We start from the raw sequence: 71,101 nt of genomic DNA on the forward strand, positions 1-71,101 counted from the left end.
GTATGTGGATATACCCATAATACATACACACACATACATACATACATATGTGGGTATATACATTATATGCATCTGTGTTTATCTCTTGCCCTTTTTATGTGTATGGTACAGGGATTGAACTCAGGGCACTCTAGCTTCGAGCTACAATCCCAGCCCTTTTTATTTTTTGTTTTGAAATGGTCTCACTAGATTACTGTGTCTTGCTACATCACTGATGCTGGTCCTGAACCTGCTGTGATCCTTCAGTCTCAGCCTCCCAAGTCCTGGGGTTCCAGGCGTGTGGCACTATGCCCTGCTGGCAGTGTGCTATTCTTTATTTCTTCTTTTATCTGTTTTGTGGTCTGGGGATTGAACCCAGGAGCATTCTACTTCTGAGCTCCATCTCCAGGTCTTTTGATTTGATTATTTGGAAACATGGTCTCATTAATTTTTCAGCCTCACTAAGTAGCTGGGGCTGGCCAAGAACCTGCGCTCCTCCTGTCTCGGCCTCCCGAGTCCTGGGATCACAGGCGTGCCCACCACGCCTGGTGGTAGGGCAGTGTGCTGTTCCTGAGGGAGAGGAATGCCATGCTTAAGGAAGGTCTTAGCTGTCAGTTAGGAAGCCAGAAAACTGAACTTCCTCCGATGTCCTTCAGAACACTGATGAAGGCTTAGCATAAATAATGCATCGTAAAGCTTCATTAGCTTTATGTTGTCAACGACTTTAAAACAAAGGTAACGTCAAGTCCACCGTGTACCTGCCTTCCTAGGTTCAGTATTGACGTTAGTCAGGGCTATGACATGATGAATGATACTACAGCGTCCTTACCTTTGGAAGCAAATGCCTTCAGACTAAACTTTGTGTTTGGTGTTCTTTCCTTGCAGCTCTCGGTAAATTCCCATTTTATGAAAGACCTGGGCTTAGACAGTTTGGACCAAGTGGAGATTATCATGGCCATGGAAGATGAATTTGGTAACACAGGCTTAGTCTTGTATCTGCATATTGTGATTCTTGATTTAGGTGGATTAAACACAAAGAAATGCTGGGTATTGGAATTGGAATCAAATATCAATAGAAACACTATCATCCCGTGCCCCCTTCCCCGTGTACTTCATCAGGTTAAGTAAGTGTTAGGGACGGCGCAGGCCCTGCAGAGAGCCCCGGATGGGACAGAGGACTGGATGGCCAGAAAAGGCCAACGGGAGCAGGAGGCAGATTGCTCAGGCGGGGTTCCGAGGTGAAAGGCAGCAGCCTGACTATAGGAGGCTGGCGGCTTCTGGGTCCCTTCAGGAGCTGTGGCCTCATCGCTTGGTAGACGAGTAGGGTATGCAATGGCGTCGAGCCAGGGTATGCAGTGGTGTCGTGCTCTGCACTCTTGCTCTGATCTCCTATAATTCCTTATGTGCACACTCTAAGTGAACTTTGTTCTGGACTGTTTGTTGTGCAAATGAAGCCTTTATAAAGCCCCTTGGCGCATTCCCTGGTGAGCTGCTTCAATAGGAAGCAGTGGAATTTCTGTGCCATCTTACAGAGCAGGACATCATTAACATTCCTCATATGATGCTGATTAGAGGGATGGTATTGTTTGCCCTGGTTAAGAGTACCAGGTCTCAGGCCAGGCACCATGGCACAGGCCTGCAAGTCCAGTACTTGGGAGGCTGAGACAGGAGGATTACAGGCTCAAGGCCAGCCTCAAGCAATTTAGTGAGACTCTGTTTAAATTTTTTTTTTTGGGGGGGGGGGCTGGTCTGGGGATGGAACCCTGGGGCATTCAACCTCCGAGCTATACTCTCTCCCCTATTTTTTATTCTTCATTTTGAAACGCAGTCTCACTGAGTTGTGAAGGCCCTCACTAAGTAGCTGAGGCTGTCTGCAAACTACAATCCTCCGGTCTCAGCCTCCCAAATGCTGGGATTACAAGCGTGCGCCACCAAGCCTGGCTTGATTAAAATTTTTTTAAAAAGGGTTGGGGGGTGTAGGTTGTATGTAGAATGCCCTGGGGTTCAACCTCCAGTCCTAAAAATAAAAAAAAGAATAGCTGGTCTGGGTAGGGCTGAGCCACCTCGGCCTGGATAAGTGATCTCTCTGGGCCTGTTTCTTCAGCTGTAAGACAAGGGTGACTGTGGGAGGAACCTTGAGATTGGGGTTGCTGTGAGAATTAGAGAGAGATGGTGTAAAATAGGTTTGGGCCAAAATGAGCATTTGGTAAATGGTTAACTACCAGAACCCCAATCGTTCAGGAAAAGAGAATGAAGTACATATGACGGCGTGGATGAGTCAGGAGGCCACGCTAAGTGAAAGAAGGCAGACATGAAGACCGAGTGGCGCCTGACTCCTCGTTTGGAAAGCGAAGCAGCAGCTCCAGAGACGGCAGCGATGCTGCCAGGGTCGGGGAAGGGGCAGAGACTCATGGGCACTCGCTTTTTTTTAAGGCTTGTGAATGCATTTTGGGGAAGTTAGATTAATTCTGGGTGAATTAGATAATAGTGATAGTTGTACAATCTTGTGAATATACTATTATACACTTTAAAAGGAGGACTTTTCTATTATGCCAATTCTATCTAGAAAAAAAGAAAAAGGCCTTTATATCCATGATATCCATGTTGTATAAAACCTGACTAGCTCACAACCGAGTGGGATTCAGGTTGTGGGGATTTTTGATGCAGCTGCCTTACAAAAGTGTCGGTTTTAGAACTGACTTTAATTGTAAAGAATTTTCTTTTTCTGTACTCACACATTGTTTTATCTTTTCTTTAATTTTAGGATTTGAAATCCCTGACATAGATGCAGAAAAGTTAATGTGTCCACAAGAAATTGTTGATTACATTGCAGATAAGAAGGATATATATGAATAAAAAATCAGGTAAATAATCTGCCTTATGAAATAACGTCCTCTCATAGAATCGGCCTACTTTGGGTCTTTAGTAAGTCAATACTCAAGAAATGAAAGCTGGGTGTGGTGGCGCACACCTGGAATCCCAGTACTTGGGAGGCTGAGACACGAGGATTGTAGGTTCAAGACCAGCCTCAGCAGCTTAATGAGACCCTGTTTCAAAAGAAAGACTAAAATAGGGCTAGAATATAACTCAGAGGTAGATTAACACCCGAGTTCAATCTCCAGCACCACAAATGTACAAAAACAGAAGAAATGAAAGATGGAAATGCTTGACAGGGATTTGGGCTTAGAATGCAAGCTGCTTCTGGTTACCTGCCTCTCAGAGCAGTGCCCACTGCTGATTTCTGTCCTCGAGGTTGGGAGCAGTCATTCGATGGACAGGACCTGCCTTCCTCATAAAAGTCCCTTTTATGAAAAGTCCAGGAAGCTGAGGTAGCCTCAGTGGGTAAGAGGACAGATCTCACAGTTAGACCCACGATTCTCAGCCGTGCCATGTGCAGCCTAGCCTGGCGACCTCGGGCAGGCTGCTTAGCTCTGCAGGTCCCCTCGTGGGAAACGGGCCCTACCCGGGGCTCTTGTAAAGGCAGAATTGAATTGTGTCCACACAACACTGTACGCTGCTCAAGGTGAAGAAGCCTCCCAATAAGTACTGGCTGCTGTTCCTAAGGCTCAAAGTACTATGTTACATCTCTACTCTTTAGTTACACTAGACTTAGCCATAGGCTGTCACGTAAGAGCCAGTGACCATACTCCAAAAAGAAGCACTGAACTCCTTCTTGTCTTTGCCAGACCCTTCTTCCTCACCGGGGAGGACTCACAGGACGCTGGCGGGTGTCTTGGAGCGAAACGCGTTTTGCCATCACCGCTGACTTTGACAGAGCACCTCTGTTGGACTTGTATTTAAATTGTCTTAAGTGTTTTGCCCTTTGAAATAAATATATAAAATGAATACATTTCTCAGTGTTCAGTTTTTCAGTGATGCTGTAAGTGCCTTTATTTATTTTTGCAGTACAGGGGATGGAACCCAGGGGCATTGTTCCTCCAAGCTACAACCCCAGCCCTGGTTTTTATTTTAGATTATTATTATTATTATTATTATTATTATTATTAATTTTTGGTGGTACTGGGATTCCTGGAAACCCTTCTACCTCTGAGCTACACTCCCAGACCTATTTTATATTTTTTATTTGGAAACAGGGTCTCTTAAACCAGTGCGGCTGGCTCCAAACCTTCACGATCCTCCCGTCTCCGTCTCCCAAGCATGGGGATTACAAGCGTACGCCACCACGCCTGGCTTTTACTCTTTTATCTTTTTTGCGGGTCTGGGGGTGGAACCCAAAGGCATTTGACCTCCGAGCTATGCCCCTGCCCTATTTTTTATTTATTTTGAAACAGGGTCTCACTAAGTTGCGGAGGGCGTAAGTACCTGAGGCTGGCTGTGTACCGAAATCCTCCAGTCTCGGCCTCCGAATGCTGGGATTACAAGTGTGAGCCACCATGCCTTGCCTTAAAGAAAGAGAGTCTCACTGACTTGCAATGGGCTTCACCAAGTGGCTGAGGCTGTCCGTGTCCGAGATCCTCTGGTCTCTGCTTATCAAATGCTGGGATTACAAGCACACACCACCACGCCCAGTCAAAGTGCCTTTATATATCGATACTTAATGTTTTTGAAGATGTGTCTGAATTGTCATTGATATTCGTGCATATCAAAAATATTTAGCCAGGCTGGGAAAGCACTTCCCCAGGATTGCCTGAGGCCTTGGGTTTCAATCCCTGGTGTTACCAAAAAAAAAAAAAAAAAAAAAAGTGATAGAGAAAAATCTATGGCTTTTCCAGTAGTGTACTTGAAGTAAGTTTCCCTCACCCTACTGTCCTCAGTATCAGGAATGAATGCATTCATGATGCAAAGACTTTGATTCAAAAAATGGTTTCCATTAGTTCATAGATTATCAGATGTTACCAGCTAATATCAGCATGTGAGACTAATTTTTCACCTCTTACTAAGGAACTCTTTCCAAATTAATAGAACTTGACTTTGGGACGATGGGAAGCTCTTTCCTTCTGGAAGGTAACAGGCGTGTGTGCCTTTCATGCATCATTTAAACTCCGCCCCTTTTTTATCTTAGCACTGTGCTCCTTGGGATTTAATTTGAAGGTCATATCATAAAAATAGTTTATTATTTTTTTGGCAGTCCTGGGGATGGAACCCAAGGGCATTCTACCTTCGAGCTACACTCCAAGCCCTAAATTTTTATTCTTTATTTTGTTTGAAACAGGGTCTCACTGAGTTGCAGAGGGCCTAAGTAGCTGAGGCTATCCATGAACCTGTGATCCTCCTATCTCAGCCTCCCGAATGCTGGGATTACAAGCGTGCGCCACCATGCCCGACTAATAATTGTTCTTTACTGAAAGGTCTAGCTTGTAGGAGGAAAGGGAGCCAAGGGCCCTTGTGACGGGCCCCGCCCATCAGCCAGTAAGTCCGAGAGCTAAGATGGCGCTGAGCGGAAATCTTCCCCAGAGCACTTAGGTGGTAAACAGCTTTCAGGAAGTGACGACAAGAGCATGAGATACACGGGAACACCGCATGCCATAGGGCAACAGCCAATGGACTGGCTGTTGCCATGAGTTGTGCACGTGAACAGTCTGCTGATTGGCTGTTGGGCTCTATATAAGGGGAAGATTTCTGGGGAAAGAGAGAGAGAAGAGAAGATTTACGGGAAGAAGATTTGCGGGAACTGTACAAGAACCTGGGGTAATAAAACTGCTTGAGGAAGATCGTGTAAGAGTCGTCACTGCGCGCGACAAGTGGTGGCCCGTACGGGGACCTTCGCTTTGATCAGAACCTCGGCAGTCCAGGGCAGCCGGCTGGTAAGTACTCCTTGACTCCGAAAAGGGAGGAGGAGGCTCCGTTTACGGAGGGTTATTTTCCCCGATCAAAGGGGGCTCCATTAAGGAGGATATTTAGTAAATAAGGCTCGCGGATAAGCGAGGCTCGCGGAAAAGCGAGGAACAGCGCTGTATTTTCCCCGATCAAAGGGGGCTCCATTAAGGAGGATATTTTTTAGTGTAAGTAAGTTAGAGAATCGGGCTGGTCCTGATTCGACAAGATGGGAAATAGTCCATCTCACCCATTGCATAAAGCATTGAAAGCTTTGTTGAAAAGTAGAGGCCTAAAGCTTAGGGACAAGACAATACAAGATTTTCTCGAACAAATAGATAGGGTAGCGCCATGGTTTACAGTATCAGGGAATCTTTCTTTAGCAAGCTGGGATAAATTGGGAAGAGACGTAGAACGCGCCGAAGAACAAGGTATTGTCACAGGAGGGACTCGGCCGCTTTGTCGGCTGATTCGTGCCTGTTTGGAAGAAAGGCGCTTTAGAAAATTTGTGCAGGAGGGCCAGGCAGCTTTAGACGGTGTAAAAGAGGAACGTTCAACTTCCTCTAAAGTGGCCAGTGAGGAGGATTCAGAGTCAGAGGGGGAGGATGAATCTGAGGAGGAATTAGAGGCCATTTGTAAACAAGTGAAAGCTTTTGAACTGATTAAAGAGGAAATTTCGCCTCCTCCGTATAACCCTTCTGCGCCCAGAGCAGGAGAAGGTGTCTCTTTTAGTAGTCAGATGTGGAGAGATGCGGGAATTTTTTTAGCAAATCAAGCTTTCCCAGTTTTCCAGCTGCAGGAGGGGGGAAATCGTTATCATGAGCCTTTGGACTTTAAAATAGTTAAGCATCTCGCAGAGTCAGTTCGCACATATGGGTCGTCAGCTGCTTTCACTATAGCAATAATAGAGAGTTTACATCGCTATGCCATGACCCCAGGAGACTGGCAAAATTTGGTTAGGGCCACCTTAAATCCTGGCCAATATTTGGATTGGAAAGCTTATTATATAGAATATGCCACTGAACAAGCTGCACGTAATCGAGCAGCAGGAAATTCAGCCTGGGATATAGACATGCTGATGGGCCAAGGACGATTTGCTAATCAACAGCTTGGGTATCCACAACAGGTGTATGAACAAATCAACAGACTCGCTACCCAGGCCTGGAAGGCCCTCCCTAACAAAGGAGAGGTATCTGGTAACCTTACAAAGATTACTCAAGGATTGACTGAACCCTTTTCAGACTTCGTTGCCCGTCTAGTAGAGGCTGCGGGAAGAATTTTTGGGGATTCTGACGCGGCCATGCCGCTCATTAAACAATTGGTCTATGAGCAATGCACTAAAGAATGCAGACAGGCCATCACTCCTTACAAACATAAAGGCCTAGAGGTGTGGATGAAGGTGTGCAGGGAACTCGGAGGACCCTTAACCAATTCAGGACTTGCTGCAGCCATTATACAGGCCTCCGGACAACAAAGTAAGAATAGTACCAAAAATGGCAATTGTTTTTCCTGTGGAGCGACAGGACACTTAAAACGAGATTGTCCTAAGTGTAGGGCGTCCCAATCTTATCCTTCTCCTCCTGAGTATTGTCGTCGATGTAGAAAAGGAAGGCATCCTACTTTTGAGTGCCGTTCGGTTAAAGATATCGATGGCAACCCCTTGCCCTATACTGGAAAGCAATCATCAAATACTCAGACAAAAAACGGGAGGGCGGGCCCTCGTTCCCAGGGCCCACAAAAATATGGGAACCCTCAGGTGTATGGGGTCATGGAGACACAGCCACCTCAGTGGCCCAATTTACAGCCTCCGGAACAGTCCGGCGAGCCACTCCAGGTTCGGCAGGATTGGACCTCTGTGCCACCTCCAGGCTGGTATTAACGCCACAAATGGGGGTTCAAATTATTGAAACAGATTTTCAAGGTCCTCTGCCACCTAATTCTGTTGGCTTACTTTTTGGAAGGTCTTCCTCTACCATGAAAGGACTTGTAGTCCATCCGGGGGTTATAGATGAGGATTATACCGGTATTATCAAAGTGATGGTTTCAGCGCCCCGGGGTATCGTTGCCATTTCCCCTGGGGATAGAGTGGCACAGTTACTTTTGCTTCCCAGTCTACATGGTATGTTTCCTTCAGCAGAGGGACGACGCGGTATTGGTGGGTTCGGTTCTTCAGGAAATGAGTTAATATCTCTTGCCTTTGATATGGGAACTCGTCCCTTGATAACCTTGGACGTGGAAGGCAAGCAAATCCTAGGACTTTTAGATACTGGGGCAGATAAAAGTGTCATCGCCTGTAAAGATTGGTCATCTTCATGGCCCACTCAAAAGGCTACCGGAGAACTTAGAGGTTTGGGTTATGCTAAAACCCCTGACCTCAGTGCTAGGGCTTTACATTGGAAAGATCAGGAGGGACATAAGGGGCAGTTTGAACCCTATGTGCTGGAGCTGCCAGTTTCCCTCTGGGGAAGAGATTTATTAGTGGACATGGGATATTCCTTACAAAATACATCTTATTTCCCCCAAGCCCATAATATTCTCCTTCGCCAGGGCTACCACCCTTCCTACGGGCTGGGAAAACACCTCCAGGGACGTAAAAGCCCAATTCCTACTAAAGAAAAGAGTGGTCGCGAGGAACTGGGTTTTGTGCAGTAGCCACTGAGGAGGCAATTCCCATTACCTGGAAGACGGGAGATCCAGTATGGGTTCCTCAGTGGCCTCTCTCCCGTGAAAAGCTTGAAGTAACAAGGAAATTAGTACAAGAGCAATTACAGTTAGGCCATATCCGGCCATCCACCTCTCCTTGGAATACCCCGATTTTTGTGATAAAGAAAAAATCTGGAAAATGGAGGTTATTACACGACCTCCGAGCCATAAATAGCCAAATGCAGATTATGGGGCCAGTCCAACGAGGGCTTCCACTCCTCTCTGCTATTCCGAAGGAGTGGCCACTTATCAGCATAGATATAAAAGATTGTTTTTTCTCCATCCCTTTAAATCCTGCGGATACTCCTCGTTTTGCTTTTACTGTTCCCTCTATTAATCAAGAGGAAATTGACAGTAGATATGAATGGGTGGTCCTCCCACAAGGAATGGCCAATAGCCCTACCCTCTGTCAATTATATGTAAATAGTGCTCTTGAGCCCGTAAAAACCAAATTTCCAGAAATTCGGTGTATTCATTACATGGATGACATTTTGTTAACCACAAAAAATCCCTCCATACTTGAGGAGGCTTATTGTCACCTTGTAAAGATTTTGGAAACTCATCAATTATTCATCGCCTCAGAAAAGGTACAAAGAGGAGAAAATATACACTTTCTTGGCAACATTGTTCTCCCCCATGCAGTCCTGCCTCAAAAATTAATCATCCGCACTGATCAATTAAAAACCCTCAATGATTTCCAAAAACTGTTGGGAGACATTAATTGGGTTCGACCCTTTTTACAAATTCCTAACCATGCCTTGAAACCTTTATATAATCTGCTCGTAGGCAATCCTCAATTAGATTCTCCTCGCGTCCTTACCGATGAGGCCCGCCATGCGTTACAATTAGTAGAACAAGCACTTACGAAAGCGTCTCTCCGTCGAGTGACCCCTGGACAGCCATTATGGGCTTGTATCCTGGCCACTGAAAAACAGCCTACTAGTGTTCTTTGGCAACAAGGACCCCTTCTTTGGATTCACCCCAAAGTCTCCCCTCAAAAGGTAGTTGAATATTATCCCACCAGTGTAGCAAGCCTTGCCCTTAAAGCCATTCAGCAGTGCATCCAACATTTTGGCAGAACGCCCGATAAGTTGGTGGTACCGTACACTGCTCTGCAAGTACAAACGCTGGTAGCCACTATTGATGATTGGGCTATACTTATGTGCTCTTTCAGTGGTGAAATAGACAATCATCTTCCCAAAGATCCATTGTTACATTTTGTTCTGGAACATCCTCTCATTTTCCCATTGGTCACTAAAAACAAACCTGTAGCTAATGCAATTAACATTTTTACTGATGGATCCAAAACTGGTGTGGGGGCCTACCTAATAGAGGGAAGCGATCCTGTTATCATCCAATATTCACATACCTCTCCACAACTGGTTGAATTAAATATTGTTTTAGAAATTTTTAAGAGAGTTTCTTCTCCTTTCAATTTATTATCAGATTCACAATATGTGGTTAATCTGGTTAGATCGCTTGAATGCGCGGGTCAACTCTCTTTACATACTCCTATTCATTCTATGGCTAGCCAAATCCAGATTTATATACATTTAAGAAAGACACCATTCTTTATCCAGCACGTTAGGGCACATACTGGATTACCTGGCCCTATTACATATGGAAATGATCTAGTAGATAAACTCACCAAGATACATATGATTTTTTCTCTTACTCAAATGCAACAGGCACAGGCATTTCACCGTCAATATCATGTAAATTCTAAAACATTACAACAGCGATTTAAAATCCCTCGACATCAGGCTCGGGAAATTGTAAAAACCTGTAATGCCTGTGCCCCTTTTTTACACCCCTCACATGTGGGCATTTGCCCACGAGGCTTGCTCCCTCTACATCTCTGGCAAATGGATGTAACTCACATATCTGAATTTGGAAAATTGAAATATATCCATGTTTCCATAGATACTGTCTCTGGAATTATTCATGCATCTGCTCATGCCGGGGAAAAGGCACATGACGTCGTCAATCATTGCCTTGAGGCCTGGGCAGCATGGAATATGCCTAAAGAAATAAAAACTGATAATGGCCCGGCTTATACTTCCCAAAAATTCACATCTTTTTGTTCACAGATGGGAATAACTCTAAAGCATGGCCTTCCGTACAACCCTCAGGGACAGGGTATTGTGGAACGCGCCCATCGTACTCTTAAAGAATGCTTGATAAAACAAAAAGAGGGAATTGGAACCAATATGAAACCGAAGCAGCGCCTATCCTTAGCCCTTTTTACTTTGAATTTTTTGCAATTAGATGTCAATGGCAAGACTGCTGCCGATCGTCATTTTGCCCCCTCGGGTACGAGCCAGGGTTTCGTGCGTTGGAAGGATGCCCTCACAGGGCAATGGAGGGGACCTGACCCAGTGCTCACATGGGCCAGAGGCTCTGTTTGTGTGTTTCCACAGAACGGCGCCGATCCTGTCTGGGTTCCAGAGCGGCTGACTCGTCTGGTGAAACAAAAGGATGATGAGCCATCGACTGATTCTTTTGGGGACCATGATACTGTGGAATTCCAAGGATAGGAAGTGATCCACAATGGGGGCTTTTGACTGCTTTTTCTTTTCTATTGCCTTTGAGTCATTCTGCTCAAGTTCTTCCCCGCTTAATCCTTTTACCTTTTCCCCTTAAAATTGGCACAGGAGCAAATTCTACTTTTGCAGGTTATAATTTTACTTATTAGAGCCTGACCATGGCCTTTCATTCTAACCTATTTGATCTGTGGCTTCTTTGTGGGATAAATGGCAGTTGCACGGATTTAGCTCCCCTTGTCATGATTAATGATAATGCGTTTATTGCCGCTAATCTTTCTTGCGAGCTTTCTGCATATCCTACAGATAACCGGTCATCGAAATTTGACAATTTGACAAGACGGTTGCGGTTGGAGATCATCAAAACCAATACTACTCAAGTTGACCCGGTGATGGCCCGCACCTTGATGTCCTGGATCCAACAAGCAGCTCGTCATTTAAAAGAGTGGGCTGGACTGGGTGCTCTTGGTCTTTGTCTGGTCTTACTGTGTATCTTATGTCTCTACTGTCTTAGAAAACTAATCCGTCAGCGCGCTACAGATCAAGTGCTCATAGCTCAGGCATTTGCAGCCATGGAGTTGGGACAATCCCCTCAAATATGGCTTGCGGCGATGGGAAAGTCTTAATGACAGGATGCCAGCTAGGACTGCACTCGGGACCCCGGGAGGGTGCATCCCGAGGAGGGCATGCTCAACTGCATACGGGTTGCCACTGATTCTTGTCCCGTCCCTGGCAAAAGGTGGTGGGCCTAGAAGCCCCTTCCAAACATACAGGGGTTGAGTCCTCTGTCCTCTCCTGTCTGAAAAAACAAAAAAGGGGGAACTGTGACGGGCCCCGCCCATCAGCCAGTAAGTCCGAGAGCTAAGATGGCGCTGAGCGGAAATCTTCCCCAGAGCACTTAGGTGGTAAACAGCTTTCAGGAAGTGACGACAAGAGCATGAGATACACGGGAACACCGCATGCCATAGGGCAACAGCCAATGGACTGGCTGTTGCCATGAGTTGTGCACGTGAACAGTCTGCTGATTGGCTGTTGGGCTCTATATAAGGGGAAGATTTCTGGGGAAAGAGAGAGAGAAGAGAAGATTTACGGGAAGAAGATTTGCGGGAACTGTACAAGAACCTGGGGTAATAAAACTGCTTGAGGAAGATCGTGTAAGAGTCGTCACTGCGCGCGACAGGCCCTTAGCAAAAATGTCACTAGGGCAGAGGGCTGAACTGAGACCTTCAGCCGGCAGGGGGTCTGGTTGAGGCGTGAGGTAGCAGGCTGCAGCCAGCGCTGGGACTGGATCCACCGCAGTCACCTGCTCCCTTGAGCACACTGCTCCCTTCTGTGTTGTTCCAGTTACTTCATCCCGGGGAACTCAGACCTTGTCTCAAAGTAAAAAACCGCAGGTGCTGGGGTATAACTAGGAGGTAGAATGCCCCCGAGTTCAGTCCCCAGTGCCAAAAAAATAAGTTTGGGCTGGGTGTGTGGCACATGCTTGTTATCCCACTCCTTGGGGGACTGAGACAGGAGGGTCACAGGTTTGTGGCCAGCCTCAGCTACTTAAGTAGTGAGGCCCTCTGCAACTTAGTGAGACCCTGTTGTAAAATAAAAATAGAGCTACGGGTGTAGCTCAGAGGTAGAATGCCCCTGGGTTCAATCCTCAGTACCATAAAAGTAAAAAATAAAAATAGGGCTAGGGGTGTATCTTGGAAGTAGAATGCCTTTGGGTTCAATCCCCAGTACCACCACCCCCCAAAAAAATTTTTTTTTTAAATATTGGAGATTGAACCCAGAGGCATTTACCTTCAAGCTTTACCCTAGTCCTATTTTACTTATTATTTTGAAAGAGTCTTGCTAAATTTTAAATTAGTGAGGGCCTCACTAATTTGCTGAGGCTTGACCTCAAGTCTGCAATCCTCCTGTTTTAACCTCAAGTATTGGGATTACAGGTGTGTACCACCATGCCCAGCCCAAAAGATAAATATTTAAAAGGCAAAAATAAGTTTGTTTTTGTGGATCTGGGGATGGAACTCTGGGGCATTCTACCTCTGAGCTACACCCCCTGCCCTGTTTTTTATTCTTTATTTTGAAACAGGATTTCCCTAAGGTGCAGAGGGCCTCACTATGTAGCTGAGGCTCTCTGAACTGCGATCCTCTGGTCTCAGCCTTCCAAATGCTGGGATTACAAGCATGTGCCGCCACACCCAGCTAAAAAGTTTTTAGACGGAGCAGAAGATGTGACTTGTCACCGGGTTCAATCCTCAATACAACAAGTAAAAGGTGAACTGGAGAGTCTGGAGGTAAAATGGCAGAACATAACCAGATGGAGGCAAGGTGTGAATCTTCCAAGTCTGTGCTTGGGCCTTGGGTACTGGTGTGTTGCTGTCTAAAATGAACAAGGAAGCCGGGCGTGGTGGCACCTGACTGTAATCCCAGCATTTGGGAGGCTGAGACAGGAGACCAGCCTGGGCAACTTAGAGAAACTCTATCTCAAAAAGTAAAAGGGGAGATGGCCTCAGTGGCACATGCCTATAATCTCAGTACCTGGGAGCTTGAGACAGGAGAATCACAGGTTCGAGGACTGCCTCAGCAAGCAGGGAGACTGTCATCAACCTAGTGAAACCCTGTTTTCAAATAAAGAAAAAAAAAGTAGGACTGTGGTGTAGCTCGGAGGCAGAATGCCCCTGGGTTCCACTCCCAGTAAAACACACACACACACACACACACACTCTTTACAAAATGAATGTAGCTCTGTGGTAGAGAACCCTTGGGTTCAAGCCCTAGGACGACACACATACAGACACAAGATTAGGCAAGGATTTTTAAACAAAAGGATCATTAATTGGAACACACACACACACACACACACACACTTTGTCCTATAAAATATATTACCCTGACTAGGCAAGGATTTTTAAACAAAAGGATAATTGGAACACACACACACACACACTTTAGCCTATAAAATATATTACCCTGAATTGATATGAATTTTCTCAAGTGAGACATAGAAAAATAGAAAGCAAATGTGGTTACATCTCAACATATGTGAAAGCTGCAAGGATGTGAAATACATAGCAGCAACTTCTTGTAGATTTGAAGATTTTCTAAACCAAAAAAAGGGGAGAAGGTAAATAGCACAGGATTTAGATAAGAGGAGGGGCAAAAACAAGAAACTTGAAAATCAGGACTCAGAAAATGGGTGAGCAATAATGAAAAGCAGGAGAAAAAGCAAGGCTAACAAGGCTTTAGAACAAAAGCAGCCTTGGCAAACAGAGCCAAGCCCAGTGCAGTTGGTAAGCCAGGCTAGCCGGAGGCACAGGCTCCTCAGGCGAGGGCAGGGGAGGCCGTGGCCTTGTGCTCTCAGACCCTCTGTCTGGTTGATGGTCCCTGGCCCAGAAAGGGCCCATCAACCAGATGGTTAGTTACCCAAAGCTGAGAAAGTGCCAGATATCTCCCACTAGTAAGGTAAGATACTCATACTGGAGTTTATCGCATTCTCTGAGGAGTCATGCTCTTAGATGTTTCTTCTTTTTTTGTAGGGCTGGGGATTGAGCCCAGGAATGCGCTACCACTGAGCTACCTCTCCTGCTCCCTTTGCTTTTTTCTTTTGAGACAGGATCTCAGTTGCCCAGGCTGGTCTTGATACTGCAATCTGTTAGAGGCTTAAAGTCATTCAGAATTAGTTTTTTTTTTTTTTTTTTTTTTTTTTTGCAGTTCTGGGCATGGCCAGGGGCATTCGACCTCTGAGCTACACCCCCTGCCCTATTTTATTCTTTATTTTGAAACCGGTTCTCACTGAGTTGCAGAGGGCCTCACTAAGTAGTTTAGGCTGTCCACAAACTGCAATCCTCCGGTCTCAGCCTCCCGAAGGCTGGGATTATGAGCATGCACTACCACGCCCGGCTTGGTATAAAATTTTGATGTGCCGTCTGTGCAAATAGAAAAGATTCTCTAGGTAGGCATCAGCCAATACAGAGCATGCGGCCCAACCCACCCTGCCGCCTCACCCACACGGCAGGCTGAGCCTCGAGAATCCTGCGGTGTTGATTCAGGATTATGAGGTACTGGGAAAGTGGGAAAGAGTTGACCTCTCCCCTTGCTAGGAAGGGGAAATGAGACCAGAACTTTCAGGAACACTTTTAGAAGAAGAGGGGAGGAGAGAGTTCTAATGGGAGTGGTGTTGGGTCAAACCTTGTCTGACAAACCATAGCTCCTCATACCAGGATTCCAACCGCATCCCATTTTGTCTGGTAATTTTTCCTTCCCTCTTGGGTTTTTGTAGCATGTGGCTGGAGCTGGAGCTCTGTTCCCAGTGTTTTATTAAATATGCCCTGGAAGGCTAGATGGTCAGGAGGCAGCTTCCCTCTGTCATGTGGAGGCTGGAACAGAGGAGGCCACCTTGACGGGCTGTGGTGGACTGGCAGCTGGTCATTTCCATCGTCAGAGAAAATAAAACCAAACCTGTCAACATTTTCGGCAGAACATATATTTGGATATACTTAAAGCCAAATAAAGCACAGTTCGCTTTGGCCCAGTTTCAAATGTCAGGTCAGTCCCTAGTATTGATTAGGCGCATGAAAAATTGCAAGGAAAAGGAGACGCAATTAATTATCAAACTTTAATTGATAGACTAATCTTACAGAATAAACAATACGACAACTAGTCAAGGTTACACTTTAAAAAAAAATCCAGCAGCGCAAATCTAATAGACTAAGTACGTTCATCTCCTCCCGAACAGGCATTTCATTTAAAAACAAATCAGAACAGAGTGTACGCCACAAGAAAACATGGTACTTACATATATTGTCAAATAACTCTGCAGAACTCTTTGAGAAGGAAAAGGAAAGGTTCTCAGAAGTTTAGAAAGCAGGAGAACCACCCCGCCTGGCAGGTACATTTCCCAGATGTTCTGCATATCAGAGGCCCCGACTACCTGCAACTCCAGAAGGCTGCCAGACCCTACGAAGAAGGAAACAGGTGCCGATCCAAACTGGAGATGACTTAATCACAAACCCTCAAGACGAGGGACCAGCCTTTTCCAAGACAAGAGGCATGAACAGAGGCGAGGAGGGGAGGAAGCGGTCCCTCTGCAGATGGGTGTAAAGCGAGCCTGCCTGCACGGCCCTGCACACTGAGTCTAGCCCCTTTCCCCTCTTGGCTCCTGGCAAGGAAAGGGTGGGCCAATTGTAAGAGCCCAGAATGGCTCCTCCAGGCACGTAGTTAATTAGAAGAGGAAAACGAGTCCCTTCTGGGTGAAATATGGCAACTTCTCTTGAGATGTGGCAACGTGGCAAAGTTAATCTCTTTGGCCCTCATAAGGTAAAGCAGCAACTAAGGAGCCTACTGAGGGCCTCACTGGGGCCCATGTCCACAAGATTATAAGAAAGTGCACCCTTAGCTAGTTAAACTTCATTTCAAAAGAGCAAACGCTACTTGCCAAAGGCCCATCACAGACTAAAATACTTCATACCAAAGAGTTCCAGCAACTCGTGAGTCTAAGTTCTCTGATCTGACAGCTGAGGGAACCCGGCTCAGCAGGGACTCAGCAGGGGCTCTGCCAAGTCACCTCAGGGAGGGGAGAAAGGCATGGTGTCTGAGGGATAGCCTGCAGGAGGATCGCCAGGACCAACGCTGGCAGGACTGCAGCCCTCTCCGGGAGCCAGCCCCTCATTTATCCACCTGCGCGGCCCCCACTACAAGGAGGGAAAATTCCAGTCCCCTCAGACCTGACAGTGAAAGAATTGTACAGAAAAAATCCTGAGGGGAAAAAAATACATACTGTGTTGCTACGTAAAGGGAAGAGTGTTTCAATTCACTTACACAGATTTAGTCAGTATATGCCACACTGTTAGAAATATATAGAGACTGCTCACGGGACTGCGCGACGAGTGAATACTGCTGCGACCAGACGCGGACCTTGAACCCTTCCCCAAGGGCTTCGAGTGCCGTTGACCCGCCTCTGCTCTCCCTGCGCCCCGCAAGGCCGCCCATGAGGCAGGCCCGGAGCCAGAGCTCAAGACCAGAGAGCTCGGAGAAGCGAAGCTCAGACAGCTCATACGAATAGGTGTCACTTACATTATTATTTATATATAGTATCTCCAAGTTAGGAAAAAAAGCACCATTTACTGAAAATAACAAGGCTCACGCAGGCTTTGGTCCTCCTGAAATGACACCAGCCTGAGTGAGCCGCAGTCTGGCCCTTGGGTGCAGGGAGACATGGCACGCACACGCTCTCTGGAGGGAGGGAAGGAAGGGCCTCGGAGCAACCCAGACGCAGGCGCCTGTGGAGAGACCGAGGATGTGGACGGCACTGTCACACAAAGCTCGGGGATGGGGATGTTGGCAACGCAAAGGCAGTGCTGAGATGGAGGATGCTCTGCTTGCTACCTGCGCGCTTCCCCTCACACCTATCAATCACAGGAGGTGGCAAGTAGCAAAGACGTGCTCTTTCCCCAGGAACTGCGGGCCACTCAAGTCAGGAGAGCTGCACTGGGCTCCTTTCTCAAGGGACGCACAGGCAGGCAGTTTCTTGGATGCCACACTTCATATACATACTTATGCCCCCCCAAAAGCAAAGAGTAGATTTTTCTGCCCAGACGCATTACTTGGCATTGTCTACACCACGAAAAGCAAGAGTCTGTCTATGTGGGCTGGATTCCTGAACTACAGCTTAGAAGGGAAGGGTGGAGAGTATCACCATGAACTGGCTCACAAGGAATAATCATCTTACGTGAACACATGCTAATACGTTTCACAGAATGGGGTGGGGGACAGCTTAGAATCCAAAGTGTGAAGCTGGGAAGATTTCTCACCAAACCTTACTATGAGAGCCTGCAACCAATGAGAGGAGAATTGCAAAGACAGCAGCAGAGAAACAGCAAACAGCACAAAGGGTATCATCCACCACGAGACTATCCCTCATTTCAGAGTCAATCAAGCCATAAGGAGACGACGGAAGTTCACGTGTACGAAGAACATAAGGGCCCAAACCAGAAGAGGGTGAGCTGATCACGAATGCAATTGACCCCATTTCTGTGGTTCAACACCACTGGCCAACCATGAGGTCAGATGTCTTCCTACTGAGAAAGGCAGCATCTCTGAAGCTGGGACAAAGGACACTTGAACTTAATGCATGAGCAGAAGGACCAAATGGAAAAGCATAATTGAAATAATCACTGGACTGCTTAAGAACTTCTTGAAAATTTCCAAAGAAAGGTCTCTGGATCTGTGGCTACCAGGATGTATAAACTTACTGGCTCCTCCTTGAGCTGGGGCGTTGGAGCAGCCCGGCCCAGGCACAACTATGCCAGGCTGGGCCTCAAAGCCAAGCGCAGGGAGGGCTGTCCATAACCATCAAACAGGCCATGGGACACCCTAGAAGCTGGAGCCCAAAGGGCAAGACGTTTAGATAGGAGTCACTTTTGAGATACTCTGCTGCTCAACACCACCACAGCAAGGGTAGAGCTCCCTGACCAAGACCAAACAGCTCTCCCTCTCCCGCGTGCATTCCCAAGCAGCAGCGGCACGCTGGGAGGGAGCCCGGGACAGGAAGCATGGATGAGGTACCAAAGGAGGAAATGACATCTTTGGGTTTTTAAAACAAAAACTCAAATCTAGGGAAGTGAGAAAATTAAAAAAGCAAGAATTAAATCTGAATCAATGGACAGAAAAATATGGCATACTAAACCCCCCATTTTGCATACAATTTTATACCAAGAAGAAAAAAAGAAAAAGAAAAAAAAATACCCAACTCATCAGAATGCAGTCCAAATGTTTGCAACCAAAGATTTATGAAAATATTTCAGTTGAAATCACTTTAAAAACAAAACAAACAAACAAAAAAAAAATAACAACAAAAAAAAAAAACCAGAAAGCTTTTGATCATTCCCTTCTCGACATAATTGGCAGATCTACTCTCAAACAGACTTAAGAGTATTCCACACAGCATGTTCGGAATTCATATTTATTGATTTCCACCGTACTGACTTTAAAAATGGTATGAAGCTGACTGCAAGAAAGGGAACCGGTGATTTTAAGTTAAAATTAGGCTAATGGTGAAAGTCCGTCACCTCTGGCTTCAGTCACCACATCACCTCAGACTGAACAGAGATGTGTGTGTGTGTGAACAAAGTTCCAGAACTCTGAAATCCAGGGATGCTGCAGGCCTCTCCCGGCAATGTCCTTCACTTTGGGTCAGTCTCCTGGGCCAGAGGTGAAAGTGCTTTCAAAAATACTGCCACTTGCCCAGCACAGTGTCTTTGATTGCATCCACATATTGAGTTGGAACCCAGTACACCCAGTAGTAAGAGGCTTCCGTGGGGCCCAACTGAAACGCCTGGAAGGAAAAAGGAAAACCAAGCGAACTTGAGAGGCGAGGTGACCAAGCAGGCACAACGACACACATGGGAGGGCTGGGAAACAGGAGGGAGCTGTGTACACGGGAAGCATTCTCCTAATACGTAAAAAGAAGAAAAGAAAAGAAAGAAAAGGAAAGGAAAGAAAAGAGGGGAGTTCAGCACAGCCAACCCAAGGCAAGGGCTCAAATTGTGTGCACGTCAGAAACCTCTGGAAGGCTCTGAGGACACAGACCACAGGCTCCAGCCCTCAAAGGTGCTCATTGGGGGCCTGGGCCGGAGCCTGAGAAATTTCTAACAAGTTCCCAGGTAATGCAACATTGCTGATCCAAAGGTCACAGCTTGAGAACCGAGGCCCTGGCAAATGTGTCACACATGCACAAGGAAAGTGGTGTGACTATCCCAACAGCACTGCCAGAAACAAGGAAATCCTGGCAGGACCCTGCAAACTCTTCAGGAAGGGGATGCATGACTGGACGTGGCGTGGCCTGCCCAAACAAACACCGGAGTGCTTTCACAGAGCTGTGACCTGGGTCCCCATAGGTCTACGGCTGATGTGACAGACCACGTGCTGAACCCAAAAAAGCACGCTGCAGGAGGCTACATGCCACGATGCCATTATGGAAACTGAAAAAACACAAAACAGAACTCAATGTTGTTCATGGATAATATAGAAGTAAAGCCTGAGAGACGGGAAGGAAGCACATGAGGAGGCACATGGGACTGTGACCAGGGCAGTGGGGAGGGGAAGACAATGGGGACATCGTTGCTGTTGGCAAATTTTATTTTTTATTTAAAAAAGATTTAAAGCAAGTTACAAAAAATATTTACAATTGTCATTTCTCGCTGATGGGTATATGGGCTATGGTATTCTCTATCCTTTATTTTTAAAAAATCTCTAAAAATGAAAGAGCACAGTCACATTTTTCTAACTGTGAACTGTGACATTAATTTAGCTAGAGAAATGGCATCTACACAAAAAAAGGAAGGAAATTCTTCCATTAGCACAAACGTAAAAGTGCTACTGAACAGTGTTTAGAAAAAAGAGACTTTTGGAACCGTCATCTGCCGGAAATGACTCCAGAGGTAAGGGAGGGTTTAAGGTAAATACTAAGTCCTCACTCCACAGTAATCCCTAAAAGCTGTCCAGCGTGGTCTACTCGATGACTCTATGATCCTTATCACCAGGCAGCAAACCCTAGAGGGCCAAACTGCTCACACAAATATTCAAAAATAAGTGGAGGACCCTAGCTAAAAACATGAAAACCCACTGTTAAAATAAAAAACAGCTAAGCAGGCAAAACAGATCTGCCTGCAATCTTGCTTTAATAACTGCAGACAGAGTAGGGTAGAAGAGCTGCCCCAGGGTCTGAAAGAAGCCCGTGATGTTTTTACCACTGCCAAGAAGTCTAGGAGCCTGTGGCCCTGAGACTTCGATCCATCCTCGCCTGGGCTCAGCACCACTGGCAGGGCAGGGCAGGGGACAGGCTGGCTCTTAGCCCAGCACTCTGAGCCCCGTGCACAGGGTTCCCTGTAGACACAGACACATCCCTCTGCTGTGGACTTGGCAACCCCTACCCGCAGGTCAAACTGCTGAGTTGCTGCCTCTCCCTAGGATGGGCCCACAGAGCTGCATCACTACTGGCGCGGGGGGAGAAGGGCAGAAAGCCCTGCCCTCACCCTACTGCTATCTCAGGCCAAGTCCCTGTCACAGCAACTCAGGAGTCCAGGAACATAAACTTCATCTGCAAAGTTGCCCATCCCCCTCAGCACCCACAAGGCGTGGGGTCTGGACCCCAGCAAGGGGGTGGGGGAGTTCCCTCCAAAAGTGCTGGGAGGGAGCCTCGCCTAGGGTGTTTCTTCATCTCTGAATTCCTGGACTTTTCTGCGCAGAGTTGCGGAGTGCCTCCACACGTACAACAGAGAACTCCATGCAGAACAGCTGGACCTCAGACCCCAGCTCCCGTGGTGCCCACAGCCTGCAGCCTGGGAGACCACAGAGGGGGACTGCGGGGCGCGTCCTCACAACAGCAAGGCTGGGGGATGTTCTCTTTTTATAAGCAAGACAAAATTCAAAATGAAAACCCACATGCCAGTCATCCTCTCTATATTTTCCTGGTCTAAAACCAAAAATATTATAATAAATAAGAGAGAAGCACAAGAAATCCTTTTTTTCTCTCTTGCAGTACTGGGGATGGAACCCAGGGGCGTTGTACCTCTGAGCTACACCCCTAGTACTTTTTTTTTTTTTTTTTAGTATTTTTATTTTTTGAAACAGGGTCTCACTGAGTTGCAAAGGGCCTTGCTAAGTAGCTGAGGCTGCCCGCAAACCATGATCCTCTGGTTTCTGCCTCCCGAATGCTGGGATTATAAGCGTGCGCCACCACGCACAACCAAGAAATATTTCTAAAAAGCACAAGAGAAAACCTCCCTTTTTAAACCACTGGATAGTGTGTGGTGGGGGGGGAAGGTTACAAAATAAACATAACTAGAAGAGGGTCATGGATCACGTTCTAAGCAGATGAAGAAAACTTGAGGGTCTTAAGACAGTCTCCCAAGACTGTTTTCTCCTGGATAAAGTCCACAGCCTGCTGGGTAAAGTGGAGCAGCCGGCAGCCAGGGCTGGCCGGTACTCACCATCATGTGGTAGTCCTCGTGTCCTTCGATGGGCTCGCTGACCACGTTCTTGATGGAGCCCATGGGCAGTTTCTCAGTCCGCTCTAGGTTGAGAGGGATGACAGTGGTTATTCAGAGATGCCGCCGTTCAAGTCCTCTGCGTAGCAGCCCGCCCTCAGGGATCTGTAATGACTGGCACCACACCCTCTAGGGACAGTCAAAAGCACCTTCTTTTTCTTTGTCGTACTAGGGATTGATCCCAGAGACTTTCTACCTCCGAACTACACCTCCAGCCCTCCCTTTTTTAAATTTTGTTTTGTAACAGGGTCTCGCTAGGTTGCTGAGAGTCTTGCTAAGCTGCTGAGCCTGGTCTTGAACCTGCGATCCTTTTGTCTCAGCCTCTCAAGGACTGGGAATATAGGCATGAGCTTCCATGCCCAGCAGACAACATCTTCTAAATGGTGTCTATCCCTAGAGCCCTGCTTGGGAGCTGGGAGCTCCTTAGTAAATAGCAAACCGTATTTGGGAATGGTATACTAAATATATCTTTGAAGATCTGTGTTTTTCCTGGTATTAATTTTTAAGGTCTGGTGATTAATAAATACCCAAGAAAACTGGGCATGGTGGCACAAGCCTGTATTCCCAGTCCCTGTAATCCCAGGACTCAGAAGGCTAAGACAAGAGAATCACAAGACTGAGGACAGCCTCAGACACTTGGCAAGCCCCTAAAAAGTGCTGGGGAGTGTAGTTTGGAAGTAGAATGCCCCTGGCCCCTGTACTAAATAAGTAAATACTTAAGAAACCCCTTTATGCCTTCACTGCCTGAGCCAAGCACTGACTAATGTATTGGGCACCTGGAACATGGAGAGTCAGTAGGCTCAAAAACAGAGAAGCAAGAATTCCCTTGGGGCTCTCGCAAGGAAGAAGGAATACTTAGGCTTTAAGGCTACTTCCTTTCGCATGTGTGCGTGTGTGTTACTGGGGATTGAACTCAGGGGTGCTCTCCCTCTGAACTGGCCCATTTTTTAAAAATTTGAGCTGGGCATGGTAGCACACGCTTGTAATCCCAGTACTTGGGAGGCTGAGACAGGAGGATTGCAAGTGTGGGGACAGCCTTCAGCAAATACCAAGACTCTTTAACACAGTGAGACCATTTCAAAATAAAAATAAAGTAGGGCTGGGGGTGTTACTTGGGGGTAGAAAGCCCCTGGGTTCAATCCCTAGGGCTGCCAAAAATAAAAAAAAATTTTTTTTGAAACAGGATTTTGCTAAGTTTCTGAGGGTGTTGCTAAGTTGTTGAGGCTGGCTTCAAACCTGTGATCCTCCTGTCTCAGTCTCCAAGTACAGGGGTCACAGGCGTGCTTAAGGCTACTTTCTATACCTTGATCTTGCCCGTTCCCCTCCCCCGACATCCCCACATCTCACGATGTTCTCCTGAATACAACCTTGTATATTTAACAACTGAGAATCCACTAAGCATGTGGGATCAGAAGACATTTTGCAGCAAGTTTAAGGATAGCAGCAGAGAACAAGGCAGCAGCAAGAGGAAGGAGGGCGGGAGGGAGACGACCCCAGAGTCAGGAGCTCCCTGAGCTGCAGGCGGGCCTTCTCAGTGACAGGTAAGTCAAAATTAAAGGGAAAATCTGGAAAAATAGGACATGAAACCAGGGGAGCTGCCAGACCAGAAGTCCAGAGACCCAGGCTCTAGTCTGGCTGGTGACTTAAGACGCAGGACTTTCCTTTGGGGGCCGTGGTCTCTATAAACTGGGAATCAGGGAGAAGGGACTTAAAGATGACTGTTTAGGTTTAGATCTTCCACGGCTCTAAACCAGCGGCTACAGATGGGATAAAACTGGCAGGTGTCTCTAAGATTAAATCTTTTTTGGTATTTTTTGCAGTACTGGGGATGAAACCCAGGGACATTCTACCTCCAAGCTATACCCCAGCCCCATTTTTATTCTTCATTTTGAAACTGGGTCTTACTGATTTGCAAAGGGCCTAAGTAGCTGAGGCTGTCCACGAACCACAATCCTCTGATCTCAGCCTCCCAAATGCTGGGATTACAAGCATGTGCCACCACACCTGGCTCCAGCTCCTATTCTTCTTCTTCTTCTTTTTTTTTTTTTTTTTTTGGTGGTGCTGGGGTTGAAACCCAGGAGATTTCTACCTCCAGGCTATATTCTCAGACCTATTTTATATTTTATATTTAACTTGGAAACAGGGTCTCACTAAGTTGCTGAAAACCTCACTAAGTAGCTGAAGCCAGCTTCAAACCTGTGCGATCCTCCTGTCTCAGCCTCCCAAGTGCAGGGATTACAAGTGTGCGCCACCACGCCCAGCTCCTATTCTTCATTTTTGAAACAGGGTCTGAGTTGCAGAGGGCCTAAGTAGCTGAGGCTGTCCACAAACTATGATCCTCCTGTCTCAGCTTCCAAAAGCTGGTATTACAAGCATGCACCACCATGCCCGGCTCTCGAAGATTAAATCTTCCTAGAACACCTTTCACCTTGAAGCATTTGGAGATTTCACATAAAAATATGGATTTTTTTTTTTTTTTTTTTTTTTTTTTGGTGCTAGGGATAGAACCCAGAGGCTTTCTACCTTTAGGCTACACTCCAAAACCTATTTTCTATTTTATTTGGAAACAGGGTCTCACTAAGTTGCCGAGACCCTCACTAAGTAGCTGAGGCTGGCTTCGAACTTGCACAATCCTCCTGTCTCAGCCTCCCAAGTGCTGGGATTACAAACGTGCGCCACCACACCCAGCACAAATATGTACTTTTTAAACTTGAAAACTCCAAAGATTGGACATCTTGGGCCACACTTCCGATTAACAGCAATCAGCTAGGCCTCTAGAGCCCTTATAAATAAACAAGGCTCATGATGGTTTCCTGTTCTCACTCTCGTGTGCCTGAGACTGTTGGCGCTGCTCCCCTAACCCAGGGCAGCACAAGGAGGGCTGCAGCCCTGGAGGGCCATTTACTCAGCACAGACCAACCAGCTGCTGGGACCATGGCTTCTTGTGGGGAGAAGGATGAAGGCAACTCCCACAAGCCACCCCACTCCGACCATTTTTGCCACTCAGGTGGCAGTACTCCTGGGCAAGCGAGAAGGACACCCGCCCCTGGGGCTGCTAACTGCGCCGATCCAGGGGTCCAGGTAGACCCCAGAATGAGGCCTCAGCCTCAATCGGGCTCCTTGACAAGGCTGGTGAGGAAGAGGACTGCCAGCGCAGGACCGAGGCATCGTGCCACCTCCAGAGCTCTGCGCGACGCCAAGGCAGGAGGGTGGCTGCTCCAAGGAGCTGAAAGAAAGCCTCCAAGGCAGGGCAGGCAGTCCTCGTTAGGTCAGTCTGGGTGCTTATGACACGTTTCCCACATAAACTCATAGCTCAAAAATACCCCCAGGACCCAGCAAGCAGGCAGACTTGGGCCTCACTCGCCCCCTTGCTGCACCTGCCCTCCTGGGCACCACTTTCCCTGGTCACCCCGACAACCACCGTCCACAGCAAAAGGGGACGTCTAGCAAGAGGCATGAAGTCTCTGCGCCTCTGGAAGTGAGCGCGAGGACTGAGAACTAAGCAAGGTCGCCTGCCAAGCCAACAGCGCAGGGCAGCGAGCGAGGTAAAGAGGGGTGGTGGGACAGGCTCTGCAGGAAGGAGTGGCCGAGTGCAGGGCTGGGGGCCTTGGAGAGCCAGGGGAGAAATCTGCAAAACCTACTCCACGTAGTTAAGAGTCGAAGAGAAATGAAGAACACAGCACGTTACCTTGAGATTGTTAGAAAACTCAAGTGCGTTGGCTTTTCAGGCTGGTCGTTTCAAGAACCAACACAGGGTTGAAAATAAGAAACTAATTTCCATGTTCTAGAATTTGCAGGTTTAGATAAAAATCTCATTCCCCACCACCCCAGACCCGAGTTTTCTTTTCTGTAAAGCTCTGGTCCCATTTTAAGTGGAGTTATACTACATAACCTGTCCCTGGAACCAAGTGGCCTCAGCTATCGGACCCCTAACCTTCTCTTTAGCATTTACCTCAGACACTGAATACCTACAGTGCTGGCCAGAGACAGGTGAATTAGGCATGTTCGGTTCCCTCCAGGAATCTAACAGGGGACAGACAAGTCAGAGAGTAATGAGTGCTCTGGGAACACTGAGGGACAGAGCGGCAGCGGTCGTCTAAGGGTAGAGGAGATATCAGGGAAGGCTTTGTTAGGAGAGGACACTGAAGTAGGACTGGGAAGATCTGATTAATAACAAGGAGCAGGAGGAAGGCATTACAGGGAAGGGCACAGCCTGAGCAAAGACACGGGGCTGTGCACAGTGCAGGGGTGCAGGTCGGGGTGAGGCAGCTGAGAGGCAGAGAGGACAGGAGCCAACAGAGCAGGCAAACATTTAAACCTGGCCGGCCCGCTGCTGAGAGCACCCTGCTGAGAGCACCGAGCACTAGGTGCACGGTGTAGGCATGTGAACTCCGCCTTAATGAGCCAAAGGTTTAGTGAGTCTAGGAAGCAGTGCTGAAGAGCAGTTTGGAAAATGGAGAGAACGGAGGGCAGACTGGGCAGAGAAATGGGCCGACCTGCCTTCACCACAACTTTAAAGGTGCTAGTAGCTTTACTTGGCAAAAGAGAGTGGGGAAGGAAGACAGACAATGGAGTGTAACCAAGACTGCAACCACCTGGGGAGAGGGAGTATGGCTGGAGAAAATGGAAGGCTGACCAGCTACTGTGCAGGGTGGGGGGAAGGCAGCTGGGGGAGGGCCGGCTCTCAAGCAGCAGCCAGGAAACTTCACCTTGTACGGGGTCAAACTGGCCTACGAGGCCAGACAGGTGACACAAATGAGCGAAACAGATCAGCTGGCGCCGAGGGGACAACAGCAGGGCCTTCTGGAAACCAGCTCTCAGATCCAGCTCCTGGAGGCCACGTGAAAGCCATCTGGTTTGGTTTTTACAAGAGAAGCCACCCCTAAATTCAGATTACTTGAAATCTCCCATTTTTTGCAAATCATGTGGAAATCCATACAACACTGTCTGAGGAGTCAAGTCGGTCCTTGGGCCATGTTTGAGACCTGAGGTTTCCTTCTTTTCTTTTTCTCTTTCTCTCTTTCTCTTTCACATATATATATATATATATATAATTTTTTTTTTTTTTTTTTTTTTGGTGGTACTGGGGTTCCTGGAAACCCTTCTACCTCCGGGCTATACTCCCAGACCCATTTTATATTTTATTTGGAAACAGGTCTCTTAAGCCAGCACGATCCTCCTGTCTCTGCCTCCCAAGCGCAGGGATTACAAGCGTGCACCACCACACCCGGCTCTTTCTCTTTTTTTGATACTGGGGATTGAACTCAGGCATTCTACTTTCAAGCTACATCCCCAGTCTTTTTATTATTATACTTTTCTTTTTTTGAGAGAAGGTCTCACTAAGTTGCTGAGGCTGGCCTTGAACCTGTGATCCTACTGTCTCAGCCTCCCAAGTACTAAGGTTAGAGTGTGTGCCACCACACCTTGCTAGGACCTCTGGTTTGTGGGCAACTGAAGAGCCAATATTTGATGGCATGGCCTGAGATCAGACTAAAAGGGAGGGAAAAGGGTCCAAACAAGAGGCCAGCGTCTAAAACAAATCTGGAAGCCAGAAGCACACAGAGCAGTGGGAGTTTCCGAATGAGCAGCGAATCGCAGCTGCAGTGAGCGCTGCCACGGGCGGACAGCAGGCGGTGAGCCAGGGAGAGCGCGACGTACCTTTAGTGCCAATCCACAGCTGGTCTTGTTCTAGCTTGAAGGTGAGCCTCACTTTTCCTCCAGACTTATTGTACATGCCGGACAAGGGTACTGTTGGCAGGCGCTCCTGGAGGCACAACCACATGGTGAGAGAGCGAGGGACCAATGGACAGAAGAGAGAGAAGGGACAGGACCCGAGGACACAAGCGCAGGACTCTCAGGTGGGGCTGCCTGCTTTGCAGATGCTCAGAGAAGCGGGCTTACCTGGGCGCCCTTGACAGACGGCATCACATCTTCAGGTTTTCCTTTATCCAACACTTTCCTGTGTTGCTATAACACAAGTCAGAAGAGATGGTTACGTGAAACCGTTATCTACAGTTTAGATGTGTTACTAGCTCTCTGAAAGACAGGAGGAAGAATGCCTCAATGTTTTGGTTCCAAAGCTTTTAATAGCTAGAAACTAGGAGTCCTTTGACAGCACACAGCAGTGCTCTACCCAGCAGGCGTTTCTGCAATAAAGAGACGGTCTACGCCTGTGCTAGCCACTGGCCACTAGTGACTATAAGCACTTAAAATGTGGCTGATGATTCTATGGAACTGAAATATTAATTTTTCTTAAAAAGCCCAATATGGCTATTATATGTAATATCAAAGTTCTAGAGCAAGTAGGGTTTCTAGATTGCTAATTCAGTTGTTTTACTCGCTCTCCTCAAAAAGTCACCGCTGAAAAAATTAAACATCAAGGTAGAGAGAGCCACAAAAAGTGTTACTTTACTGCCAGGGAGAAAATGGCAGCAACTTCTGTCAACTTCGATTCTCAGAGGGAACTACAAGATGCTGCTAATCAGCCTAACTGCCTAGAATGGGTGTGTCTTCAACAAATGAAAGCCCAGCCCGGCCCAGCCCAGAAGTCCTGCCCAGTCCTCAACCCCAGCTACACAGGAAACCCAACGAGCTGTGTTTCCAAGCACAAATGCTGACTATGCCAGGCGTGGTGGCACACTCAGTACTTCAGAGGCTGAGACAGGAGGATCACAGGTTGTGGCCAGCCTCAACAACTTAGTGAGACACTGTTTCAAAATAAAGAATAAAAAATAGGGCAGGGGATGTAGCTCGGTAGTCAAATGCCCCTGGGTTCTATCCCCAGACCCCCCCCCCAAAAAAAAAGAACTTTATGAGTCAGCTAAAACCCTCCTGTGGCATGGCCGAACCCCCTGCAGGGAATGTACTCAACACTGCCAGACTGCGACAGAGTCTCCCTGCACCTCAGCCCCAGATGCTGAACAAGTGGACAAAGTGCTGGAGGCCCCGGGTCCCTCTCATTAGCCCACGTCATGTCTCACAAAAACTGGCATCGCTGGGCCAGGCATGGTGGCGCACGATTGTAATTCCAGCATTCGGGAAGTTGAGACCAGAGGATCACGGTTCAGGGACAGCCTCAGCTACTTAGTGAGGTCCTTTGGAATTCAGTGAGACCCTGTTTCAAAGTAAAGAATAAAAGCCGGAGCCGGGCGTGGTGGCGCACGCTTGTAATCCCAGCATTCGGGAGGCTGAGACCTGGAGGATCACGGTTCGCGGACAGCCTCAGCTACTTAGTGAGGCCCTCTGCAACTCAGTGAGACCCGGTTTCAAAATAAAGAATAAAAAATAGGGCAGGGGGTGTAGCTCGGAGGTCAAATGCCCCTGGGTTACATCCCCAGACCCGCAAAAAAAAAAAAAAAAAAAAAAAAAAAAAAAAAAAAAAAAAAGAATAAAAGCCGGGCATGGTGGTGCACACTTGTAATCCCCTCGCATGGTAAGCGGAGACAGGAGGATCGCGCAGGTTTGAAGCCAGCCACGCTAACTTAAGAGACCCTGTTTCGCCGGGCGTGGTGGCGCACGCTTGTAATCCCCGCGCTTGGGAGGCAGAGACAGGAGGATCGCGCAGGTTCGAAGCCAGCCACGCGTGCTGGCTTAGGAGACCCTGTTTCCAAATAAAAATGTAAAAATAGTTCTGGGAGTGTAGCCCGGAGGTAGAAGGGCTTCCAGGAACCCCAGTACCACCAAAAAAAAAAAAAAAGAGACCCTGTTTCCAAATAAAAAATATAAAATAGATCTGGGAGTATAGCCCAGAGATAGAAGGGTTCCATCCCCAGTACCAGAAAGAAAGAAAGAGAGAAAGAAAGAAAGAATGAATGGATGGATGGATGGATGGATGGATGAGGTGGGGGTATAGCTTGGAGGTAGAATGCCCCTGGGTTTCATCCCCAGTACCGGGGGGAAAAAAATACTTGCATTGCTGGAAAAGGTTTGAGTCTAATTTGAGTCCTGCCTTCCGATTACTGTTGTTGTTTTTGTTTTGTTTTGTTTTGGTTTTTGGTTTTTTTTGCGGTACTGGGGATAAAACCCAGGGGAATTCTACCTCCAAGCCACACCCCCAGCCCTAATTATTTATTTATTGTGGGTCTGGGGATGGAACCCAGGGGCATTCTGCCTCCAAGCTACACCCCCTGCCCTATTTTTTTATTCTTTATTCTGAAACCAGGTCTCACTGAGTTGCAGAGGGCCTCACAAAGTAGCTGAGGCTGTCCACGAACCACAATCCTCCTGTCTCAGCCTCCCAAATGCTGGGATTTCAAGGGTGCGCCACCACGCCTGGCTTCCAATTACCTTCTGAAGTGTTCCCTCCACTGTGGAGAACAGCTCCAAGCCCGTTAGGAACTCACGCCCTATAGTTAGGAGGCATGCTGCTCTCCAAGGGTGTGACCAGTGAGAATGGCTCACCTCTGGCCCGTCCACACGTGTGGCAAGGGAAGGCAGGACAATAGGAATGGACTCAGCAGATTACCAGACACTATGACCCTATATTTGGGAAATGAAAACTGCCCAACTAAACACCTTTCAGGTGGTAATGCATGTTTCTAACACCTTATCTAGAACCTTAAGGCCGGGGGGTTAGAGCTGGAACTCCATAGTAGAGCATGTACAAGGCCCTGAGTTCAATTCCCAGTACCAAAAAAAACTAAAACAAAACTCTCTATACAGATATCTCAGACTTTATACAGTTGCAGGGGTTTTGTAAAGATACCATCGTGTTAATATATTAACTACAGAAAACCCTCCAGAGTCTGGAATAGCAACTGTTTGCAGTTGTCACCAAACATAGTAATATTTTCTTTTTTTCTTCTTCGTTTTCTTGCAGGTCTGGGGATGAAACCCAGGGGCATTTGACCTCCGAGCTACACCCCTTGCCCTATTTTTTATTCTTTATATTGAAAAAGGGTCTCACTAAGTTACGACATGCGTCACAAAGTAGCTGAGGCGGTCCGCGAACCGCAATCCTCCGGTCTCAGCCTCTCAAATGCTGGGATTACAAGCGTGCGCTACCACGCCTGGCCCATGATAATATTTTCTATAGCAAGCCAGGAGTGGTGGCATATGCCTGTAATGTCAGTACTTAGGAGGTTCAGACAGGAGATCACAGGTTCAAGACCAGCCTCGGCAACTCAGCAAGACTTTCAGCAACCTAGCAAGACCCTACGTCAAAACAAATAATTCAAAAAGTGCTGGGAGTACAGGTTGGAGGTGGAATGCCTCTGGGTTCAATCCCCAGCACCACACATACACACAAAAATTCTATGGCAATATGTGAACATTTATACTAACTCTAACCGCGTTTTACTGCCAAATTTACAAAAGCACTTCTTCACACCTCTTCTGGTAAGCACGCACAAGGGAGTATGGATCTCGGACACAAAACTGTGTCTTTCTCCCACTTCTAGCCATATATCACCATAAATGATGTTGATTCAAGTTGGTCTACTCTGCTCAGGACACAGGTTAAACTGAGAGCACCTGTCTCCCTGGACCCTTCAGCAACAAGTGGTATTCGCTGGGTGACAAGAACACAAACAGTAACTCCTCTAAATTTTACCTCCTACAGTAAAATAATCTCACTTTTCTTAATTAAAAACATTTACACAATTTACAGTGATGCATGCCTGTAATCCCATGTACTTGGGAGGCTGAGGCAGGAGGATCCTAAGTTCGAGGGCAACTTAGCAAGACCCTGTCCCAAAAAATAGGAAGGGTTTGGGATGTAGTTCAGTGGTAGAGCCCTACTGCTTTCTACCCCAAGCACTGGGAAAAAAAAAAAGAAAAAACAACTTTTTTTTTTTAAACAGTCTCATGAAGTTGCTGAGGGTCTTACTGGCCTTGAAACTGTCATTTTCCTGTCTCAGCCTCCCTAGTACTGGGATAACAAGCATCTATCATGTCTGGCTAAAAAATAATTTTAAGGGCTACAATGGGTCCATGACAAAGCTGGATTTCTTCTATCCAAAATGAACAACAGAAACGATGTGACAAATCAGGCCCCTGTTTCGTGGGATCAGGAAGACAAAAAAAAAAAAAAAAACCACAAGCGCTCAAGTGTCATTATCTTTTTACTCAGCTTCATCCAGGTTCCTGAAATGGTTTTAGACAAACCTCTGAAATGCTTTTCATCTCTATTCATAGGAATTGGACTTCTTGACCTGGGGGAAGCCACAAACCAAAACTCAAATATAAGTAAGTACCTGTACAAAATGGGGGCTTCATTCCAGGACTGGCATTTTTCTTTTCAACTAAATAAGATAGAGAAACCCACATCAAGTTCTTTTCACACCTGGTCTGAAGCTACTTCTACAAAGGCCTTATCCTAAAGTAGGTGGACTGGAGACACACTGACCGCCAGATGAGACAAAGCTGCAAATCTCAGGTAGCTGTCACCTCCACTCTGCCGCACCCAACTGCCGCCATAAATTTCCATCATGGGCCCTGTCCAAAAAGGAGCTTATTCTAGGGAGAATCGGACTAGTCAAGACTAGAGAGGAGCAAGCCTCAAATTTCTCAGGCCCAACAAGCACATGATGAACTCACTTTCTGCCTGCAGAGAGGCTCCTTCTTGTTCTCTTCAGCCTTCGCATCCTGCTGCGCAGCATCTTTGGGCGTGTTCACTGCTAAAACATCATTTATCGTGGAACCAACCACCATGATCTTGGCCCCACTGGGCACTTTGATTTCTCTCAACGTCTTATCTTCAGGGACCAGTCCCTTATACATGACTTTCTGCATGGCAGGCGGGAGACCTTGGGGAAAGGGAGAGGGCAGGCAGTGAAATGAACAACAAAAATGTATGGATCATAGTCTTTTGAAAACAGAACAGGAAGTGAATACTAGCTTCATCAGCTATGATTAGCTTTGTGAACTTGGACAATTCACACCCGAGCCTTCAATTTAAGAACTTTATGACAGTGATGAAAGCAGGTCCTTCTGTATAGACTTGTTTTAAGGATTAAGAGGTAGGATAGGAGCAGGCGTGGTGGCGCACGCTTGTAATCCCAGCATTTGGGAGACCGAGACAGGAGGATCATGGTTCGCAGCCAGCCTCAGCTACTTGGTGAGGCCCTCTGCAACTCAGTGAGACCCTGCTTCAAAATAAAGGATAAAAAAATAGGGCTGGGGGAGTAGCTCGAAGTTAAAATGCCCCTGGGTTCCATCCCCAGTGCTGTGGAAAAAAACAAACAAACAAAAAAAGAAGTAGGAGAAGGCCAAAGATGGTGGTGCCTGTCTGTAATCACAGCACCTGGGAGGCTGAGACTAGAGGATCTCAGGTTCAATGCCTATCTCAGCATTCTGTAAGACCATTTGGAAATAAAAAATAAAACAGGGATGCAGATGTAGCTCAGAGATAGAATCCCCAGTAACACACACACACACACACACACACACACACACACACACACGCACACCCCAAATAAGAGAGAGAACAAATGTTGACCATTTAGTAAAGCACCTGTTATTCAGTAATTGTTTATACATTTTAGCTATTATTCTAAGTTGTTTCTCAATCATCTAGCTACTCAAATATTAACAGGGAATGTACAGGTGTCAGGGGTACAGAAGCCAAAAAGGACAAAGTTACTGTTCTTATGGTGCTTTCAGGCCACATGGAGAGTGCTTTAAAAAGAAGTCATTTCAAATGGTTAAAGCGTCATCAATAAGGCAAAGATACCAAAGACAAGTAACTAGAAAAGGCCAGCATGAGGAACGACAGCAGTGTTTCCTAAACTCCCCTTATGAGAGCTACCTAAGGTATTTGCTAAAAATAAATTCCTGGCTACATCCCAAACCCACTGAATCGGAATCTCCCGGGGAAGCGCCTAGGAGCTGTAAATTTAACAAGCGCCTCGGGTGGTTTTTACTAGCGACGTTACAGCAGTAGTTAGAAGCGTGGGCCTGGGACACTCTTGGGTTTGAATCTCGGCTGGGCCACCGACGAGCTCTGTGATCTCGGGTCTCGTCTTTCCCGTCTGATTAATAACGGCCATTGGAGCACTGACTTGGGAGGACCCGCCAGGGAAAGCAGCGAGCACGGCGTTAGTGCAAGCCCCAGGAACCAGAAGGGGGTGGGGTGGAGGAAGCTGGCTGTCAGCGCGGCGATTACCTGTGATCGAGTGAATCTTCTGCTTGAGCTCGGAGCCCGTGCTGTCCAGGGGCACCTTCACGTCGTGCTTGGTCTTGTTCCAGATGATCTTCAGGTCCACCAGCTCCCTGCCCGCGCCGCCGCCCGCGTCCTCGCCGTTGCTGACCGAGGCCTGCGCCGCGGGGTCCCCGGGGGGCTGGGCCGGGGCGGGCTGCAGGCTGCCTCGCGCGTCGCAGGAATCCTCGGCCGCCGCCCCCGCCGCGGCCTCGGCCTCCACGCAGTTGAGGGCCCGCGCGGGCGCCTCGGTGGCCACGGTCTCGGCCTCCGTGTCCATGCCAGGTTCCTCCATGCCTGCAAGGGGTTACGGGGTGGGCGCTCGCCGCGGGCCGGCTCGGGGCTGCACTCCGCCCGGGCGCCGCGGGATCACCGCTCCAGAGCCACGACCCTCCCTCTTGAGCCAGGCCACATCCGCCCCGGGAGCGTCCGCAACCTCTGCCCAGCCAGGCGCCCGCCACCCCCTCCGCACTCACCATCCGGGGCTCCCGCCGCCGCCATGATGATTGTGTACAACACCCACCACCCCCGCAGAGGCCGCTGGGAAAACCCGAGCGGGCTGAGATTGGCCCCCGCAGCAGCCCCTAATCTCGCTGAGCCTGGCCGGAAACAGGTGGAGGTTTCTATGGAGACCCGCCTCCTCCGCTTCCCCGGCCCGGCCCCTGCCACGCTTTACCTTTCGGGAGCCCAGGAGGCTAGTACGAGAAATCGCCCGCTCGCTGGGCTCCGCCCCCTAGTGGCCAAGTGCGGTTGCGGGCGTCTGGGGGGCGTGGCCTTTCAAACTGGAAGGCCTGCGACCTTAAGGGGCGGGGCCGCGCTCGGTGTGGCGCAGGCCGATTGGCTGGCAGGAGTTTGCGGAAGTGACGCACGAAGAGGCCCACGTGTGCGATTCCACCGCACATGGCTGCGCTCTTGAAGAGGCTGCTGCGGCCCCGGGCTGCCCCTGCGGCCTTGGGCCCCGGGATGGGACGGCGCGAGGTCGGCCAAAGCACCGATCCCGGGGCTGCGGTGCGAGTGCGCTTTGCTCCAAGCCCCACAGGTAACCTTGGCGGACGTGACGCTGCAGGCCGCAGCCCACCGCCCGGCCCGTCCCCGCCCCCCGAGTGCCCCTAAACAAATCCCTTCCGGTGGTGTCAGATTGGGAGGGCAAGGCGACCCCATTTTATAGAGACAGAAATTAAGATCTAATTTACATTGCCAGGAATTTCTTTGTTGTGCTGAACCATCTCTTTCAGGGTTTTTTTTTTTTTTTTTCAAGCGTTCGGTAAATATATTTTGAGTATAAACTACCAGGCACTAGACCCTGGGATGGTCATTGAGTTAGGGAAACCTACGTTTTAGTGGCCTTGACAAACATCTATAAAGGGTAATTTTGAAGTCACATGTGTTATGAGAAATGAAACAAGGTAGGAGACGGGGCGAGAGGTAAAGACCGAATGCTCCAATCGAGCGCGGTTACTCGCACCTCTAACCCCAGCATTTACGAGTAAATCGGGAATCTCAGGTTCGAAGCCAGCCACAGCAGATTAGATTAGTAAGAGCCTGTCTTAAAAAAAAAAAAAAAAAAAGTGGCGCATGGCCGTAATCTCAATATTTGGGAATCAGAGACAAGGGTATCTCAAGTTCGAGGACAGCCTAAGCAAGTAATGACACCCTCATCAACCTAGTGAGACCCTGCTTCAAAATAAAAATAAAATAGGGCTGGAAGTGTAGCTTGGGGATAGTATGGCCCTGGGTTTAATCCCAGGTACCACAAAAATAAATAAATTTAAGAATCGAACAGGAGTATAGCTGAGGGATAGATTGTTCCTGGGTTCAAACTACAAGAACACTAAAAAAAGGGGGGGGTGTTCAAGAAGGCCTTGCAGAGAAGGTAACATTTGATTTGAGTTGGAAACTAAATCATAAGGAGGAATCACCTTATGTGAGGGAGCCTGGGCAGAGGAAATGGCAGGTACAGATGCTAGAAAGGCAGCAGGAAGCAGAGGGCCCTGTTGGAGGTCTTTCCCACCAGTACCACCACCCCAGTGTTCAACATTTACCAAGGCAGCCTTCTGTCTTCCTCACACTGAACCTGCCTGTCATTCCATACCCCAGGGTCAGCAGATAAGGAGCTTTGTGGTAAAATCCCAGCTGCCTAGAGTAACAGAATCTCTCTGTTCAGGCAGCATGGTGTAGAGCAGTGTTTCACAAACCATCCATGGTAGAAGCATGAGTTCTAAATTCTCAATTGTGGATCAGTATTGGAGTAAAATTAACATGTGATTTATGAGTAAAATTAATATGTGATTTATGAGAAAAATGAAACATTTGAAATACATAATGTAAGCCTTTTTTATTAAGTTCATCGGGCATAAAATTGCTGTCAAGTTGCTATAAGTTTCTAAACCTTTTTTTTGTTGTTGTTGTTTTTGATGGTACTAGGGGTGGAACCCCAGAGGCTTTCCACCTCCAGGTTGTCCTCCCAGCCCTATTTGATATTTTATTTGGAAACAGAGTCTCACTAAGTTGCTGAGAGCCTCACTAAGTAGCTGAGGCTGGCTTCCAACCTGTGGGATCCTCCTGTCTCAGCCTCCCGAGCCCAGAGATTACAAGCGTGCGCCACCACGCCTGGCTTAGTCTTTATTTCAAAACAGGGTCTCATTGAGTTGCAAAAGGCCTCACTAAATAGTAGCTGAGGCTGTCCTCGAACCAAGATCCTCCTGTCTCAGTCTCCCAAATGCTGGGATTACAAGTGTGCGCCATCACGCTCAGCTTCTAAACCCTTTCTGTGCTTACCTGTTGTGAGCTGGCAACAGTTTGCACATGAGCACTGAACTGTGCTCCTTGCTTTGACGGGCACTTACGTAGAGTGCCAAGCCTGGGGTTGTCTGGGTCCAAATTTCTGTCTTTGCCAATTCCTAGATGTGTTATCTGGGCAAATTGCTTAGCATCTGTGAGCCTCAGTTTTGCCATCTGTCGGGCAGGACTAACAATAGTCTCTCCATCATGGGTTTGAGCCAGTGCAACTCAGCCACTTAGCAAGGTCTGGTTTATGTAGAAAGCATTTAATAAACAGTAGACTCAGCCAGGCATGTCATGTACGCCTGTAATCCCAGTGCATGAGAAGCTGAGACAGGAGGTTCGCAGGCTTGAGGCCAACCTCAGCAACTTAGTGAGAACCTGTTTCAAAAAAAGGGGGGGGGCTGGGGTATAGCTCAAAGGTAGAATGCCCCTGAGTTCAACCCCTAGTATCTAATAAGATTTTTTTAAAGTATGGTAGCTTCTACTGTGGTGATTATAATTCTCATTTTCTTGCTGGTTTTCAAGGAAAACCCATATGAGGAACTGTTGACCATGACAGATAAAAGATTTATCAAGCAATATAGGTCACTGGAATAGCTGAAACTAATTGAAGGTATATTTCAGTGAGCATTTAGATATGGCAGAAGCCCTGCAATAAGGAAGGCTTTTATATTTTGTTTGTAAGCCCTCTAACATTAGATGCGGAAATTGAAGCTCCTAAAAGTTAAGTAGAGTGCCCAAAGGGTAGCAACTAGTAAATGGTGGACGCAGAATTTTAATCAGGTATGTATGCTGTAAGAGGCCTTGTTTCCTACTTACTGGTCCTATGTCTTCTGTCTTGGGATTCCTGAAACCTAGTCCTACTGAGCACACTGGTTTTGTGGTGTCTTTGCAGTAATTAGCTGAAGGTCACACACATAACCAGAGTGGAGCTGGGGTCTGCCTGGCCCCGGAAGAGCTTTACCCATCCCCTGCTACCTCGGGTACCAGGAAATGCAGATGGCTCACCGTGGGAACTCGGGACTGTGGGCTGCACCAAAGAAAGTAGGGGAAGGGGACATGACAGCCTTGGGAAAGCTGTTTAATTTGAAGTTTCCAGACAAGAATGACGGAAAGGAAGATCTCAGGAATTTAAACTGCAGGGAAGGAAAATACCTTGGAATCAAGTATTGTTTTGGTTAGTGTTAAAGCTAGTACTTAAGGTAAAAATATCAAGTAGGCAAAATTCAAATTGTATAATGCGGCTAGAGTAGAGTACAGAGAGTATACATGGGAAATGTGATTCTACAGCATTTTAAGTTACTCACTTGTAATTAACATTTTTTTTTTGCCTAGAGCATATAATTAAATTTGCATACATTAAATGCATCTGTGATATGGCTTCGGCCAATAATTTTCTGCTTTTCCTTAGCCTTGAGGCAAATATCACAGCAAAGTGACAGGTGTATTGGGGGACAGTTGGAGCATTTTTGGAGAGCTATCTTCCACTCTCTGGATGAGAGACTACATGTGTCCACCACCCCATCCTCCTTTGCGACAGTCTGGCTGTCTGGATGCCAGCCGCAGAGATGGGAGGGCATAACTGTTTCTGGGTCTTTGAAGTTCACCGGGACGTTCTGTTGTAAGCTGAGCTTACTTGCCCCTTTGCTGAGACTTGAGAGTTCCTTTTCCCTGACTTGCCTGAAGTGTTTTCTTCCTTTCCCAGGCTTCTTGCACCTGGGCGGCCTCCGCACTGCCCTGTACAACTATATCTTTGCCAAGAAGCACCAGGGCAGCTTCATCCTGAGGCTGGAGGACACAGACCAGACCCGCCTTGTGCCTGGGGCGTCGGAGAATATTGAGGACATGTTGGAATGGGCAGGTGAGAGGCTCCAGGGGAAGGAGACTCCGAGGAAGGAACCAGGGCAAGGAAAGGAGCCTGAAGATCCCCCGCCTGGCTGGGGAATGAGAAGTTCCTGGAAAAATGGATACATTGTGCTAGCTGGGGTGACAGGATCTACCAAAAAGATACCTCCCTGAAGCCAAGCTCCAAGGCTGTTTGGAACTGGAGTTACAGAGGGCCTCACTAAGTAACATGTGCCATCACACCCAGCTCCTTTTTTTTTTTTTTTTTTTTTTTTTGCATTACCAGGGATGGAATAATCCAGGGGCATTGTACTTCTGAGCTATACCCCCAGTTCTTTTTTGGTGGTACTGGGGTTCCTGGAAGCCCTTCTACCTCCAGGCTCCACTCCCAGACTTATTTTTTTTTATACTTTTTATTTGGAAACAGGGTCTCTTAAGCCAGTGCAGCTGGCTTCGAACCTGCAGGATCCTCCTGCTCCGCCTCCCAAGCACGGGGATTACATGCATGCGCCACCACACCTGGCTTTAGTATTTTTATTTTTTGAAACAGGATCTCACTGAGTTGCAAAGGACCTCACTAAATAGCTGAGGCTGTTCGTGAACTGCGATTCTCCAGTGGCAGTCTCCCTAATGTTGAGATTATAAGAGTTCGCCACCACACCTGGCCGCCTTCTTCTTCTTTTTTTTTTTTTTTTTTTTTTGCGGGTCTGGGGATGGAACCCAGGGGCATTTGACCTCCGAGTTACACCCCCTGCCCTGTTTTTTATTCTTTATTTTGAAACTGGGTCTTACTAAGTTGCAGAGGGCCTCACTAAGTAGCTGAGGCTGTCTGTGAACTGCGATCCTCTGGTCTCAGCCTCCCAAATGCTAGGATTATAAGCATGCACCACCACACCCGGCTTTTTTTTTTTAATGTATTTTTATTGGAGCACTGTAGTCAAACATCTCAATGGAATACAAGATTTGTGAGGATATTACAAGAACACATCACCCAATTAGCCTTTATCCAATCCTCATCCTATTCCCTCCCCCTCCCTCGATCCCATGCTTGATTTAGTGAATGACTTTGATATATTTGTTTAAGTACATCATATGCTTTAAAGAGATTCCATCTTACCCCCTCCTGTCCCCTCTGATAGGTCACTTTAATTGCTCCTTCATAGGGTCCTTCTTCAACTAGATTTCCTCCTATTACCCATTTCTTCCTAGTTTTTGCATATTGGGGAAAGCATCTAATTTTTTATTTTCTGTGATATTTCCCTGTGGATGCCACATTGTAGGCTCCAATCTCACTCTCGAAAGCCCCTGCACTGGCCTCGCCACATGGCAGGCTCTGATCCGGCCCTCGGAGGCCCCAGCATCGGCCTTGCCTTACGGCAGTCTCCTATACTGGCCTTGCCACACGGCAGGCTCCAATTCCATTCCTTGGAGGCCGCAACACCAGCCTTGCCTCACAGCAGGCTCCGATCCCGGCCTCACTGGCCCCAGCACCATCCTTATCGCACAGCAGGCTCCGATCCCGGAATACTTCCTAATGTTAAACTAGGTTCAGATTTTTTTTTTTTCTTTTAACCACTTCAGATGGGCCAAAACAAAATGTGTGCAGTCTCTGAAGTTGATATTCTTGCAGAATGTTTAATCCTTCAGGCAGCTAAGCTCAGGGAAACAATGAGTATGTTTGTGTTTCCTGGGTCAACACAAACCCCTGTGGACCCCAACTAGAGTCAGGTGTGACAAATGAAGGCTAACAACCGTGAGGGAAAATACCAAGGCTGCTGTGAGATGTGCGCCCTCAGCCAGGTAAATTATTCACTAGACTCTGAGTTCCTAAAGGGCAGAAGCCCATTTTATTTCTAGCTTCTACAATAGAAGGTTTTAAAAACATCCGCAGTTGAGGTTCACTGAATAAAGGAATTTATTCAACAAGATCCCTTGCTGTGATCCACATTCCGTTCTAGGCAATAGCTAGGGACTTTGAGCAAAGACGCAGCACTGCGGGTGTGGTAACGCACACCTGGGATTCCACACTTGGGAGGCAAAGACAGGAGGATAACAGGTTCAAAGCCAGCCTCAGCAACAACTTAATGCGGCTCTCAGCAACTTAATGAGACCCCGTTTCTAAATAAGAAAAAGGTCTGGGGGTGTAGCTTGAAAGTACAGTGCCCCTAGGTTCAGTCCCCAGTACCACACCCACACACAAAAAACCTAATTAATTATGAACTTGATGTTGAACGATGATGAGAGTTGTGGAGAAAGGGTAGCAGGTTAGAGGCCTGGGCACTCTTCCTTCTAGCTGGGGTAGTCTCCGTTGAGCAGGTGACACTGGCAGAGAGAGTTGGATGGAGGAAGAGGCTGGCCCTGAGGTTATCCAGGGGAAGAAAGTTCAAAGCAGAGGGGATTGCAGACGCAGAGGTCCTGTGGGAGGAAAGTAGTGAGTTTATTTGAGGAGTGACGAGGAGACCAGCATGGCCCCAGGACGGTGAATAGAGCAAAGTAACAGAAGCCATGAGGACAGGATCGCCAGGAGCCAGATGGCACAGTGTCTCAAGCGCCAGCGCCACAAAAGGCACAGGCTAGGGACGAGGGATGCAGTGGTGGACACCATGCGGCGCGGCACTGCTGTGTGGGGGCCCGCAGCCCCTCCACAGCGCTGGCCCCTTCCATGTTTGGACACGGCAGAGGGCAGATGTCCAGGCCCCCAGGTGGCTGACTTCTAGAGCTCCTCATTTTGAAAGTCACTATTTTGTGTTTATTTCATTTTATAATTTTTTTGTATATACATGGTACTGGAGATTGAGCCCAGGGGCATTCTAACTTCTACACCCACCCAAGCTTTTTTTTTTTTTTTTTTTTTTTTTTTTTTTGTGTGTGTGTGTGTGTGTGTGTGTGTGTGTGTGTGTGTGTGTGTGTGTGTTACGGGAGTGGGTGTGGAACCCAGGGGCTTTTTTGTCTCTGAGTTACACCCCCAGCCCTATTTTATAATTTAGTTGGAAACAGTCTCGCTAAGTTGCTGAGAGCCTCACTCAGTAGCTGAGGCTGGCTTTGAACCTGTGCGATCCTCCCGTCTCAGCCTCCCAAGCGCGGGGATGACAAGCATGGCCACCAGGTCCAGCTCTTATTTTTTTTAATCCTGACACAGTCTTGCTACATTGCTGAGGTTCTCCTAAGTTGCCAGGGCTGGGCTTGGACCTGAGATCAAACTTAAAATAAATAAGCTGGGAGGATGGGCGTGGTGGCGCACGCTTGTCATCCCAGCATTCAGGAGCCTGAGATAGGTGGATCGTGTTCTGAGGACTGCCTCAGCTACTTAGGTCCTTCGTAACTTAGTGAGACCTGTTTCAAAATAAAACATAGGGTTTGGGGCATAGCTGAGAGGTAGAATGCCCGTGGGTTCCATCCCCAGTACCGCAAAATAATAATATAATAATAATAATAACAACAACAATAATAATATAATTAATAAGCTGGACATGGCAGCGCACATTTGTAATCCCAGTATTTGCTAGGCTGAGACAGGAGGATCATAGGTTCAAAGCCAGCCTCAGCAACTTAGGCCCTGTTTCAAAAATAAAAGAATAAAGGTAGGGCTGGGGATGTACCTTGGTGGTAGAATGCCCTGGGGAGCAATCCCCAGTACCACATACATACATGCAATGTTGGGAGTATAGCTAGGCAGTACAATGCCCCGGGTTCAATCCCCAGTACCAAATAGAGGAGGGAGAGAGGAAGGAAGGAAGCCATTTCAAATTATACAAATCAGTGGCTTTTAGTATATTCTCGTGTTGTACAAGGAGGGAGGAAGGAAGGAATTCACCATTTCAATCATACAATCCAGTAGCTTTTAGTATATGCCCATCACCACTAATTCCAGAACATTTTGATTACCCCCAGAAGAAAACATTTCCTTCTTATTCTTCCTTTCCCCAGCTGCTGGCAACCACTAATCTATTTGCTGTCCTTATGAATTTCCCTCTGATAGACATTTCGTGTACATGAGATCATAGAAATTGTGACTGGCGTTTAGCATAAGGTACATCTGAGTGGTAGCATGTATGAGTTCTTCATTCCCTTTTATAAGCAAATAATATTCATTGTGTCAATATGCCACAGTTTGTTTACCCATCCAGGACAGATTGGCATTTGGGTTGTCTCCACATTTTGGCCACTATGAATAAAGCTATTGTGTACTTTTTTTTCTTTTTGGTACTAGGGATTGAACCTACGGGCATTCTATCTCTGAGCTACACTCCAGTCCTTTTTAGTTTTTGTTTTGAAACAAGGTCTTACTAGGTTGCTGAGTCTCACTAAGTTGCTGAGGCTGGTCTCAAACCTCTGATCCTCCTGTCTAAGCCTCCAAATTACTGGGATTACAGACAGGTGCCACTACACCTGGCCATCTGTTTTTATTTCTCCTAATGGACTCACTCTTCAACCCTGGGGCATTCCAAGATGCTGACCACTACACAGACCTGTTTAAAGTTCAGTCTTGAAGTGATCTCCAGTTTTGCTTGCTCAGACCCACTTTTCTGAGGCCCCAACAGAGAGGTAGCTAAATAATACTAACAGTAATCACAGCCTCTGTATGCTTGGCGAATGTGAATCGATGTACGTTTATTGTCCAGTTCCAGCCTCCTGATAGCCCTCATGAGAAAGTTACTGTGTTCGTCCTTTTACAAATGAGCAGGCAGAGGCTCATTTGTAAATGAAGGAAATTCGCCCCAAGTCTCTGGACTGGCTGGTAGGCTTGCTCCAGTCGCATCTGCCTGCAGTGTGTGGTAGCATCCGCTGTCACTGGGCCACCTGTGCCCTGATCGTCCCGTGTCCTCTCTTCCGAATTCTTTTGAAAGCTCCCCAGGACAGCATTTCCTCCTAGTCCCTGTGGCCCCCGTGCCCTCTGCTGGAAGTGTTACACCTCTCTGTCCTAAGTGGTCCTCTCATAGTCACTTGGCATGGGCAGCAGTAGCTCCACTTTTCAGAGGAGGAAATTGAAATAGGTAGGCCAAGTCTTGCAAAGAGGTGGTACATGGACTGCTTAAGAATAGAGGGTTTGGTGCTGGGCGTGGTGGTACGTGTCTGTAATCCCAGTATTGGGAGGCTGAGGCAGGAGGATCAAAGGTTTGAGGTCAGTCTCAGCAACTTAGCAAGACCCTGCTTTCAAAACAAAAATTACAAAGGGCTGAGGATGTAGCTCAGAGGTAAAATGCCACTGAGTTCCATCGCCAGTGTCCCAATACTGCAAAAACAAAAACTAAAGAAAGGTTTTTTTTTAACCCAATAGCCTGAGTTACCCATTATCTTTGGCCAGGTGATGTAACCCTGGGCCTCTCTCTCCTTCTGATAGAATGGGGTAATGTCCACACCCTACCAGGGAGGAAGGCTGCAGCTTCATAAAAGCAGCCCAGGGTGTTTGACATCCAGGTACTGCCACGTCATCACCCTTTGCGGTTGGTCCTGTCCCAACTAGTGAGTGGCAGAGCCAAGCCTGACAAGCTGTGCCTAGAGCCTCGTGTGTCCTGAGTCCACTCACCATCCAGCCTGGGCTGGTCATTCCCTCAGCAGGGAAGTAAGGGCTGGAGGGGACGCACAGTGGAGCCCACAGCGCCGTTTGACTCCCCACTCCTCCAGCTATGAGACCTCCAGCACTCAGCCTCTCTGCTTTCTCTTTTCAGCCCATAAAGGGCAATTGTAATAATAGTGAGGTTTAACGTGCCACCTGTGGTGGTGCACAGCTGTAATCCCAGTATTTGGGAGGCTGAGACAGGAGGATTGCAGGTTGGAGTCCAGCACGTGTTAATTTAGCAAGACTTTATTGCAAAATAAAAAAGGGGTGGCATGTAGCTTAGAGGTAGAACAGCCCTAGGTTCATCTACAAACACACAGATGTGTGGAGTGCTATGTGCAAGATTTGCTGATGCCCCGCGCTGTGTTCCAGGCATCCCCCCTGACGAGAGCCCCCGCCGGGGAGGTCCTGCAGGGCCCTACCAGCAGTCCCAGCGGCTGGCGCTCTACGCCCAGGCCACAGAAGCGCTGCTGAAGACTGGAGCTGCCTACCCCTGTTTCTGCTCACCGCAGCGGCTGGAACTCCTGAAGAAAGAGGCCCTGCGGAACCGCCAGACGCCCCGGTGAGAGCCCAGCAGGACGCAGATGGGTCCGTTGTTGAGTGTCTTAGTCTCCATGCAGCCTAACCAGTTACCCCCAGGCTTTTCTTGCCTCCGGCTCTGTGGGTCGGGTCCTTCGGCTCAGGTTTGGGGGCTTAGCAGGCCCACAGCCCTCCCCTGGCTTCACCGGAAGGATCTGCTTCCGGCTGCTCGCTCGAGGCCATTGGTACCCTATCTGGGCTTCATAGTACTCCTCGCAGCATGGTGGCTGGCTTTCCTCAGAGTGGACCAGGCAGGGCGCAGGAGAGCCAGCAAGATGGCAGCTGGAGTCCACCCAGTCATGAAGTGACATCCCAGCACTTCTGTTCCTTAGAGGGAAGCCAGGAGCCTGGCCCGCACTCCAGGAGAGAGGATCGCGGGACCACACACGAAGGTGCTGGCCACCCTGGGTGGCAGGCAGTAATGTGTGAAGTAATTTTAGTCACTTATTATTTTCAATAAGTAAAATTTTGCTTTGTGTGTATGTGTGTGTGTGTGTGTGTGTGTTACTGAGAATTGAACCCAGAGGCAATCTACCTCTGAGCTACATCCCCAGACTGATTTTATTTATTTAGAAACAGGGTCTCACTAGGTTGCTAAAAGCCTCACTGAATTTCTGAGGCTGTCTTTGAACCTGCAGTCTTCTTCCAGCTTCAGCCTCCCAAGGACTAGGATTGTAAGCATGGGCCACCATGCCTGGCTACATGTTTAATATTTAAAATATTTAAAGCCAGGGCGTGGTGGCGCACACTTGTAATCCCAGCATTCGGGAGGCTGGGACAGGAAGACCACGGTTCCCGGACAGCCTCAGCTACTTAGGCCCTTTGCAACTGAGTGAAACTCTGTCTCAAAATAAAGAATAAAAATATAGGGCTGGGGGTGCAGCTCAGAGGTAGAATGCCCTTGGGTTCCCCCCCAGTGCCGCAAAAAATAAAAAAAATATTTAAAATGTCCAGGAAGATATAAAAAGATCTTCTAACCCTCCCTCTGGCCACGTACTTTCCCTCTCTAGAGGTAACTGCTGTTAGAATTTTGTACTCTTTCCTCCAGAGACATTCGGCACATGTGCTGACATACATATCATTTTCTCTTTTTCCCTAAACAGTAGCGTGCGATGTGTTATGTAGTGGTGTGTTATTCCCACTCACTGTCTCGAGGGTCAGTTCCATATCAGCTCATAATTTTTTTCCTATGCTTACATAACATTCCAGTGTATGGGACATGCCACCAATGACTTAACTAGCTTCATATTAATACACCTTTATGTTTATAATCCTTTGTTATAAAAACATGGAGTTGTGGTGAACAGCACCGACATGCATTTTCCTTGTGTGTAGTGTGCTTGTGGCATCTTCGTGGATGTGGAATTGCAGGGTCAGGGGCAGTACAGCTTGGGCAGATCCCCTAGTGCCTTGTCCCCAATAGCAGCTCAACATTTAAATTCCAGTTCCAGTGAACTTTTGGAAAAGGGCTCACATATTTGTACAAGGTCATGATACTCACTATGGTATTGCTTGTTTATTATAAGCAATCCACTTGTCCAAATGATGGAAAATTATTTTTTAAATTTATATTTAAGTCAGACATGATGGTGTGCGCCTGTAATCCCAGTACTTGGGAGCCTGAGACAGGAAGATCACAGGTTCATGGCCAGCCTCAGCAACTTATTGAGGCCCTCTGCAACTTAGACCCTATTTCAAAATAAAACAGGATCTTGGGGTATAGCTCAGAGGTAGAATTCCCCTGGGTTTTATCTCCAGTAACACACACACATGCATGCATGTATATATGCATAAACACATAAATTCATAGACACATAAAATTATAATCAAAGCTGGGCATGGTGGCACATGCGTATAATAGCTAATTGGGAGGCCAAGGCATCAAATTTGAGGCCAGCCTGGGCAATTTAGCAAGACCTTGTCTCAAAATAACAAAAGGGCTAGGAATGTATCTCAGTGGTAGAGCACCCCTAGGTCAATCCTCGGCACTACACACATTTGCAAAAGATGTGACAACCCAGAGCTCCTTGTACTTTGTCGTGCAGACAGATTACCTGGGGATCTGGTTCACGCACTCATTCCGGTTCACCCGATCTGGGGTTGGGCCTGGCAGTCTGCATTTCTTACAGGTGTCAGAGTGAAGCTGATACTGAGGGCCACACGCTCCACTTTAAGTAGCGAGGGCATACACTGTATACAGCTTTTCATCTTGCAGAAGTCGGGGGGTGGGGCTTCCAGGATAAGAGGAGCAGCTTAGAGACACCAGGGCTGCGTTGTGGACTCTGACTGTCCTGCCTTCTCCTTTAGTTGTAAGTAGCTGCGGCAGCTCTAAGCTTGGCCCACCCCTTCCTAGCACAACATCAAAGGGGGAAAGGGGGAAATTTAAAAGATTTTTCCTCCTGTGGTTCTTTCTTCGCCCTATTTGGAAAGATAAAACTTTCTTAGAAATTCAGTCCTCCTCTCTTTCCGCCAAGTGTATTTTCCATTGAGTCTCAGTGACTAGGATGGGATTACATTCTTACCTGGCCTGGTCACTAGAACCGAGGAAAGGGTTTGCCAGATTGGCTCTACCCGTCGTGATTCACCCTTCCATCCAAGCATTTTGCCATCAACTCCTTAGCAGGGGAAGTGGAGAAGGGCTGGGCAGGCAGCGTGTCGGCTGCATTGTTATCTCACTTGAGCCTCCCCGCACATCCCCTTCTAGAATGAGGAAGCAGCCTGAGAGGTAAAGGGCTTGCTGAAGGCCTCGCGGCTGTCAGGGGCAAAGGTGGCCTCCCGTCCAGCAACGGTTCTCAACTCTCCTGCTGCTCTGCTTCCCAACAGCTACGACAATCGGTGCCGGAACCTGAGCCAGGAGCAAGTGGCGCAGAAACTGGCCAAGGATCCCAAGCCTGCCATCCGCTTCCGCCTGGAGGAGGAGGCACCGGCCTTCCAGGACCTGGTATACGGCTGGAATCGGCATGAAGTGGCCAGCGTGGAGGGCGACCCAGTCATCCTGAAGAGCGATGGCTTCCCCACGTACCACCTGGCCTGTGTGGTGGATGACCACCACATGGGCATCAGCCACGTGCTGCGGGGCTCCGAGTGGCTCGTCTCCACCTCCAAGCACCTGCTCCTCTACCGGGCGCTGGGCTGGCAGCCGCCTCGCTTTGCCCACCTGCCCCTGCTCCTCAACAGGGATGGCAGCAAGCTGTCCAAGAGGCAAGGGGACATTTTCCTGGAGCACTTCGCTGCTGCCGGCTTTCTGCCTGAGGCCTTGCTCGACATCATCACCAACTGTGGCTCGGGGTTTGCAGGTACTCCCTCACCCGGCGGTCCCCGGTGGTGGCAGAGGCAGCAGGGCCGAGCTTTGGTCCTTGGTCCAGTCCCAGCTCTGCCAGTGAGACCGTTTTCAAAATGAAAAAGGCTGAGGGGTATAGATCAGAAGTAGTTCAGTTCCCAGCACCAAAAAATAAAAATAAAAATGGGAGAAAAAAGGGAGGGAAGAGGTTGAGTGGCTGGGTTGTGTCACTTGCAGAGAACCGCATGGGCAGGACCTTGCCGGAGCTGATAGCACAGTTCGACCTGACCCGGATCACCTGCCACTCGGCCCTGCTGGACCTAGAGAAGCTCCCGGAATTCAACAGGTGGGTGAAGCCTTCTTATCCATGAAAGGTCCCCGCCGTGAAGGGGTAGTGGATTCTAGAGTTTGCACTTTGAGCTTTTGGTGTCTCATGCTCCATGACCACAGGTAAGTCATGTAACCTCTTTGGCCTCCATATCATCTTCTCTAAAATAGGGCTAATAGTAGTACCCCTCTTATATGAATTAGTATTGCATGAGCTAAGCACAGTGATACACACCTGTAATCCCAGTACTTGGCGGCTGAGTCAGGAGGAACGCAGGTTCAAGGGCAGTGTGCAGTAACTTAGTAAAACCTGTTTCAAAAATAACTAATGAATAGCCGGGCGTGGTGGCGCACGCTTGTAATCCCCACGTTTGGGAGGTTGAGACAGGAGGACTGCACAAGTTCGAAGCCAGCCTCAGCTACTTAGTGAGGCTCTCAGCAACTTAGTGAGACCCTGTTTCCAAATAAAATGTTAAAAAATAGGTCTGGGAGTATAGCCTGGAGATGGAAATCTCCTGGATTCCATCCCCAGTACCACAAAAAATAAAAATAATTAAATTATAGCTGGGCATGTACCTTAGAGGTAGAATGCCTCTGGATTCCATCTCCAGAACTGCAAATAGTAATAATAATAAATGAAAAGGTCTGAGGGAATAACTCAGAGGTAACACATCATGGATTTAATCCCCAGTAACAGAGTTGGGCATGGTGGTGCATGCCTATAATTTAAGTACTTGGGAGGTTGAAACAGGAAGAATGCAAGTTTGAGGCCAACCTCATCAAAGCAACTTAGTGAGACACCCCCCCCCCAACATAAAAAATACAACAGGGCTGGGGTGTAGCTTGGAGGTAGAACACTCCTAGATTCAATTCCCAGTACCACAAACCAGTGAAAGAATTAAAGGTTGCATGAAGCTGGGAATGGTAGTGCACATCTGTTATCCCAACTACTTGCAAGGTTGAGACAGGAAGATTGCAAGTTGAAGGCTAGCCTCTACAACTTAGACCCTGTCTCGGAATTTTTAAAAGGGTGGTGTGGGGGCTGGGGATGTAGTTCAGTAGTAGAATACCCCTAGGTTCAGTCCTCAGTACTGGGGAAAAAATACTGCAGAAAGGTATCTTGCACAAAAGCCAGGCATGGTGGCGCATGCTTGAAATCCCAGCATTTGGGAGGCTGAGACAGGAGGGTCGCAGTTCGAGGACAGCCTCAGCTACTTAGGCCCTTTGCAGCTTAGTGAGACCCTGTTTCAAAATAAAGAATAAAAAATAGGGCTGGGGATGTATCTCAGATGTAGAATGCTCCTGGGTTCTATCCCCAATACCGCAAAAAAACAAAAAAGCACAGTATCTTGCATAGCCCCTGGCATTCAGGCTTTTTGATTGTTTTAAGAATAACATTTCAAGCCAGGCGTGGTGGCGCACACTTGTAATCCAAGCATTTGGGAGTCTGAGACAGGAGGATTGTGGTTTGCAGACAGCCTCAGCTACTTAGTGAGGCCCTATTTCAAAAATAAAAAGGGCTGGGCCGGGCGTGGTGGTGCACACTTGTAATCCCCGCGCTTGAGAGGCAGAGACAGGAGGATCGCGCAGGTTCTAAGCCAGCCTCTCTGGCATAAGAGACCCTGTTGCCAAATTTTAAAAAGTATAAAATAGGTCTGGGAGTATAGCCTGGCGGTAGAAGGGTTTCCAGGAACCCCAGTACCACCAAAAAATAAATAAAATAAAAAGGGCTGGGGGTATAGCTTGGAGATACAATGCCCCTAGGTTCCATCCCCAGACCTGCAAAAAAAAAAAAAAAAAAAAAAAATTGAAAAATTGACTTCTCCCAGTAGACCTATGGGTCAGTTGCATGATTGCCCCAGATAACCATTAGGAATATAAGAGAAGTTCAGTGACAATTGAGTTTGCGTAGTGCACTGATGGCATGTCTTACATCAATGCAGCGTGCCTGTCAAATGCAACACGTACCGCCGTTTTTGTTGTAGAGAGTGATAGTTCAGGAGCTACTTTGTGATCCATTCTGGTCCTCCAGGAAGCACGAGAGGAGACAGAAGGAAGACGGACATGGACTTCCGCTTGGTGTGGCTCAGGAGGGGATGTAGCATTAGGATTGATGCCCGTGGGCTTAATGAAGCCAAAGCTCTTGTCTTCAGACATTTTTATAGTTGTTCACTGCTGTGATTGAAAAATAGTACTAGTGACATGGTAAATGTAGTAATAAACGTTTGTTTTGTGTTTACCTTGTCCCAGGCCCTGGACCTTACAGGTCTTTTTTTGTGTGAGTGGTACTGGGGATGGAACCGAGGAGTGTTCTGCCTTTGATCTATACCCCCAGACCTATTTTATTTTTTATCTTGAAACAGGATCTCTAAGTTGTTGAGGCTGGCCGCGAACCTCTGATTCTCCTGGGATTACAAGCACGTTCCGCTACACCTGACTTACAGTTCTTTTTTTTTCTTTTTCTTTTTGTGGGTCTGGAGCTAGAACCCAAAGGCATTTGACCTCCGAGCTACAACCCCTGCCCAATTTTTCATTCTTTATTTTGAAACAAAGTCTCACTGAGTTGTGAAGGGTCTAAGTAGCTGAGGCTGTCCACAAACTGCAGTCCTCCGGTCTCAGCCTCCCAAATGCTGGGATTACAAGCGTGCGCCACCACGCCCAGCTTGACTTACAGTTCTTAAGCATGGTCATGCGGGTCTTTTTCCTTTCCCCTTCTCCTTTTCTTTGTACTGTCTCATGTGGCTGCTAAGGCAATTCTTTTTTTCTTTTTTTTTTTTTTTTTTTTTTTGGTGGTACTGGGGTTCCTGGAAGCCCTTCTACCTCCGGGCTACACTCCCAGACCTATTTTATACTTTTTCATTTGGAAACAGGGTCTCTTAAGCCAGAGCATCTGGCTTCGAACCTGCGCGATCCTCCTGTCTCCACCTCCCAAGCGCGGGGATTACAAGCGTGCGCCACCACGCCTGGCCTGCTAAGGCAATTCTAAAAATAGTTTCAATGTTCTTTTTCAAGGGTATTCGTGTGTGTGTGTGTGTGTGTGTGTGTGTGTGTGTGTGTGTGTGAATTAGTTACTGGGGAGCAAACCCTGGGATATTCTGCCTCTAAGCTATATCTTCAGCCTTTTATCCTTTTTTTTTTCATCAGGTCTCACTAAGTTTCGGAGGCTAGCTGCAAACCTGCGATCCTCCTGTCCCAGCCTCCCAATACTTAGGAGTACTAACGTATGCCACCACGTTGGGCTTCCTTAATATCTTTTTTTTTTTTTTTAATTGGTGCACTGTATTCATACATCATAGTGGGAAACATACTTTTGTAGACATACATGCACACATTGCCCAGTCAGCCCCCACCCGATTCCCACCCCATTCTCTCCCTATCCCTCCCTCCCATGCTTGGCTTAGTGATTGACATCTAGTATTATAGCAATTTATCAAAAATTAAAAATGATAATCTCACATAACAGTTTCATTTGTCTGATACCAAGCTTTTGATGACTTAAAGATAACATTTCAATATTTCTTTTTGCTTTCTTTCTTACCAGAGAATCTATTTTTTCTATTTTTTAGGTGAAACTATCATATATTTATATATTTATTTTTCAGAAAAAAAAATCTATCGTAATATGGAATATGGACTCTAGGTACCCACAACGATCTTGAAAAAGAACAAAGCTAGAAGATGTATATTTTCTGATTTCAAACCATATAAAGCTACAATAATTGAAACAGTGTAGTACTATTCTAAAGGCAGATATATAAACCATTGGAGTTAATTAAAAGCCTAGAGCTAAATTCTTCCCTATATTGTCAAGTTATTTTTGACAAGGTTTCCACAAACATTTGGTGGTGGGAATAATAATCTTTTAACTAAATATTGTTGAAAAATAATAATTACATGGAAAAGAATAAAGTTGGACCCTTATCTAATCCCATATACAAATATTAACTCAAAATAGATAAAAGACCTAAATATAAATCTTAAGACTATAAACTTTTAGGAGAAAATCTGGGTCATAAAACCTCACAACATTGAAATTGGCAGTGATTTCTTGGTTATGATTTCAATGGCACAGGCAACAGAAGAGTATACAAACTCCCTAAAAAATAAAAAACATATTGTATATCCAAAGACAATGTAAACAGAGTTAACAGTTACTAATAGAATGGGATAAAAATATTTCCAAATGCTATATCTGAAGCTATATTAATATTCCAACTAGAAATCCTAAAAATTAACAACAATAAAGGCAAACAATACCCTTTACAGATAGGTAAAAGACTAACATAAGTAATGAATCTCCACAGATAACCAATCTTAGTTGTCTGTTGGATGGAAAATCTTGTTTCTCTAGTTCTGATGTGTGTTACCTATTTCTTCTTTATAGTTAATCTCTTTGAGTATTTTCTCTAGTGCTGGTTTTGAAGATATAAATTCCTTCAGTTTCTGTTTGTCATGGAAGCTTCTTATTTCTCCATCTAATTTAATAGAAAGTTTTGCTGGGTAGGAAATTTTTGGCTGGAAGTTGTTTTCTTTCAAAATTGGGAATATGTTACTCCAAGCCCTTCTGGCTCTCATAACTTGGTTTGGGAAGTCTGGAGTGATTCTAATTGGTTTGCCTCTGAATGTCACTTGGCCCTTTGCTTTTGTTGCCTTTAAGATTCTCTGCTTGGCTTCCACATTGGTCATTTTGACAATTATGTGGCGTGGGGATCCTCTTCTCCGATCCTGTCTAAAGGGAGTTCTATACGTTTCCTGGACCTGCGTATCGACCTCTTGCTCTATGTCTGGAAAATTTTCTGCTATTACTTCCTTGAAGAGATTGTTGATCCCTTTGGTTTCATTTTCTTTTCCCTCCTCTATTCCAATTATTCTTAGGTTAGCTCTCTTAAAATGGACCCATATTTCTTCAATATCAGATTCCTGCTGTCGGATATTTTTTCCTAGATTAGAAACTATGCGTTCATTTTTGGAATGATCATCTTCTAAGAGCGAGATTCTGTTCTCCATGTGGTCTAATCGGTTGTTTGTGCTTTGAATTGAGGCCTTTACTTCATTAATTGCATCCTTTATCTCTTTTTGGCTCTCTCTGAGTTCTTTTCGAAGCACCTCTATTATTTCTACAGTTATTTTCCTGATTTGATCTTCTAGAAATCTCTGATTTTCTGTTTTATTGGGTTCTGATGTTGTGGGGTTGTGAGCATTTATTGCTCCAGTATTATTCCTCTTTCCCATGATTTCGGATGTTTGTGCCTTCTCTGGGTTCTTCCCTTGGGTCACTATGACTTCACTTAAGGTGCTCTGGATCTCGAGTCAGTAGTATCTCAGACCCCACTACTCCTTTACTGGGTTGTATCACAGAGTCTCCGACCCAGAGAGTCGATAGAGGCTGCTTTAGACTGTGGGGGGTGCCAGGTTGCACGTTCTCCTATGGTGTGATATCACTGCCACCGCCCCTCTCCCACTGGGTCAAGTCCCAGTGAGTACAGTACTGGGATTTCTCCGCTGTGGCCCACAATTTGACTCACTGTTCTTGAGTACGCAGATGTAGCTGTACTGAATTCGGTGAATTCGGTGCTGTTGCCGCCGGTGGCAATATGGCGCCGCTGCTACGCCCTCGGCTATGGGGCTGGCGTTTTTTTTTTCCTTGGTTTTGATTTCCACTCTGAATCCCTGCAGCGTGTGCTGAGCTCAGACACTGGGAGCTTTAGATGTCCTCTGAGCCGAGAAATCCCGCCTGGCTGTTCCGCAGCGGCTCCCCTCGGCTTGCTGTAGCCGTCCCGTGAATTCGCCAGTGCCGCCAGCAGTATGTCGCTGCTGCCGCATCCTCGGGCATGAAGCCGCGTCCTCGGGCGTGAGGATCTCCTCTCTGGCTCTGTTCTCAGTCCGCTTTCTCTCTGGAGCCTGGTGATTTTTTTTGTTTCTCTGGTGATGTTGTTTTCTGGCTTTAAAAGGCGCTGATTTTGTGGTAATGGAGATTTGTTGTTAGCGGGGCTCTTAAGCCCCGCTTTTCTCAGTCGCCATCTTCCCAGAAGTCTTCCTTAATATCTAATTAAAATTTCTTTTATAAACTGTTTTTTGGCCAGTCCTCATTCCAGATAGCTTCCCAGAAGGTCTCTTTCCACCTGTTACATGCCAAAGTCTCTATTCAGACCCCCCGCCATCGCAGCCCTGGGGTGTGGTGTACAGGCCTTGCCCTCGGTGCTGTGCCTTTGGTCCCTCCCAGCCAGCCTTTCAATGGCTGTTTCACTTCCTGCAGACACCCGGCAGCATGCACTTCATACTTGGAGCCCATGAGCCACCCCCCACCCTGCTACCCACCTTCTGTGCCAGCACCCAGACAAGGGGCCAGGCAGCTCGGATTGGCCCTCAACCCCTACCGCTGTCTCCTGCCTGGCCCCACTAATACCAGAGAGGCTATGACAGTGTGGCGACTTGGGATGAAAGAGCGTGGTTTGAGAACTCAAGTTTTGAAGGTTTCACTACTTGCAAAGGACAGAATCAGGCAGTTAGGAGAATTCTGGAATGGAGAGGATTTGAATTGACAAGAAAACTGCAAATGTTTAATTCAAACAACCCTCTGCTCAAAATCCTAGAAATTGATCTTTTTTTTTTTTTTTTTAACCTCTTTTGTGGCCAGAGCCTCACAATTTGAGTAAGGCTAGGAGATAGGCACTTCAGGTTGTGCTTTGTAACCTTAGGTGCCTGTAGAGGCTAGGTGGGTGGCGGAGGTGGTTGGCCAGGTAAGAGACGGAGCAGAGGGATGGGGACTGGAGGCCTCAGGTGTCTCAGCCGACAGCGTTCATCCCGCTCCAGCCAGGGACAGCCGTGGGTTTCAGCGCTGCGTGCAGCCGCTCTTCCCACGTATCGAGGGAAAGCAGAGCTCTTAATATGAGTTCTTTCTAGTTTAAATTATCACTTGCTGGGCTGAGGCAGAACTCTGTGCTGGACCGCTTGCTTAGCAGGCACGGACTTGAGTTTAATCCCAAGTACTGCAAAAAAAGAAAAAGAAGGCCAGGCGTGGTGGTGCACGCTTGTATTCCCAGCATTCGGGAGGCGGATCCTGGAGGATCGGGGTTTGCAGACAGCCTCAGCTACTTAACAAGGCCCATCGCAATTCAGTGAGACCCTGTATCAAAATAAAGAATTCTAAAAAATAGGGCTGAGGTGTAGCTTGGAGGTACAATGCCTCTGGGTTCCATCCCAAGTACTGCAAAAAAGAAAGAAAGAAAGAAAGAAAGAAAGAAAGAAAGAAAGAAAGAAAGAAAGAAAGAAAGAAAGAAGGAAGGAAGCTGTGTGTGTGTGTGTGTGTGTTACTAGGGATTGAACTCGGGCACTCTACCTCCAAGTTACACTCCCAGCCCTATATAATATTTTATTTTTTTATTTTTTATTTTATTTTATTTATTTATTTTTTTTTTTTTTTGGTGGTACTGGGAATGGAACCCTTCTACCTCCGGACTACTCCCAGGCCTATTTTATATTTTTATTTGGAAACAGGGTCACTTAAGCCTGCGCGGCTGGCTTCAAACCTGCGCCATCCTCCTGTCTCCGCCTCCCAAGCACGGGGATTACAAGCGTGCGCCACCATTCCTGGCTCATTTTTATTTTTAATCAAGGTCTTGCTAGGTTGCTGACAGTGTCACGAAATTGCTGAGGCTTATTTTGAACCTGTTATCCTCCTCTCTTAGCCTTCCAAGTACTGGGATTACAGGTGCACACTATTTTATATTTTTGAGGATGGAACCCAGGGACATTCGGCCTCTTAGCTACACCCCCTGCCGTATTTTTAATTCATTCATTTTTTCTTTCTTTCTCTCCCTCTCTTCCTTTCTCTCTTTCTTTCTTTATTTTTGGTGGTACTGGGGATGGAACCCAGGGGCCTTCTACCTCCGGGCTATCCTCCCAGACCTATTTTTTATATTTTATTTGGAAACAGGGTCTCTTAAGCCAGCTGAGGCTGCCTTCGAACCTGTGTGATACTCCTGTCTCAGCCTCCCAAGCACAAGGATTACAAGCATTCGCTCCCTTGCCTGGTTTATTCTTTATTTTGAAACAAGACCTCACTGAGTTGCAACAGGCCTCACTCACTAAGTAGTAGCTGAGGCTGTCCTTCAACCACAGTGCTCCAGTCTCAGCCTCTGAATGCTGGGATTACAAGCATGTGTCACCATGCCCAGCTACTATTTTAAAAATTCTGCAAACAAAGCATGTCTGCAGGTTGTCTAGACTTTCAGCTGTCTGTGATCTTAGAGCCTTTTCTTTTTATAAATATAAAGGTAATTCTTCTTGCATTGGGGCAGGGGCTCATATGATGTGTCCTCCTTCAAACCTATCTACTCCTCTGGGAAGAGAGGGTCCGGTGCCAGCAACAAGGCTTCCCCTTGACTTCTCTTCAGGATACACCTCCGTCGGCTGGTGGGCAGTGAGGCACAGAGGCCCCGGCTGGTGGGGGAGCTGCGGGCCCTGGTGGAGGAGGCATACGGGAACCAGCTGCAAGACCGGGATGTCCTCGACCCCGCCTACGTGGAAAGGATTATCCTGCTGCGCCAGGTGTGGGACAGGGTTCTGGAAGCTGGGACATTCCTTTCCCTTCTAGCACTGTCTGCAGTACAGATGATGACTGCCTCCTTCCACAGGCTCACATCTGCCGCCTGCAGGACTTGGTCTCCCCAGCATACTCCTATCTGTGGACTCGCCCAGCTGTGGGTCGCGCACAGCTGGGCGCCATCTCGGAGAAGGTGGATGCGATCGCAGAGCGCTTGCTGGGGTAAGCAACTATCCCCGTGCTCTTGCAGGAGTAAGTACCCGCCGGCTGAGCTCAGTTCCATGCCCTCCTTCCTTCTTTCTTCAGGGCTTGTGTGGGGCGCCCCCACCACAGTCCCACACCCAGAGGAGAAATGCTGGGGCCCGGCGCTCTGGGGGAGGGAGGAAGCCCACGCGCACTGTTGCCAAGACCCGAGGGCCTAAGCTGCTAAAGCTGGCCTCGAACCTATGATCCTCCTGTCTCAGCCTCCTAAGTACTGGGATTAAGGGTGTGCACCGCCATATCTGGCTTGTTTGTTTATTATTGGGACTGGGCAGTAAACCCAGGGGTGTTCTGCCTCCACATTACACCCTCCTTTTTCTCTTTTTTTTTTGAAATGGGGTCTCACCAAGTACTGAGATGACAGATGTGCGCCACCACACTCGGCCCAGTTATTTATTTTTAAGAGACAGGGTACACACACACACACACACACACACACACACACACGGCCCACAGCTCAGAGGAGAGGGGAGGGAAAGTGAAAGGCACAGAGAGGAAGCAGGTCTTGGTAACACAGTGTGGCTTCAAGTCAGAACATCTGGCCTCTGAAATTATATAATCAGCCATTCCCTCTTGCTTCTTAGGCCAACCTTGCTTATTTTCTGTCCTTTTAATAAAAAGAATTGTCCCTGCTACAGAAAAAAACTAGTATCTCTGCCTTATAGACACATGAGAAATTGGGCTGCACTTGGCCCAAGTGCAGCCACCTGGGCAGGAAGAGGTGACCAGGCACTCCCTGGCATGGGCAGCGGGCTCTGCCCAGGGCTTTCCACCTTTCAGCTCCACCCCAACCCTATTTTATTCTTTATTTTGAAACAGGGTCTCACTGAGTTGCTGAGCGCCTCATTAAGTGGCTGAGTCTGGCTGTGCACCTGCAATCCTCCTGTCTCAGCCTCTCGGGTTTTACAAGCTTGCACTACCATGCCTGGCCTTCCCCCCCTTTTTTGGGGGGGGTTCCAGGGATGGAACCCAGGGGCATTTGACCTCTGAGAGCTACACTCTCTGCCCTATTTTTTTTTATTCTTTATTTTGAAACAGGGTCTCACTAAGTTGTGGAGAGCCTCACTAAGTAGCTGAGGCTGTCTGTGAAACCCAATCCTCAGTCTCAGCCTCAGGAATGCTGGGATCACAAGCGTGCGCCGCCACGCCTGCCCCCTTTTTTTTTTAAGTGATGTGATCTCACTATGTTGCTGGCCTGGGGCTGGCTCCTTAGTGAGACCCTATTTCAAAAATAAAAGGACTAGCCACGTGTGGTGGCACACGCTTGTAATCCCCGCGCTTGGGAGGCTGAGACAGGAGGATCGCACAGGTTCGAAGCCAGCCTCAGCTACTTAGTGAGGCTCTCAAGAAACTTAGTGAGACCCTGTTTCCAAATAAAGTATAAAATAGGTCTGGGAGTATAGCCTGGAGGTAGGAAGCCTCTGGGTTCCACCCCCAGTACCACCAGAAATAAAATAAAATAAAAATAAAAGTACTAAAAAAAAAAATAGGGCTGGATGTGTAGCTCAGAGGTAGAATACCCCTGGTTCCATCCCCAGTACCACCAAAAAAAAAAAAACTTCTGCAAAGCCAAGCATGGTGGCACACGCTTGTAATCCCAGCATTCAGGAGGCTGAGACAGGAGGATCACGGTTCGAGAACAGCCTCAGCTACTTACTTGGTTCCCCCACCCCCTGGCCAATGGGCTTCACAGGCCCCATAGACTGGTCCTCTCCTAGGCTTTTGGAAAGACTTGGTGCGAGCTTCACTCAGGATGTGCTGAGCGGAGAGCTGAAGAAGCTTTCGGAAGGCCTGGAAGGCACCACGCCCAGCAACGTGATGAAACTCCTCCGGGTGGCCCTCAGCGGACAGCTGGTGAGGCGGGCAGAGGGGCTGCACTGCTCCCTGGGCTTAGCCTTCAGCCGACACCATTGAGCAGGAGCTGAGCTCCGTTTGGGGGTCCCACAGTGACTGAAACGTGATCATTGTGCTCAGTATGTCACTTGGCAGACTGTAGAGCACCGGGACGTACAGGCGCCTCTCCCAGTGCCAGGGATACACGCGTGAGCCTGTCGTGGGATTTGTGATGTACTAAGCATAAGAGCCATATCAAGAGTCTGCTTAATACAAGAAAGCAGGCCCTTGTGACTCGTGCTCATCCAGGGAAGTAAGTGAATGACTAATAAAACACAAGCTCTGTTTCTTAGGGCCCCAGCGTAGGGCTGGCCTGGGAATGGTTACCCTAGACAGAGTTTACGTTTCTCCGGCAGTTTGAGGCAATAAAGCAGTGTTTTCTCTTTTTGTTCTTAGCAAGGACCCCCTGTAGCTGAGATGATGGTGTCCTTGGGGCCAGCAGAAGTCCGAGAACGGATCCAGAAGGTGCTTTCCAGTTAAGATGTGCAGGACAGTGGAGGCGGCCCTCGAGCCTGTACACCAGGAAACCGCCTTTAGAGGGGACAAGGAGGCGGCCTGGGGCCCGTCAGGAACATTGCAGAAGGAACCAGAAGTGGGACTGAGTCTCCCACGGTGCACGCGGTCCACAGCAGGCCCGGCTCCATCAGCTGGCCAGGGAAGCTCACTGCACCTCAACTCTGGAAAGGACCTCCTGCATCTGTTTCTCACACCACATTACTCAGCAGAGGTTAGGCGTTGGTTTCTAGTGTCCCAACAGTCCAGAAAACTCAGGTGTTCATCTGTGATGGGTATTGTTCCAAAATATCACAGAACTAGGTGGCTTAAACAACAGACTTATTCCCTCACAGCTCTGGTGGCTAGAAGTCTGGGATCAAGTGTCAGCAGGGTTGCTTTCTCCTCATCTCTCTTCTTGGCCAATAAAAGACAGCCGTCTTTGCTGGGTCCTTCCAGGTTTTCCTGTGTCACCCACATCACAGCCGTAGTATCTTTCTTTGTATCCTAATATCCTCTTTTTTTTTTTTTTTCAGTACTGAGGATGGAACCCAGGGGCATTCTACCTCTGAGTGACAGCCCCAGCCCAATTTTATACTATATTTTGAAACAGGGTCTCACTGAATTGCAAAGGGCCTCAGTAGTAACTGAGGCTGTCCAGGAACTGAGATCCTCCTGTCTCAGCCTCCCAAATGCTGAGATTACAGGCATGTGCCACCATGCCTGGTCCTAATCACCCCTTCTTTCAAGGATACCAGGCACATTAGATTAGGAGTCACCCAAAACCCTTATTTTAACTTACTTGGTAAGCTCTATCTCCAAATACAGTCCACATTCTGTGGTCCTGAGAGTTAGGGCTTCAACATAGGAATGGGGGTGGGGGTGCAATTTACCCCCAAACAACTCAACAGCAGTCTGCACTCATGGGTCCCAGTTTGGGGGCTCGGTTTTGAGTTAGAACAGCAATGGATGTTCGACACAAGCAGTTCCAAACTGGATACCAGACTTTCTTTGGGAATCGTAAAGGAGAAGTTATTCATCTACCAAGAGTAAGCATTGTGTTTTGTGCTACTCTTTGTCCTTGGACTTTGGGACAGTCTGTGGGTCCTTTCCCTAAATATCATCTCTTCTCTTTTCTAGCTCTCCAGACATGGTCCTTGGACCTCAGACTTCACCCTGCCTATTTTGAGCCTTTTTCTTCTTATCCACCCCTTCCTTCCACCGTTAATTGTAAGTCATCATCTGCGGATTTCTGAAATGAGATTTCTTCTTGTAGTCTTAGGTGACAAGGAATAGCTAAGAGAAAGGAGAATGGTGATTGGGCACAAAGCCCTGTAGGGCTCCTAGGCGTCCCCTGTGGGCAGCCAGCCCCTAGGTGGCTCCCAGTGAATGCCACCTCTTCCTGTTCACACCCTTGTGTGATTGCATCTGCACTGAGTAGGCTTCCTGGCACATCAGGCTGTTGAGGAAATGGCAGATCTCCGCCTCTGAGGCTAGGCCACAGGTACACTATGGCTTCCGTCTTGTGCTCATGAATCTTTTGGGGAAAGCCAGCTCCCAGGTCCTGAAGACAATCAAGCAGCCCTATGGAGGGGTCACACCAGCAGCTACGGGAATGAGTCGCGTTGGAAGCCAGTCTTCAGCCCCAGCCAAGCATTCACATGACTGCGTCATGGTGACTTTTTTTTTTTTTTTTTTTTTTGCGGTACTACCTCCTGGGCTATTCCCCTGGTCCTATTTTTTTATTCTTTATATTTTTTGAAACAGGGTCTCACTGAGTTGTGAAGGACCTCGCTAAGTAGCTGAGGCTCTCCATGAACCACAATCCTCTGATCTCTGCCTTCTGAATACTGGGATTACAGGTGTGCGCCACTACGAGTGGTCTCTCCAGCCCTATTTTTATTCTTTGTTTTGTAACAGTGTCTCACTAAGTTGCAGCAGGTTTTACTAAGTTTCTTAGGCTGTCCGCAAACCTGTGATCCTTCTGTTTCAACCTCCTGAGTACTGGGATTTTTTTTTTTTTTTTTTTTTTGGCGGGTCTGGAGATGGAACCCAGGGGTATTTGACCTCCAGCTTCACCCCCTGCCCTATTTTTTATTCTTTATTTTGAAACTGGGTCTCACTGAGTTGCAGAGGGCCTCACTAAGTAGCTGAGGCTATCCGCTAACAGTGATCATCCAGTCTCAACCCAAATGCTGGGATTACAAGCGTGCGCCAACATATCCGGCCGAGTACTGGGATTATAAGCGTGCACCACCAAGCCTGGCCTGGTGACATCTTAACTGCTCCCTCTGAGAGACGCTGAGCCAGGACAGCTCAGTAATGCTGCTCCAGAATTCCAGACACACGTGAATTGCAAGTGGCTTATTGTTTAAAGCCACTTGGTTTGGGAATCATTTGTTTCCCAGTAGTAGATAACTATGATTCTACTGTTGCCCAGAGAAATAGAGGGGATTAAAGAGTTTGTTAAGTCTTACAGACTCCTAGTCTTTGCTTAAAAAGTGCACCAGGTGAAGTTCTTTGGTTGCAAGCAGTAACAACCAAGTCTGGCTAAGGGAAGTGTATTGGAGACTCTGAGGGCCAAAGAAGCTACGGCCAGGCCGAAGGACCAGACCTCGGAAAAGCCAGGAGCAGGAGCTAGCGGCCAGTCTGCCTTGAGCTCTGCAGCGGGACATGTGCTGCAGTCGTTTTTCTTGCTGCTGTTTATTTCTCTGTGTTTTCCCCTTCAGTTTTGGATGACTGAGCTAAAGACTATGCTTCTGATCTGTTGGCTAACTGAGGTGGGGTTGTCATGCATTAGCCAGGAAGAGGTCGTCCCAGAGGGCTACCCAGTGGAGAAGTTATTACTGAGGACAGTGAGAGCGCTTTCTCCAGGAGAAAGGCTAATTGCAGAACAGTGGTGTTGATGATAGGAGGAGGACCCAGAATTAGAGCAATACTTGTAATTTATTGTGAACTTTTATCAGCCTCCACCATTCATGCATTTCTGATCATATTGGTAAATGCTTTAACCCATCGTCTCATGAATTCTTCACAACCGCTGAGAAAGGTAGGATAAGTTTTTTCTATATTTTATATAGGGAAGTTGAGGCTCTGGAAAATATTAACTGTCGAGCCTCAGTTTAGAGGCAAGGGCAGCGCTGAAACTCAGGCCAGCACGGGGGTTCGAGACCAGCTTGGGCAACATAACAAGACCCATCTCAAGAAAGGAGAGAGAGAGAGGGAACTGCAACTTGTGACAATCCAGAGTCTAAGCCCAGCCCTGGCATTACAACCTCTGCTTCTGAGACATTAAAAATGGTTCTAGGAAACGCATTGGCTCATGCCCAGGGAATGGGAATATTTTAACAAAGTGCCTGATCAGAATGCTAAGTTATTCTGATATATGTTACAAGCATGGAAGAACCTCGAATACCTGGTGCCAGCCTAGTAAAATGTTACTCATGAAAGGAAAAGTACTACGTCATTTCATTTATGGGAAGCACTTAGAACAGCCAAAATTATAGAGACAGAAAGTAGAGTAATGGTTGTTAGAGGCAGAGGAAATGGGGAGTCAGTGCTTAATGGATGTAGAGTTTCGGTTTAACAAACTGAAGAGAGTTAGGGAGATGGATGGTAGGGATGGTTGTACAAAATTAGAAATGTATGTAATACCACTGAACTGTATGCTCAGAAATGGCCAAGAAGGTACATTCTGTTTTTGTGGGGTTTTTTAAGTTTTTCCCTTTTTTGGGGTGGTGGTGGTGGTACTGGGGATGGAACCCAGGGGCCTTCTGCCTCCGGGCTAAACTCCCAGACCTATTTTATATATTTTTTTTATTTGGAAACAGTCTCTTAAGGCAGCTGAAGCTAGCTTCGAACCTGCACAATCTTCCTGTCTCAGCCTCCCAAGCACGGGGATTACAAGCGTGCGCCACCACACCCGGCTGTATTTTTTTTTTTTACTTCACAATTTTGTGTGTGCATGTCTGTGCAGTGCTAAGAATTGAACTTAGGGACAGTCTACCTGTACCCTACACACCCAGCTCTTATTATTTTTTATTTTTAATTTTTTAAATTAAAAAACATTTTTAATTTTATTTATTTAATTTTTTGTGTATGTGATACTGGGGATGGAACCAGGGGCATTCTACACCCCCAGTCCTATTTTTTATTGTTTATTTTGAAACAGGGTCTCACTGAGATGCAAAGGGCCTCGCTAAGTAGCTGAGGTCAGCCACAGGACTGCGATCCTCCTGTCTCAGCCTCCCGAATGCTGGGATTAAAAGTGTGTGCCACCACGCCGGCTTGTTTTTTATTTTTTGTAGAACTAGGAATTGAACCCGGGGTGGCTTAGCACTGACCTATACACTTCAGCCCTTTTTATTTTTTTTATTTTGAAACAGGGACTTAATTTATTTTGAACCTGCAATCCTCCTCTCTCAGCCTCCACAAGTACTAGGATCACAGGCGTGTGTCACCATGCCCAGCACAATTTTTAATAAATGCTAAGCTGGTAAAGCTATTACTGCTGTACTTCCTTAATTGGTCTAAGCTGTCTGAAAAATATGTGTCTTTGTGTGGGGGGGGGTTACTGGGGATTGAAACCAGGGGCATCCTGTCTTCGAGCTACACCCCCAGTCCTTTTTAATTTTTGTTTTGAAAGACAGTCTCTCTAGATTGCTGAAAGTCTCACTAAGGAGCTGAGGCTGGCAAGGGTACCTTGGAGGTAGAATGCCCCTGGGTTCATTCCCCAGTACCCAGACAAAGGGCTGGGGATGTAGCTCAGTGGTAGGGGCCCCCTCGGTTTAGTCCCCATTGCCTGCTGCTCCCCCACACATACATACACATATTTGAGGGCTTCCGTCAAATCGGTTTCTTTAGAAGTAGCCATTGTCAGCTGGTCCGACGCTACCGAATTCCACCTGTTCCTCATATCACGTTCATCCGTTTGAGGGAGTCTTGCCTTTTTTTTTTTTTTTTTTTATAAGATTTGCTATTTAGTTAGCTCGCTGGTCCTTGTCTGTAATTTGCATTGAGTCAGCTGCCTGGGAGAGAGCGACGGCCTTTGTGAAGGATGTTGTAGGAAAAGGGGAGCAGACAGGGCGGTTCAGCATGGAGGGGTCTAGCTGGCCATTGCGGTACCCGTCTGTGATGCCAGTCCTTGAGAGGCTGAGACAGGAGGCTCAGATTCCAGGCCATTTGAAGCAATTTAGCCGGAACTTGTTTCAAAATTTAAAAAAATGGCTAGTAGAGGTATAGCTCAGAGGTAGAATATCCCTGGGTACGATCTTCAGTACCTTTCAAATGCACAGAAACACACACACAGGTACACAAAAATGGAGGAATCTATGTTTAGTGGGGACTAAAATTAGAAGGCATCTCTTTCCCCCACTGCCTGTGGTGCTAGGGATTGCACCCATGGACAGTCTACCTTCAAGCTACCCCAGACCTAATTTTTTTTTTTTTTTTTAGAAATAGGATATCAAGCCAGGCGTGGTGACATACGCTTGTAATCCCCGTGCTTGGGAGGCAGAGACAGGAGGATCGCGCAGGTTCAAAGCCAGCCACGTGCGCTGGCTTAGGAGACCCTGTTTCCAAATAAAAATGTAAAGATAGGTCTGGGAGTGTAGCCCGGAGGTAGAAGGGCTTCCAGGAACCCCAGTACCACCAAAAAAAAAAAAAAAAAAAGAAAGAAAGAAAAAAAGAAATAGGATATCACAGCTGGGTGTGTCCTGCCTTTGGGAGCCAGCCGCACTGGCTTATGAGACGCTGTTTTCAAATAAAAAGTTATAAAAATAGGTCTGGGAATGTAGCCCGGAGGTAAAAGGGTTTCCAGAACCCCAGTACCACCAAAAAAAAAAAAAAATAGGCTATCACTAGGTTGATGAGTCTCGCTATGGGCTGAGGCAATCCTTGAGCCTGTGATCCTTTTCCAGTCTCCCATGTATTGGCATTACAGGCATGTGCTGCCTGTAATGAATGCGAGTAGAAGGTGTCTGTCAGCTAATATTTTGGTCTTTGACAAAATTGCTTACCTTCCCAGGGACCAGCATAATAAATACTGAGAAAAGGAAAGGCTTTTCTGGGAGAAAAAAAAAAAGTGATAACCTTAGAGGAAGAAAGTATTTTTGGGGGTGGGGGTACTTGGGATGGAACCCAGGATACATTCTTCCTCTAGGCCACACCCCCAGATCCTCGTGTTATTATTTGCAAAAACAGGGTCTCACAAAGTTGCTTAGAGCCTCATTAAGTTGCTGAGGCTGGCTTCCAGCCTGAGATCCTCTGTCTCAGTCTCCTGAGTTCTGGGATTACAAGTGTGTCCCAGCAGGCCCAACTGAGGAAGAAAGTTTTGATTGCTTTTTGTTTGTTTTTGTTTTGTTTTTGTGGTGCTGGGGATGGAACCCAAGGGCATTCTACCTCTGAGGTACACTCCCAGCCCTAGTTTTTAGTCTTTTTATTAATTTTATTTATTTTTGCAGTACTGGGGATGGAAACCGGGGCGTTCTCCCTCTGAGCTACACCCTCACCCCTATTTTTTAATCTTTAATTTGAAACAGGGTCTCACTGAGTTGAAACAGGGTCTCATTGAGTTACGAACCGTGATCCTCTGGTCTCCACCTCCCGAATACTGGGATTACAAGGGTGCACCAACATGCCAGGCTTTGACTGTATTTGAAGCTGTCGGATTATCGGACCTCTGAACTGGGTTCGGAGAGATAAATAGGAGTTTCCCGGGTAATAGGATTTGGAAGAGTATTCTCAGCAGAATGATGAGAAAGAGAGCTTCACAAAGTTGAGCATGACTGGGACCAAGGGAACAATCCGGGGAAAAGGCAAAAGTGGCTGCTGAAAAACTAGGCTGAGACACAGCCAAACGGCCTTTCTGTGCCAACAGAATATATCAGCGTGCCTCATGATACAAGTAGCAAAATCCAGACTCTGACCAGCCCCGACGAGTTACTGACCCACATAACCGGAAGTTGAAGGGCAAGGCAGGCTCCAGGGCTGGTTGATGTGAGGGGAGGTCTACCGTGCCCATATCTGCAAAGCTGTGGGTTGGCTTCTCTTACGCTGGCTGCCTCTGTCCTTCCTCCGTGGTGTCTGGTGGGAGAGGGCAGCTCTCCGTGGCTGCACCCTCCCCCACCCAGAACTGGGGTAGGGCTGCTTCTTGATTGAGGGCATGGCTGGGTCCAGGAGTGCCGTGGACCTGAACTAAGCGGGGGTCCAGTCAGTGAAGACAAGGGCCTGGGTCTTCATGAGGTGCAAGGTGAGGAACCCTGACATGTTCCGCAGGGCAGTGATATCATGGACTTGTGGTTTTATAAAGTCATTCTGGCAGCAGGGCTGAAGCAGAGCAGGGGCCCTGGGGGAGGTGATTGGACGAGGAGGAGGAGGGCCGTTGTCATGACAAAGCTGTGTTTCCTCCTCTCAGCCTAGATGGGCCTGTATTAGTCAGGGTTGTTCAGAGAAACAGAACCAATTGGACTTAGACCTAGAAAGAGATCTATTACAACGTGGTAGTCACATGATTGCGGAAGCTGAGAAGTCCCACGATCTGCTGCCAGTGAGCTGGAGACTCGGAGCTGGTGGGTGGCTGGGGTCTGAGCACCAGCAGCACTCGGGTGTGTGTCGGGGGTGGGGCAGGGTCCCACCTAAGCTCCAGGCCCGGTTCCCTCTACCTCTTCCACCTTTTTTCTCTTTCAGATAAAGGCCCACCCACAGTGGGGACCAGCATCTGCTTTTCTTAGCCCGTCAGTACAAATACTAATCTCTTCCAGAAACACTCTCACAGACATACGCTTGTAATCCCAGCATTTGGGAGGCTGAGAAAGGAGGATGGCGGTTCATGGACAGCCTCAGCTCCTTAGTGAGGCCCTTTGCAACTCAGTAAGACCCTGTTTCAAAGAATAAAAAATAGGGTTGGGGTGTAGCTTGGAGGTAGAATGCCCCTGGCTTCCATCCCCAGTGCCACACACACACACACACACACACACACACACACGCGCGCGCGCGCGCGCGCGCGCGCGCGCACAAATATGCAGCAGGTGCGGCGGTGCATGCCTATAATCCCAATTCTTGGGATGCTGAGAAAGGAGAATCTCAGGTTTGAAGCTAGCTTCAGCAACTTAGCAAGACCCTGCTTCAAAATAAAAAAGGCTAAGGACATAGTTTAAAGTTAGAATGCCCCTGTGTTAGCCAAGCATGGTGGCACATGCTTGTAATCCCAGCATTTAGGAAGCAGAGACAGGAGGATTGCAGTTCATGGACAGCCTCAGCTACTAAGGCACTTTGCAATTCATTGAGATCCTGTTTCAAAATAAAGAATAAAATATAGGGCTGGGGGTGTAGCTTGGAGATAGAATGCTCCTGAGTTCCATCCCTAGTACCAGAAAATAAATAAGTAAACATATAAAAATAAAAGAATGCCCCTGGCTTCAATCCCCGGTAACAAAAATATAAAAGTAAAAAAGTTAAAATAACCACTATCCAGGTCTCCAGTGGTCCAGTGAAACTGACATATAGAGATGACCACCACAGTAGAGGTGATGGTTGTACAATATTACAAATGCATTTAATAATGCTGAACTAAGCCAGGCGTGGTGGTATACACTTGTAATCCCAGTATTTGGGAGGTTGGAACAGGAAGATTGCAGGTTTGTGGCCAGCCTCAGCAACTTAGTGAGACCACGTATCAAAATACAAGTGTGGCTGTGAGTGACACACACACACACAAAAAGCTGGTGTGGTGGTGCATGCTTGTAATCCCCGCACTTGGGAGGCTGAGACAGGAGGATTGCGCAGGTTCAAAGCCAGCCTCAGCTACTTAGGCCCTGTTTTCAAATAAAGTATAAAATAGGTCTGGGAGTATAGCCTGGAGGTAGAAAGCCTCTGGGTTCCACCCCCAGTACCACCAAAAAAAAAAAAAAAAAGGCTGTGAGTGTAACTCAGAGGTAGACTGTCCTGGGTTCAATCTCTAGTACAAAAAAAACCCAAACCAAAACAAAACAAAAAACCAGAAACTGAACTATACACTACAAAATGTTCAAGATGGCAGATTTTGTTATGTGTTTTTTGTTTGTGTGTTTTTTTTGTTTTTTGCGGGTCTGGGGTTGGAACCCAGGGACATTTGACCTCTGAGCTACACCCCCTGCCGTATTTTTTATTCTTTATTGTGAAACTGGGTCTCACTGAGTTGCAGAGGGCCTCACTAAGTAGCTGAGGCTGTCTGCAAACCGCAATCCTCCATTCTCAGCCTCCCAAATGCTGGAATTACAAGCGTGCGCCACCACGCCCGGCTTGTCATGTGTATTTTATTACCAAAACACTGAAAGAAAAATAAGCGAAGTGCCTGACAGATCTGACCGCTCTCCACCCTGCCAGCCACGCTTCCCTCACCCCGCTCTGGGCTTCAGCCGCAGGCAGTCACCCGCGTCAGGGCCCTGAGCACATGGCGTCCCGTCCTGCTGCGGTTCTCCCGGCTCCCTCTGTGTAGAACACTTGCCCACCCATTCTTCTCTCCCTTTGCCTTGACCTTCTGTTAGCGTGCAGATCATAGCTTCAATATCACTTCCTCCAGGAAGGCCCTCATGTCCCCTGCCCTCCCCACAGCGCACAGCTGGAACTGCTGCTGGCTGGAAATAACTGAAAAGTAAATAGTTTCTTGTTACTCCTTACTGCCAGATTGTAAGGTGCAGGAACCTCATCTGTCTTGTACAATGCTGTGCCTCTGGTGCTGAGAGTGGCATCTGCTCACATAGTAGGTGCTCAACAAATATGCGTCGAGTGAAGGCCCACACCCTCCCTGGATTGGATCGATGGCCGGTGGGTGCAGACAAGTGCGAGATGGCGGCTCTGCCCGAGTCGCTGTGTTCGGGAATTTTGCATCATGTATGGCTACTGCTTTTGTTAGTAGATCACATGATACGAATGTGAGTATGAGAGCTTTGTAAATTTAGAAGGCAGCACAAGTTTGGCTTGGCACTCATTAAGCTCTTTATGATGCCCTGGGGATTTCCAACCAATCTTTCTGGTCTGGGCAAAATGTCGGGGTCCTGGCCTTTCTGTCTGAGCCTGGCCAGTCAGCACCGACCCTCCCACCTCTCTCCTGGTCCCGACTGCAGCCCTGACAAAGGGAGGGTTCTTCTGTCTCGAGAAGGCATCTGGGCTGAGTCCATCCAGTCTTGTCTTCTCTTGTTTGTGGGACAAATGCTTCCTGTTGCCCTGTCCTGTTCGTCCTGGGTTGTGCAGAGGGAGGAGACAAGGCCTTAGTTATGAGCACCCAGCTCCCAGATGTCTGTTACCCTCACTTAATGAGTGACTGATACTGGTTAAGCTTTTACAAAAGAAATAAGTGAATAGAAGAGTGGGCCCCTGCCTCAAAGAGAGCACAGTCTCCAGGGAGACTAGTCATTGCAGTCATGCGAGTGTGCAGGTGGCAGTGGTGTGGGGGCAAGCCGAGCCACACGGGCAGGGTTATCCTTGGCAGCTCGGAGAACACTTTCTTGAAGAGTTGGGTTGTTGCCTTTTCATTTTAATTTCAGATAAGCAGCAAATAATTCTTTTAGCATAAGTCTGACTCAAATACTACACAGGATATACTAAGGCTAAAATATCGTTTCTTAACTGAAATGCAAATTTTGATATTTTTACTTAATATTATTAATATTTTGTACCGGGGACTGAACCCAAGGCATTCTACTTCCAAGCCACAACCCCAGCCCTATATTATTTTATTTTTTTGTTTGTTTTGAAATAGGGTATTTCTAGCTGGCGCATGCTTGTAATCCCAGCATTTGGGAGGCTGAGACAGGAGGATCGAGGTTCGTGAACAGCCAGCCTCTGCTACTTAGGCCCTTTGCAACTCAGTGACACCCTGTTTCAAAAATAAAGAATAAAAAAATAGGGCTGGGGGTGTAGCTCAGAGATAGAATGTCCCTGGGTTCCATCCCCAGTACCAGAAAAGAAAAGAAACAAGAAATACAGTCTAAGTTTCCAAGGGCCGTGCTAAGTTGCTGCGACTGTCCTCGAATCTGTGATTCTCCCTTCTCAGCCTCCCAAGTACTGGAATTACAGGGATGTACCACCACGCCTGACAATTTTGGTATTTGCTAAGTCTGACAGGCAAACCCTGAGGTTGATTGGAAGACTTTAGAGGAAAGATATTCCAGGCCCAAAGGACAGAACACTGCAGATGTATGCAGAGGAGAAAGGAGTTGCTGAGAGCTTCCACTGACGCTCTGAGCTAGGTAGGAAGTGCCAGTGGGGTCCCGTCCAACCATTATTTTGTGCTTATTAAGTACCAGACGTGCCCGGCGTGGTGGCACACGCTTGTAATCCCAGCATTTGGGAGGCTGAGACAGGAGGATCACGGTTCACGA

The 71,101-nt window shown here is 47.5% G+C and overlaps 3 protein-coding genes across 3 annotated transcripts in view; 2 read left to right on the forward strand and 1 right to left on the reverse strand.

The window, feature by feature from the left end:
* Positions 1 to 2,835, forward strand: part of NDUFAB1 (NADH:ubiquinone oxidoreductase subunit AB1) — a gene marked incomplete at both ends in the record, with an annotated part of 8,467 nt that extends 5,632 nt beyond the window's left edge. Inside the window, 2 exons of the mRNA XM_080703257.1 lie at positions 865 to 952; positions 2,744 to 2,835. Coding sequence (XP_080559383.1) covers positions 865 to 952; positions 2,744 to 2,835 — 180 coding nt within the window. The remainder of the gene's footprint in view (positions 1 to 864; positions 953 to 2,743) is intronic.
* A 16,380-nt stretch (positions 2,836 to 19,215) lies between these two features.
* Positions 19,216 to 34,842, reverse strand: UBFD1 (ubiquitin family domain containing 1; the record flags this gene model as incomplete). Its single annotated transcript, XM_080704713.1, has 7 exons — positions 34,652 to 34,842; positions 34,143 to 34,472; positions 32,576 to 32,784; positions 27,941 to 28,006; positions 27,698 to 27,803; positions 21,983 to 22,065; positions 19,216 to 19,326 (listed from the first exon to the last, which is right to left on the reverse strand). Exons 1-7 carry the CDS (start codon positions 34,674 to 34,676, stop codon positions 19,216 to 19,218), a joined length of 930 nt encoding a protein of 309 aa, XP_080560839.1. The 5' UTR covers positions 34,677 to 34,842.
* Positions 34,843 to 35,075: 233 nt separating this feature from the next.
* Positions 35,076 to 59,729, forward strand: EARS2 (glutamyl-tRNA synthetase 2, mitochondrial; the record flags this gene model as incomplete). The annotated part of the gene is made up of 9 exons (XM_080702290.1): positions 35,076 to 35,214; positions 38,665 to 38,820; positions 44,737 to 44,926; positions 47,767 to 48,239; positions 48,461 to 48,569; positions 56,947 to 57,100; positions 57,187 to 57,317; positions 59,075 to 59,210; positions 59,646 to 59,729. 9 exons carry the CDS (start codon positions 35,076 to 35,078, stop codon positions 59,727 to 59,729), a joined length of 1,572 nt encoding a protein of 523 aa, XP_080558416.1.
* Between the last annotated feature and the right edge of the window lie 11,372 nt (positions 59,730 to 71,101).

The sequence above is a fragment of the Muscardinus avellanarius genome (assembly GCF_963383645.1).
Source record: "Muscardinus avellanarius genome assembly, chromosome: 10".
NCBI classification, from domain to species: Eukaryota; Metazoa; Chordata; class Mammalia; order Rodentia; family Gliridae; genus Muscardinus; species Muscardinus avellanarius.